The sequence below is a fragment of the Paramormyrops kingsleyae genome, chromosome 19 (genome assembly GCF_048594095.1).
Source record: "Paramormyrops kingsleyae isolate MSU_618 chromosome 19, PKINGS_0.4, whole genome shotgun sequence".
Classification (NCBI taxonomy): Eukaryota; Metazoa; Chordata; class Actinopteri; order Osteoglossiformes; family Mormyridae; genus Paramormyrops; species Paramormyrops kingsleyae.
The window spans coordinates 18,735,002-18,806,487 of NC_132815.1; the positions used below are offsets into that span (position 1 = coordinate 18,735,002).

General features: G+C 45.2%; 4 protein-coding genes and 1 long non-coding RNA gene across 6 annotated transcripts in view; all 5 read right to left on the minus strand.

Annotated features, from left to right (window-relative positions):
• Positions 1–274: 274 nt before the first annotated feature.
• On the minus strand, positions 275–19,943 carry LOC111850960 (isthmin-2-like). The gene is made up of 6 exons (XM_023825375.2): positions 18,719–19,943; positions 12,684–12,902; positions 10,036–10,318; positions 5,736–5,876; positions 3,621–3,689; positions 275–3,178 (listed from the first exon to the last, which is right to left on the minus strand). Exons 1-6 carry the CDS (start codon positions 18,827–18,829, stop codon positions 2,661–2,663), a joined length of 1,341 nt encoding a protein of 446 aa, XP_023681143.2. The 5' UTR covers positions 18,830–19,943; the 3' UTR covers positions 275–2,660.
• Positions 19,944–20,548: 605 nt separating this feature from the next.
• sptlc2b (serine palmitoyltransferase, long chain base subunit 2b) lies at positions 20,549–38,022 on the minus strand. The gene is made up of 12 exons (XM_072702658.1): positions 37,747–38,022; positions 35,874–36,071; positions 35,005–35,159; positions 34,370–34,518; positions 33,727–33,851; positions 32,408–32,501; positions 31,809–31,914; positions 30,818–31,037; positions 29,400–29,526; positions 24,434–24,569; positions 23,855–23,984; positions 20,549–22,669 (listed from the first exon to the last, which is right to left on the minus strand). Exons 1-12 carry the CDS (start codon positions 37,882–37,884, stop codon positions 22,550–22,552), a joined length of 1,698 nt encoding a protein of 565 aa, XP_072558759.1. The 5' UTR covers positions 37,885–38,022; the 3' UTR covers positions 20,549–22,549.
• A 4,724-nt stretch (positions 38,023–42,746) lies between these two features.
• On the minus strand, positions 42,747–46,671 carry LOC111850946 (uncharacterized). Of its 2 annotated transcripts, XR_002839907.2 has the most exons (4): positions 46,488–46,671; positions 44,524–44,659; positions 43,696–43,765; positions 42,747–43,246 (listed from the first exon to the last, which is right to left on the minus strand). It is a non-coding gene; the product is annotated as an uncharacterized lncRNA (long non-coding RNA). The 2 variants fall into 2 exon arrangements; XR_002839908.2 differs by lacking the exon at positions 43,696–43,765.
• A 9,283-nt stretch (positions 46,672–55,954) lies between these two features.
• On the minus strand, positions 55,955–63,051 carry alkbh1 (alkB homolog 1, histone H2A dioxygenase). Its single transcript, XM_023825360.2, has 6 exons — positions 62,836–63,051; positions 60,926–61,034; positions 60,087–60,249; positions 59,315–59,405; positions 57,134–57,327; positions 55,955–56,659 (listed from the first exon to the last, which is right to left on the minus strand). The coding sequence occupies exons 1-6, from the start codon at positions 62,977–62,979 to the stop codon at positions 56,227–56,229; spliced, it is 1,134 nt and encodes a 377-aa protein (XP_023681128.2). The 5' UTR covers positions 62,980–63,051; the 3' UTR covers positions 55,955–56,226.
• A 7,361-nt stretch (positions 63,052–70,412) lies between these two features.
• snw1 (SNW domain containing 1) overlaps positions 70,413–71,486 on the minus strand; it is a 6,231-nt gene continuing 5,157 nt past the window's right edge. The window contains exons 13-14 of the mRNA XM_023825374.2: positions 71,481–71,486; positions 70,413–71,010 (exon numbers count right to left, since the gene is read on the minus strand). The exon at positions 71,481–71,486 is cut by the window's right edge and continues 158 nt beyond it. Coding sequence (XP_023681142.1) covers positions 70,818–71,010; positions 71,481–71,486 — 199 coding nt within the window. The 3' untranslated portion in view covers positions 70,413–70,817. The remainder of the gene's footprint in view (positions 71,011–71,480) is intronic.

Here is a 71,486-nt window from a genome sequence, read left to right on the forward strand (position 1 = left end):
TTTGAAATCCTAAATCAATTTCTTATTAGCTTCTATCCTGTTTTACTGAAAGTTATTACACCTGTGGCAGTTGTGTAAAATACATTTTGTGAATAAATATTTTGTTATGATGCATACTTCAGATCATTGTGTTATAAAGAAAATGGCTTTAGTACAGAAAGAAGCACATGAACATCATGTCCCAAAATGTGATTATTATAGAACAGTGAAAATAATCAAACTTCACTTCTAGGGAAAGGAGACTCAAATTCAGCTGAATAACAACAAGAGACAATTATGGCAAAAGCCTTATATTCATTCCAAAACATAACATTTTACCTGGCAGGCTGGCAGAAAAAAAAGAAGCAGAATCAAAAGGGAATACAGGTTTTTTTTTCATGGAAGTGATGTAGTCTAATGAAAATCAATTTCCTTGATGCAGCTGAAATCCCTTTTGAAACGTGATATTCACTTTTAATAGTGCACATTCAGTATCATAGAATAATTTCAATATTTCAAAGCTTCAGAAATCAAACAGAACAATAAATACTGTACAAGATAATATCTAATATACGTTTTAAAAAAGCACAATATGATCATGCGGAGCAATACTGACACACATAACACCAGGAAAACATAGCATATCTTTACAACACATTACAATATGATGGTAGTTTATATTTACATATATCTTTATGTGTTAAAGTGCCTTTCTTAGAAAAAAAAATAAAAAGTGATTTTAAAATGTGATACGTTATCACATACATTTCAAATGTTATTCCTGATGAGAGCTCTGTGGCATGATCTTTCGGTTCATAATAATCCAAACTAAATGCACCGTTTAGACACAGCTCTGCCCGGACAGGAGAGCGACAGAACATCCCCGTAAAGATGAAAAAGCCTGCAAATTGCATTTACAGACGGTTAAGAAGTGTTTGCCAAAACAGCACCAGGAATGTTTAAACACCAGCCGTCTCGGATTCCCACTGATCCCCAACACCTTCCTAACCAAGAAACCTCAGAATACTTCTCCCGTTTCTTAGGAAGTGTTTTCCTCCAATAATGTTCCCAAATGAGTATAAAAAAATGTTTGAATCGGACTTCTGGGCTCCACTAAACATGGTGCTTTCACTGGTCCATGTGAGCTCTGGACACATCAATGAAACACTCAAGGATACAATTCAGCAAAGAAAAAGTGTTTGGCGAGGACTCTGCTGTCAAGCAGGTACATATATCAGTATTTTTTCTGTAATAAAAACTGGGCCTAAGGCGGCTCACAAGGGCAGAGACGCTGGTGGCTCTTGAGTGAGGTATCAAGGGGGGGGGGGGCTCCAGAGCTGGGGGGGGACAACTGCTTTTCAAGACTGGCCAAAGAAAACAGAAGTGGGGAAAAGACATGTCCTCTCTCCCGGGGACGGGCGGTCTGCACCTCTCCTGCTCGCATTTGGATCCCATCCCAGGGCTGTTCTGGGGCCTCGGCCGGGCCCCTGGATAAAGACCGCACGCTCCCATGCTCTGGCCAGAACTCGTGCCGGTCTGCGTACATGTGGAAATTCGTACCATATTTTGGCTGCAGCAGCCTCTTTTTCATTCGCCGACCATTGACAGCCACACAGTGCATTTCACAGACACACAACGTGGGCACGCACCAGATAATCAGTTCTGCTGACTTAGGACTTCCTTAAGAAAGTCATTTTCCACGTTATTAAATCGAATGGAAAGTTAAACTGTTTAAATGGGTAGTCCTCTTCAGATGAAGCTGCGAGGCTGTTTAAAAATACAGAAGGGAGAACATTCCACATAAACGCTGGCTAAGATAGCCACTATCTGCAAGGGAGCGCATTTCCATCTTAAAATAACAACCTGCAAAAACGTGTCTCTTCACCCAGCACCGGGACTGAAGCAGATGTGGTTTCTGCAGAGCAATTTCTGCTGTGTCTCCTCATTCATGAATGAATAAAACCTAAATCTACATAAATACGGCTCTGGTTTAGTATTGGCACACAAAAGAAAAAAGAATTTTACACACTAAAATTGAGAAAAACCGTGTAACCACCACACATTTCCTAAGAGTGTATTGATATTTAAACCCACCTGACCTAATTGCGTTAATCACTTTTCGCTTGGCATGCGAGCATAAATGCAGATGTAACTGCATTTCTTTCGGCGTTTGTTCTGAGGGGTAAAAACTGAGGTGAGGGACGGGAGCACATTCTGTACCAAAAAAAAAAGGTCCTTAGCAGCTTAATCCCATTTAAAATGCAGGCAAGTTCAGAACCAAATAAACATTTTAAAGGCCCTGAAAAGCAGTAACGCTCTATGCCTTCCGGAAAGCGTGCCCGTGATGGGGACACTGCGCAGCAGGGGCGGAGCCACCCACGGCATCATCCATCCTCATATCGTCGGTCCTGAAATAGCGTTTAATTCACCGCAAACTCTCCAAATAAATGAGTCATGGTGAAACTTTAAACGAAATAACAGGCTCTTCTCTCGTACTGTCAATGGGCCTCGGGGGGGGGGGGGGCAGCATTAAGGGAGGGTCACTATGGGGCATCAAACACAGCAGCAGCACTTTGAACACCTACACCGGGCCGTTAATGAGTAACACAGAGCATTCCTCAGCAAAATGGGCGGCACCACGCCAAGGCTCATGGGAACTCAGGGCGGCACTTGTGCGTTTCTCAGTACTCGCGCGCCTCCTCCAGCTCGTTAGCGAAGACGTCCTCGCGTGGGTTCTCCGTACAGCCCAGTCCGTTGTTGGGTGGCCGGGCGGCGTGGAAACGGCTCCAGTCGCCTTTGCACAGCACCCAGGGCAGCACGTCCACCTTGAAGTGCAGCTCGGGAGAGAAGTCGGAGCTCACCAGGTCGGGCGCCCCCGCACCCTTGCCCCGCGTCAGCAGCCGCATGTGTGCATCATAGCAACAGAGCTGTGCGGCCAGCGTGCCACTGTCGGCAGACAGCATGGAGCGCAGGCAGGCGTGCGCCGTGGGCCTGTACACCTCCAGGCGCTCCCGGGGTCCGCTGGCATCACGCCAGCGGTGTGCCCGCCGCAGCCGCTCGTCGAAGATGCTGACGGCGCTGTAGAGCGCCTCAGAGGGGTAGGAGCAGGGACAGCTGGGCAGCTCCGTCAGCACCTGCTGCAGGTACTTCTGCAGGAAGTCGCTCTTGCAGTTCAGCCATTTCTCGCAGCTGTCCACCTCTGCAGCAGATGCATTCCCACACAGAAATCCATTACCACCATCATTTGATTACAATTCGCTATGTCTAACTAACCGTGCAGCCTGCATTTTCACTTAAAGAGAAAATATGGGCCTTTAATACACAGCTGGTGATCCAAGTCAAACATTCATAAATAACAATATTGCTTTCATGATGAAGCAGTCAATCCCCTACTGATCCATACTGCCATATTTAAAAAATTCAGGAATCCACCGTAATTGTAAACTATCCCGCAGCAGAGAGCAGCTTGAGTGTGCCTCCCATTGCTCTGCCGGACGAATTACAGGGCCATAAGTACTGACTGGAGGAGCACGGCGTCCCTCGCAGCTGGGAGCCAGCGAGCGATCTGGCCAGTGAGGCAGCTGAGATGGCCTGGCTGATTGATCCCTCTGCCCCAGCATTACGTTAACAAACATACTGACCTGCGCTGACAAAGTCAGTGCTATTCTCAGTCTCATAGGGGATGAGCTCCGTCACAGCGTTCACATCGCCTGCAATGCAGATTACAGCAGAACATGCGGTCAGAGCATATCGGGATTCCCACTACAGGTAAGAGGAGACCACGTAAGGAGAAGATTATGCACTAATGAATGAATTGACCATAAATCTGTCGATTGAACCAGCCGAAGTCTCCTGGGAGGCCAATACGGTACCATGTGGCCATGGATGACACAAGAATGGACAGATCACAGACAAATTATGTTTTATCTTATAGCTGAGGGTTATATATTTGCCTTATACCTCCAGGCCATAGTGTCCTGTGATAGATGGCATCCTGCCCCTTGCACTATTGCTTCGGGGAGAGGATGCTGACACATTGTCACCATGGACAAATAGATGGAAAGATCACCGTCATTTCATTTTTCATATCAATGCTGTATTCTTAACAAAAGAATCCAGTTTAACAGTACAAATAATCCAACCTCCCTCCTATCTTGCCTGGTGGCCATCCCAGGTAGCCCAGGGTGAGAGGCTGTGGCACTACCCACTTACCCACTATGAGACCCTAAGACAAATAAAGCACTGTTTATTAACAACGACATCAACCTAACCAGCTGGAGGGGTCCGAAAAAAACCTCACAAACATGCGTTCCAGTGGGAAATGAGCTAAACACACGGTAATCCCCAAATTATGCCTGCATTTCCTTAAGAATATCTCATACGGGTTTAGCATTACAAGCATGGATCAGCGAACGGCAAATTACGTCAGGATGGAGAAGAAAAAACCAGGGAAGATGTGAGACATGAGGTGGAGAATAGTGATAGACAGTAAATGTGAGAGGGAGCCAATTAAGCCACATACACACAGCCAGACAGACCGAGAGACAGACAGGCAGAAAGACAGACCGAGAGACAGGCAGGCAGACAGACAGACAGACAGACCGAGAGACAGGCAGGCAGACAGACAGACCGAGAGACAGGCAGGCAGACAGACAGACCGAGAGACAGGCAGGCAGGCAGGCAGACAGACCGAGAGACAGACAGGCAGGCAGACAGACAGACAGTGACAGACAGACCGAGAGACAGGCAGGCAGACAGACAGACAGACCGAGAGACAGGCAGGCAGACAGACAGACCGAGAGACAGGCAGGCAGACAGACAGACAGAACGAGAGACAGGCAGGCAGGCAGACAGACAGACCGAGAGACAGGCAGGCAGACAGACAGACAGAACGAGAGACAGGCAGGCAGGCAGGCAGACAGACAGACAGACAGAACGAGAGACAGGCAGGCAGGCAGACAGACAGACAGACAGAACGAGAGACAGGCAGGCAGACAGACAGACAGAACGAGAGACAGGCAGGCAGACAATGAGAGACAGACCGAGAGACAGACAGGCAGACAGACAGACTGAGAGACAGACAGGCAGTGATAGACAGACCAAGAGACAGACAGGCAGACAGACAGTGACAGGCAGGCAGGCAAACTCAGGTTTGTATTCGTATCTTTGTGGGACTGGCCATTCATTTGCATGGACACAACAATGACAACCCCTACCCAGCCCTAACCTTAACCACAAGCAACCAAACAAACTTGGTATTTTTAGTTTTTTTTTACTGCATTCACTGATTTTTATAAGTTTCCCCTTGTGGGACCTGAAAAAATGTTAGAGGTCAAAGCAAACGGTTTTTATCACATTGTGCGGGACATTTGGTCCCCATAATGTAATAAATACATAACCTACACACACACACACACACACACACACACACACACACACAGGTATTCCTATACTTGTGTGGACCATCCCATTGTGTCTATGGGCAAAACCTTAATATCAATCACGACACCCTTTACCCTACCCAACCCTAACCTTAACCATAAGTAACCAAACAAAATACAAGACACTTGGCATAATTTTAGTTTTTTGATTGCATTCACTGATTTTTTATAGAAATAAGTTTTGTCTTGTGAGGACCAGCCTCCAGTCCTCACAAGGTGTGTTATGTCAGGGTTTGCCGCCTTGTGAAGTCCTTTGGTCCTCACAAGTATAGTAAAGCTGAGACACACACACACACACACACACACACACAGCACCTGGGCAGCGCTCGAGGTCACATGTCCTGGATTCCGTTGCCATGCAGGCGTAACCGCATGCGCGGGTGCGCTTCTGGTTGCCTTGGCCACAGCTGACACTGCATGGCGACCAAGCGGTCCACTCATCCTCTTCCTCGTCTTCTGTGGGGGAGGAATGCAAGCACAGAGTATTGTGGGGGTGAGGAGGGGGGCACTCCACCCTTTCGCCATAGAACAATGTACTACCCTAATGTTATTTATTACGGATGTGCATCACCATCACTGAGGTGATGTGATACACATCTCGATGCACTGCCAATGATCAGATACATCAAAGTTACTACTGTCATACAATAAGTTTCACCCCTATTGCGGGGATGTGATTCGACACAGTGAGATTAAACTGAATGCGATGTAATGTAAAAGAATATGATGCTATGCAATTCAATGGAAAGATGTTAGAAATGCATCCTGAGTTCATCCCAAATTGTACCTGGTGCAACCGCATCATGAACTTGTGTCAGTGCAGCGATGCAAATCTGTCAGTCTTACCGTTACTATCATTTACCACAGACTCCTGCTCACATGCTACAAAAAATGAGCCTGAATGCTCTCAGCACCTTTAATTGCGAAACGTAGCTGTAAGAATAGCAAGAGAACATCGGAAAAAAAAAAGAGGCGAGATCAAACGGACGGAGCTATGCAGCACGGTGCCAGCTAATGTTTAAAAGCATCGGCGCATCGAGCAAAGGAGCCGTAAGAATAGAGAGGCGGACGATCAGGGCCTCGTCTCGACTTTATTTTCACAGCAGACTTAATGAGGCGTGACTGAAGTCACATATTTCCCAGTAAAACAGAGTCTCGCTAATGAAGGGAATCTCTCAGGCTCCACTCGGCTCGTAATAAATGCGCCGATGGTGAACTCTCAGCTGCAGGCCGACGCTGCCAACACAAACACGTCAGTCCAGCGCTTCTCTCCTCCACAGGAAAGCGAGCTGCGGTCCCTCACCTTCGCGCCCAAGCATGCTATCTCACACTGGGATGTTTCAGGGAGGTTGATGGCAAAAACACGGCCGCAGGGTCACGCGGGCATTTCTGTGTGGTCATCATCAGTCACCGGTTATGGCTATTAGTTTCCAGAGGGAGCGCTCCTGGAATATTTCATGTTTTGCCCATTCTAGAATATCGGGTTTATTCTTTTTTCGCCTTTGGAACATGGTTGCAAAAACTGTGCCTTATTAAATGAAATTTGATTACCTGACTGATTTAGTTGCCAAAGTTACCTTCACTCTCTGGATAAGTACACATATCATAGACAGCTGATGAAAAAGCCTTGATGGATTTTTCAGAATAGCGCCCCCTAGATGCCCAGTTCATGCATGCATGTAGGTGGCAGTGGAACCCAGTGAACACACAGCCAAGTGACTCTGCTGTGCAAATAACCTGCAGTGGCATCGTGTCTTCCAGCAATACCATTAGCTCAACAATAGTACCATCAGGTAATCAGGTAATGGTCTGAGATGTAACAGGGTCAAAATGAAGATGACTACAAATGTAAAGCCGGGAAGATTCCTTACTGTGAAGTTCATGACACGGTCAAAATGTTATTTCAGTTTTCATTGTTTTGTTTTCCTTTACAAACTGACATAAAGTACCTTATCCAATTCTGAATCTGGCTGAAAAAAATGTGGCCTCTGTGTTGAAAAACTGTCAACGATGTCAAGATACACCCAGAGAATGAGGAAGCCTGAGGAATAAGCGCCAGATCAAGAGAAGCTGCAGACTAATGATACCAAGAGGAGGAACGACCTGGAAGTTTCTGGCTTAAAAGAAAAGAACCTTGACAGCAAAAGTTGTCACAAAATATGGTGCCTTTAACATAATGTCATTAATATTCTTGTTAGTGAAAACTTTGTTAACACTGTTATGCTGATTCTTTAACCCTTTTCTGTTATTGTGTAAAATAATCATCTAAATCCCGGAGTACTGTTTGATTTAAAATGCCCATCGATGCTTAACATATATGGCATCCAGATAACATTGGATAGAGGTGGAAAGTTCAGGTCCAGAAAGTACAAATCCAGACCAAGATTCTGTTTCAACCAACCAGTTGAGTATAAAGAGTCACATTCACAGAGAACTCAACTGCTTATTTCAAATAAAACCTTGGTCTGGTTTAGTACTTCCTGGACCTAAACTTTCCACCTCTGACACAGGATCATAAAGTCAAGCTCCTTGAAGACATGCATTAATGGTGCAGGACTACAGACCGCTCCGGTGTTGCACAGAGAGGGTGCCTGCGTCTCGACAGCAAAGCGTTTCAACTGCAGCAGGCTGAGCTCCCCGCATCCTGTGATCGCACTGCCTGCTCACGTTCTCACGCCGCCATCTGCGCATGCCGTAGGTTCATGTGTAAACACACGCGTGCCGGTTTATGTCTGCGTCATGCCGCTGTGTACACACCACGCACGCGAACGTGCTGCCTGGGAGGTCTGCTTACGGCCCGGTGGTGCTGACACGTATCGGCCCATTACAGACGGTCCGCGACTTAACGACTGGGCTCCGCTCTGACAGACAGGTTGTATGTTGAAATGGATGAATGTCGGAATAGGATAATCACACTGACTTTTAGGTGTGAGAATGAGACTGGGAGATGTGTGTGAGACTGGAATGGTCACGTTGCCATACAGTGCAGGACTTTTCTGTGGCAACTATTATACAGTGTACAGGACGTTAGGTAGCATAGCAGTACCTAGCATATGTGCGAGTCGTTGTAAGTCACATAGGTTGTAACACAGGGGCAGTCAGTATTCCAGTGTGAATTTCTCAATCAGGAGCAAGGAGCTGGTCTATAGTCATCCATGTTAGGTCTGTCTTAGTGTGTCTGTTAGATAGACATACAAGAGACCAGTAATTTTTCCACAGAGGGCTTCTGCTTAGCTAGTTTTATTTAGCGGCAGCAAAAAATTTGCTCAGGAAGTGTAAAATACCTAGACATGGCCGATTAATATGTAAATATGTGGAATGTGGGGCCAATTGAGGACCTCGAGCCTCCTCATTAAGCCAAAGCGAAAGTGAGCGCGGACAAAAATAGCAGCTCCGAGCCGCGTGCTGCCCATGGCCAATTCCTGCAGCGCTGAAGAGCATTTTCCAGTTTGGTGACCCCTTTTAATTTTTACTCGCCGCTCTCACAGGCCTGGACCGGAATTCAGGATGCTCTTTTTCCCCACCCGTCAAGGGAGGACAGCGAGGGAGCAAGAGAGGGAGCGAATGAGAGGAGGACAGAGCGAGGGAGGGAGCAGGAGGGCGAAAAAAACATTGTGGTTATAAACACGGCCCCGAAAGCCCCGGGATTCCTGAACAGGGTCGAACGGCCCCGTGGCGGAGTACGCGGAGCGACCAGGCGTCCTAAGGAGCCCCGGAATGAAAAGCACAACCGAGCCTCCGGCTGTCAATCCCAGTGAGCCGGGGCTCCTAATCTTGCCTCTAATCGAGGGCAAATATGGGCTGTTTGTCCAGCTCCGGGGTCTCCGAAAGTGAGGGATCTGTGGGGGGCTGCACAATGGGCTGATGATGGAGTGTCCTCTCTCTCCATCACTAACGCGGGGGCCGTCCGGACCCCCAACCCTTCGCTCCCGTCCCATCCCGCCCTTCACTCTTTTCCTGATGGAGCATTTTTAAAAAAATTCCCAGCCGCTCTGAAAAGCCCTGGCTCCAAAGAGCCGACTTGAACCGGCTTTATGGAATTAAATTAATATCCAGCTTTTTTTAAAAAAAAAAAAAAAAAAGCAGAGAGTCTTGTTTGGACGTGAAGCTCTCTGTAACACTCCAGCTTCCCAGACTCTCTCCTTTTAACCATTTTAACCATCTGTGCTAAAAACAGCTCAATGAGAAGCGTGACAGATGCTGAATTCTTCAGGAAAAAAAAAATGCAGGCAGTTGATAGAAATCAGAAGCAGCCATGGGGGCGGACTGAGGAACGGCGCGTTCCCCTGCCGGCCTCCCGCCTCAGGTTCGTGAGACACCCTCCTGAGCCCTGCGCCTCCATCCTGGGGCCTCCGTGCCGATCAGACGGCCCTCAAAGCCACCCTCTGTTTCAGCCCCGGATCCAGCATCTCTGCCGTGTTGCTGATACCTCAGGCCAGATGTAACCATCTACAGAGGCAGTCGGATCTACAAAGGGGCCTCCTACACAAATAAACAGTCGCGTCCTCGGTGCCAGGAGGGCCCCGAGCGTCTGACCCCGACATGCCGAGCTCCCTGCTGACGTCGGCGTACGGCAGGCCTGACCGTGCATTTCAGTGAAGGGCGGCAGCCTCACCGTAGGTCTCCTTGGTGTCCCATCCCTTCCTCCAGCGGCCATCCCAGTCATCCCCGACGCCGCTCAGCACCAGCTCCTCGCTGCTGTCCTCCTCTGCGGTCTCCCCCAGGCTCGGCCGGCTCGAGTCCTCCTCCTCCGAGTCGGGGTAGCCCCAGAATAGGGGCCAGAAGAGTTTCTTGTTCCCGGGCAGGTCCACGGAGGAGGCGCCCCAGTCTCTGTGACTCTCCTCGTCGAGATCCATCTCCATGTCCGCCTGGGGGTTGTCGATGACCTCGATGGTGACCTGAAAGACCAGGAATGCCACTATTTGCACATCACAGTGTGAGTTGCACATCTTACTTTGTTCATCCTGCACCTTCCAATCTTGTGCTCTAGGACGTTTCTTAAATGCTCAGATATTTTGTAATTCATTAACAGAGCAGTGAAGTACAGCCCCTGATAAAAGTTTTTTCTGAATAAATGACAATGGGTAACATCCCCATTGCACCATTACACTGGATAATCATTATTCTGCTACATGTCTATATAAATGAACTGCGCAAGATCCCTAATGATCAGTCTAACAGATGGAACCAAGAGAATGTCATTGGCTCTTATTATTACATGCCACTGCTGTAATCAAACTAATTTCTGTAAAACCAGAGAATACTGAAGTGATCTTACTAAGTGTTTATCTGACTCTTCCAGAACTCATGCCTGCAGGGAGTACTTTTAGTGATCACTAGCCCAACGTTTGATCGCCTTAGGGAACAGGATTAATAACAAAAAGCGAGAGCAGTGAGTTAGCAGCCAGGGAAAGACATTTCTCACCATATTTGATGCATGAAAGCAGAAAAACAGCACGGCATGCTGGGTATTGGGAAACCCTACTGGATCTTCCCACACGAGACAGAAAACTTCTACTTCCCTGCTGTATCTGAGTCTGGAGCCTACAAGATGGCCTATCTGAGTCTGCGAACAGTGAAGATGTTGGGGCCAGATCCTCTGCAGGTCTGCTCTGTAAACTAATTTCTCTGGCAACTCACGACCGGCACGACTCAACACGCCTTGCAGACCCGCAGATAACAGGCAGCAGAGATGCCATCGGGACGCGCAGAAAGGTGCCTCTTTATTTTCCCCCACGGTATGGAAATCTGATGGCAGCTACAACTGTTTACAAAGTCAAGGGAAGCAAACAAAAGTCTCTGGCTTCTCCCACTCGCCGCGGGAGCGTGTGGGGCAAGAGCCGCCTGCCATCTTCGGTGAGCGGCATCCCGACGCTGGATGTTCACCACATAAAAACAAAGGTACGGTCTGCAGGATTCTCGCTGACGGTCAACAGCTGGACGCCTATCAGCACAGAGGGAATGCAGCTGCACAAACAACAAGCCATTAGTGGGGGGAGAGCATGGTGTATACAGACTTGAAGTGTGTGTGTGCGCGTGTGCGTGTGTGCGCGTGTGTGCGTGTGTGCGTGCGTGTGTGCATGTTTGTGCGTGTGTGTGTGCGTGTTTGTGCGTGTGTGTGTGCGTGCGTGTGCGCGTGTGCGTGCGTGTGTGCGTGCGCGTGTGCGTGCATGTGCGTGTGTGTGCGTGTGTGCGTGTGTGCGCGCGCGCGTGTGTGCGCGTGCGTGTGTGTGTGTGCGTGTGCGTGCGTGTGTGCGTGTTTGTGTGTGTGTGTGCGTGCGTGTGTGCGCGTGTGTGCGTGTGTGCGTGTGTGTGTGTGTGCGTGTTTGTGTGTGTGTGTATGCCTGATATCAGCTGATTCTCAGGAGCAATCCTTGGAAAGCAGAGTCATGTGGGAAGCAGGAGAGTCGAAAACAATCAGAAATGTGCTTTGCTGGCTGAAGGAAAGTTCTGGACTCGTCCCTCTTTGTGAAATTACCCCTGGCCGATGCAGGTTCCACAGACCATTTTAATAATCCATAACTTGCATGGCCGTGGTGGAAAACGCCAGGAGTTACACTAAAACATGCCCCGTTACACTCTGATGACTCATCCAGGGTACGAGCTGGAGAGATCTGCTCCCACAAATAGCATGCAGACGCTCTGTTTATTTCCTATGCTATTCTGAGGCTTCCTTTGGCTCCACCTTACAATGATAACAACAATTTTATAATTTTATCATCCATTTGTTTAACTCCGGATACAGGTTCAGAGAAATTCTGAGGTTTTCGTGTATCTCTTTGTGACTCCATGACTCACATAAACGAACACACACACACACACACACACACACACACACACACACACACACACACACAAGCGAGAGCAGATAGAAATATCAGTGATCCAGGTCACCATATTCTTGGTACTATGTAAAGCGGTTTTTAACAAGTGGGCAGGTCTCATTGAAAAGTCAATGTTTGGATTGCATTAAAATCAACGTAATGAATTAAAGGAATGCAGAATATTAAATTTTTAGAAACCCAGCAGGACAGTAAAACATTACTCGGAAACTCTATGCCAGAAAACATCAACACAGCAATATGGAGAATACAAGGTGTAAAGGTTCCTGTAAGATTTATAATAAAGTAATGATGACGATATTGAGCAATCATCTCACGGAGTTGGTTGCAGGTGCTCCAGGAAATGAAAAAAATGTGTGCCAGGTAGCACCTGTTTAGATAAAAAAAAATCCATACCTCAGCTATCCATTTCAATTCCTACCTGAATGTTGGGATTCTGGGAACTGAGGTCCACATTCGCGAGATCTGGAAAATTCTTCAGATCCAGGATGAAGGGCTCCGACTCTTCTTCGGGTTCAGGCTTGGGCAGGTGCGGAGACCACCTCTTCTTGTGGTTGAACGGGATGGTCCTTACCTGGTTGTGCTCTTGCATGGCCTCCAGGTCCTGGAGGATGTCGATGGAGGGTGTCTGGGCTTGTGCCTGATGAGAATAATGACAAACAAACAGACAAGTATAACAGAAGATAAATTAATCCAGGCCAATCTGCAAGGACACTACTGGAAGAAAGGGTGTATTTGGTTATTAGGCATCAGTAACTGAAGGTCTTATTTGCCCCGCTGACAGTAATCGCTTGGCTCTGCTGGAAAAGCACTCTGCTGGATTTGCAGTACACAAGCTGTCAGAGCTTCCATGTAAACCCGCACATAGTGAATAGTTGAGAATTTCCATAAATTCTCTTGTGGGAGTGGTTTGTGGCTCAGTGGGTTAGGACTGTACACTCACTGGAAGGCGAATCAGTTCAAATCCTATGGTCAGCAAAGTGACTTCACCACTGGGGCCTTAAGAATGGCCCTTAATGCCCTATTGCTCCACGCACTGACTGACACTGCACTCTCAACTGTACAATCACTTTGAATAAAAGCTTCTGGTAAATAAACAAAGAAATAAAATGTGAGGAAAATACTGCATGCACCTGGAGTAAAACATAAGACAGAACACGTGGTTAGAGTTGTGTGCAGTACTCTACAAAGAACCTGGAGACAGAGCTTTGTGACGCTTCACCACGAAATGATTAAACCCAACAGTATGTGGTCCTGGATTCTTTAGGCCTACCTCCTCCATCTACAGAGATATCTGCTTGGATAAACTGGTCATCATCATAACTGGATCATCAGTTTATTGTTGTTATGGTGGTAGAACTTTCTGGAACAGGAATTCAAATTTTGCTCTATGAATGAACTGCCTGGTGGTTTACTTCAAACTTCACACTGGTTTGCTCCAGTCGAGACAGCCCTGAACCGCGCTTGCGCTCTCTCTCTCTCTCTCTCTCTCTCTGCCCTTTTACACCTCTGTCACACAGCTAACAGTCAGTTCCTACACAGAATATAAGTAGTATTACTGAGGCATTGGAAAACTTAGGGCCACAGAGAATATGTAACTGCCACTGAATTCAGATGGATTGGGGGCGGGGCGGGGGGGGGGGGGGGGGCACCTTTGTGGGAGCACCTTTTATTTTAATTGATATTTTTGACTGTTTATTGTTACTTCAATTACAATTATTTTCTTCAAAATAAAGACCAGATCTGAACTCGCATTCGTTTTATTTAATTATAGCTCATCCATGGGTTATGTTACGGTTTGGACCTGATCTTTGTTCTTTCGATTACTGCGTCGCTGACGAACTCCTGTCATTAATCATCTGAGTGAGGCGTTTTAATTTTTTTAAAATTATCTTTTTATTACTTGTGGTCGGCAGCCTTAATATATTTATTACTTTATGTGAAGTTTAAGTACGAAACATTATTTATGATTATTATATTAGGCTGGAAACGCCAAGCTCACCGCGACGCTGCTTTGGATAAAGATCTGGAAAAAGCAGATGGAAGGATGTCAAGGCTGTGCTGGGGTAGGTAGCCCCTCCACCCCCCCCACTCTAAAATCAAACCAGTTCCCCAGGGGGTGTTTACCATGTCATCCCGTGCCCCTTCCCTATACGTTTCTGGATCGGGATTTGAACACCACCCCCTTTCTCTGTCTACCAAGCCCGGATATTGAACATTGAATGTTATTGAAGCATGTAATTTGAATCTGTCTCTATCCCCTGCTCTCACTCTCCCTCACAGCAGAGGCTCCAATCAAAGGCGCCCATGTGGATCCAGCCTGTATCTCTTACGTCGGCCGCTCCTATGACGCCTCACCCCCGAGAAGCGAGGCCTTCAACCCGGCTCTGATTTCCTTTGTTTCATGGACGCATCACGGCGATGGGAACAGGGCATCAGAGACAACAAACCATACTGCTTGAGTCTTATGTTAGAGAAACGGTCTTACAACAATAATTGCAAGGCTTCACATCATAAGAGGGTCTTTTTCACAGGAACACCGCTGACTGCAAGATCCTGCAATGTCTGAGGCTGAACCACCTTTGTACAAAGGTGGACACCTTATCCCCGATGCGATATTTACAAACAGAAAACAAAGGACAACAGCAAACAGTAAGGCTTCAGGCACCACCACAACCCTGACAAGGATAAACAGTTGGAAGATAGATGGATGGACTGATGGATGGATGGATGGATGGATGGACACTAGCAAATACAGGGGACGTAGCACATGAGGCCTGACTTGCATAGCACACATTCAGCCCTGACAAACAGAATACAATGGAAACACCCTACCCATAATCCCCCTGAAAATGATTCCATGCTATTCAACTGGCTTCAGTATTGCATACAGTAAATGTTTTATTGGCAGTGTTTAGGGTTGCACAACAGTAGAGGCTAGATCTTCCAGTCAGAGCAATGCATTTCCTTTTCCATCATCTAAGCTCTTGTTAGTGTACTATGCTGCCACCAGCTCAAAAAAATGAATCTGGTACATCACCAGTGAAGGAGTGCGGAGAGTCATCGATGAAGGTGGCACAGGAGGCTAATGCCAAACAGACTGCTGCAGATCATGGGTCGTGTGCATATTTTTGTACTAGATCACTGATTAATTGCAACATTTCTTAGCACATATTTAATCTGAAAATCGATATTGCTCCACAGTTTAAACTCTGAATAACAACTTTGATGTCTTGGGACTAAAATAGTTTAGTTAAGCATCTGCAGTCCACATTGCAGAATCATATTTACGCATTTAAACTAGATGTGAATGTCAGGTGAATATGCATTTCTCAATTACCAGGCAGGGTCCCTCTGCCTTCGCTTAAACTGAGTACAGGATCAGAGGACTGAGCTGAGCTGCCTAACACGTCGAGACATCAGGCTACTATGCCTGCACGATATCTCAAACCGTATGTGAAGCTTGTGTCACGAAGCATTACATTACAGAGGCTAAATATCGACACGGGCAGCAGCACACTGAAAACTCATTCATATGTAACACGCACAGGTCAACATTTCTTAGCGTGAAAAGAAACATACGTCTTCCCGTCTGGCAGAATATTCATTAGGATTTCTCGGAGGCACGACAGCTGGGTTCGCAGCATGTGAGATCTTAGATACCATCATTTATATGGTCCTTCAATATGCATGTGGTTCCTCTTGTTTGGATGGTGCATTTTATTTACTTGTTTATCTATCAGAGTACTTTCTGCGGTGTTTGGTAATTTAATTTTACCGGATTCGAGATGAATTGCGACAGCCTGCGGTCAGCTTGTGGCTCTGGGCGGATACAGATTAAAACTATCATATTGCAAGCAGTTTAGGAGAGATAAAATCTAGAATAAAAACTCTAACCACTAATAACACCCTCCTTCTGCATTTGGGGGAAAAAGAAAAACTTTAAGGCAAAGGTTTTTGGATGCAAGGTCAGGCTGACCCTCAGGGCGTTACAGACTAGCAATAAAAAACAGACAACAGAACATGATGAAGGGAAATTAACACCTTCACTAATAAAGCTCCAACACCTTCATACCACTAGAAAGGCCATAAATATGGAGGGGGGGGGGGGGGGGGGGATTTAGAACAGTCCAGGTTATATATGTGTTTGTCTGCCCCTCCAGTGCCCCCTACAGACCGGCAGGTAAGACATTCGTCTGCTCACTCAGCGGGTTGCTTGTGTGGTGCACTATGAGTGCAGCACAAGAAGAACGAGGCAAGTTTTGAGCTTTTCAGTCTAAAGAGATAGATGCATTAATGGGAGTCAATGTTCTATCAAGAATTGCCATATATTTATCTGTCACCAAAGTGCCTGTAGGGGGCGCTCATACAGCATGCCATCCAGGTAAATAATGTACCATTAGAAATTAGGAATAATGAGCACTGCCAGGTAAAATTTATTATTGAAAGATATAAGGTAGCATCCTGCTTTAACAATGTTAGCAAGATGCATGTTTATATAATTAAAAATGTTATCAGCAGAAAATTAGAGTATACCCAAGCTATATGAGGAAACTTCTGACAACTTAATGCACTGTTGCTGTTTTCCATTTAAGGTCACCCAGAGAAACATAAATGCATACGAATTCTTCTGATCACACTGATCATAACTGGCAAGTTTTTATACACATCGTTGCAAGCCTTTCTTGACAAAGCATTTGACATACCTTACAAACCACAGACACACATACTTCTTTACACTGATGGGGCCCGTGAAAGAAGATCTAGTACACTCGGCCCAAATCCCTTCCCCGTCCTTAATTTACTGATGGATGGTACCCCGGCTACTTCAAACAGGTCTGGGTCCCGTCTGTTTCTCCGGCTCTGCACGCTGCCGCGCAGTTTAAATTTATTGCAAGATCAAAGCCGTTCGGCCTTGATACAAAAATGTAGGGCATTAAAATGAGCTCTTTAGCAGAGCAAAGAGACATCAACAAGCTAGCGGTGGGAGAGCCTTCTCCATCGCATTCCATCTTGTAATCCTCATCTCGCAGCAGCTTATGGAACAGAGAAAGTCCTGACACAGCCTCGTCCTTGCAGAGATCGATCATCGTCAAGATACTTTTGCAAAGAATAAAAGATCAAATAAGCCTGTTGGAAGATGTGTAAGACCCTTCCATGTTCTGGACAGCTCCTCTTCTGAGAAGACAAGCCAGTCTGGTTCCACCATGAAGAAGAAGGATGTGATGGCACTGACCAAAAGGTGCTCAGACTGGTCTGGGGGTTTCCATCTGGGAAACTGAATCATTTTATTGGATTTAGTAATCCCTGTTATATCAGATGATTGTAAAGATTTTTTTTTTTTTCCAAAATATTATCCATAATTGGATTTATGATGAAGAAATTGAGGTTCAGTAACTTTTGCAACATTTACATTGATAGACAGTCAGGCAGACCGACAGCAGACAGGCAGATAGACAATATTCCTTCTTGAAATTTTATCTTTCATTCATTGTTTTCATATAGGTTCATTCTCCTTCAGAAAATATCTACAACCTCCGTCTACACAATCAGCACCACTGCTCAACTGAGTAGACACTATTCAGTAATTTCGTAAATTTACACACTTTCCTATCTATTCACAGCAGGCACTATGACTAATTTTCCTGGAAAACTTCTGCTTTAAACTACCCTGAGCAGTTTCTAACCCTTGAGCGGTATCCCAACTTCTACAAAGCTGCAAAACCAGATTAATATGAGCAAAATGTGAAAGTTTACTCCTACGTCGCAATACCTTTATTCGGTATGAAAAATTACGGCTAGTTTGGGCTGTACGTCCCCACTGCTGGGTGGATCTTGAGCTCCCATGTTTAACCATGAACCTCCAGATACACACAGAAAAGGCAGCGCTAATCCTGTCACAGTCCACAGTATCTCCGTCTCCGGGGAAAATCTATTTCGTGTTCAGCAGTTTGGAGGAATGCTACACGGCAAATTAATAGTTTCTATTCATTTAAGCACAGAGCATTTCAGTGACTAATCATCACTGTGTCATTAGTGACTGTCCCAGTCCGCTTAATGAATGGTGAATCCAGCCCTTGGCCATGACATTACACACACTTGGCTGAACAGCCGGAATGGTACAGCATGGACAGGGTACAGCACCGACATAAGTCAGTAAGAAAGCCGTAAAATCACCTTCTGGGACACCTCTGGGAAGGGGGTAACCAAACAAAGCATTACAGCTACAAAAACATATCCTTTCTTTATCAAAAATGCAAAAAAAAAAGAGAAAGAAAAACTAATGCAACCTTATTCTTTAACCGCAAAGGCGGCGTGAGTTGATCCGTTACTTTGAACCCATTCCATTTAACTTACATCCTGCTACAAAATTCACGATCAGATCTACATAGAAAGTAGGTCCAGGTGTCACAGGCATCAAAAAGCTCCGCGCACTTCAACAAAAGTAAGACTTACCTCCATGATGGCAGCGGCTCTGAGCACCGGGGTCTTCTGTGCTTTCTTGGTGGGAAAGCCTTCGACTAAGCCGAAGAAAATTGCCACTGACACCGCCAATCGGACCAACATCTTTCCTCTCACTTAGCGTATTTCTCTTGGGGGGGGGAAAGTAAATGACAAGAGATTTGGATTGTGTTTTAAATCGTGCAAAGCCGTTTGATACAAGTCCACAGCCAGCGATTTTGGCCCCGGAAATCTTTACTTTATTGATACGAATTTTCTGAGCACGTTTGCAGAATCTCCCCGTGTTTCGTGATGCGCCAAAGGGGGATGTTTAGTTTCTTGTTCTTAGAGGAGATTATGAAACACTAAAACGCCACAGGTCCTTCAGTAAGTCTTTTAAAAGTCGTACAAACTTGTTTTGTTAGGTGTTAGCGATCAAAGGGAGCGTCTTAACTCTCTCATCATGTCCCTTTACTTCTGCACGCCCAGAGTATGCTTCTCTCCCATCACTCCCCCATGAGCCCGACACTGAAGCCCCAGAAAAGTTTGCCCCCACAGGCAACGTGCTTCCTTTCAAACCAGCTCCTCTCTGTGGCACCGGTACAGCAGGGAGGTACGCGCGTGTCCGCCGGAGATGCAGTGGCTCCTCGCGGATCTGCCTCTAAGCGCGTTGCACACGCAGACTTCAATGTCCGCGCCAATACAAGTTCACTGCAAGTACCTCGCGGACTGGCTCCAGCTCCGCGTGAGACATTTTAAGTCCGCATGCTCCAGATCTCGTATTTCATTACGCGTGCTGTATCCAACTTGAATCCAGTTCTCCAGGCTGGTTCCGGATAGCGTCCTGCTGCAGTACGAGCGGTCTGTCCCGCACCGGGCTCCCCGCCACTGTTTGCAGTTTGACCCGGCAGCGCAGAACCTCATCGGCCCGTATGCCAGTGACGTTAGGAAGGAGGGGACCTGGAGATCGTGTTGCGGCTCAATTTAGGGATGAATGAAAAACCCATGCTGATCAAGGGCTGTGGAGGGAAGAGTGGAAATGATGACAATTAAAGTGCAATAAACATAAGGGCGATAGAGGGGCAGTGAGATGAGTGCGAGCTGAAGGTTTGCTGACAATCCTTCAGACAACGTGCCAAAGGCTCCCGAAAGTACCCGGTGAATGAATTTCTGCTGATGTACGTTTGGCCTTAACACGGAAAATTCGCGTCAAGGAATTTCGCTTAACTTACGCTTTAAAAACAACATTTTACTTTTAATGTCGTTAAAATGACTTCCCGTTAATACTTAATGACGAATGATTGCAAAAGCCTGCAGCGAAATAGGTAAACGCGTTTTAGTGGTTCTGCTTAATTGTAACCACAACGTGCTACACATTTGTACTAACGTATAAATAAAACTCGAGAAGAAAAATACATTTCATAAGTTTATAGTAAGCAAAAAAGTTTTTCGACAAATAGCCTCCCATAAGATTGCTAATGTAATTACATCTAATCTTGCTGGTGAACAACTACAATACATCTGTTTGAGGAAGAGATAAAAAATTAAGTATGTCAAAGTAATACATAAAGAAATAACCTGAACTCGCTAAAAACTTATTTCATAACCCCCGTCCCTTTTTTAAACATGAGGCCCCTGATTGCTACACAGACCTTGACAAGTTGCAGATAACCAAACAATTCGTTTTCTTTGTGTGATTTATTTACCTAATCATTCAGTATAAAGTAAACAAATAAATAAACTATTCACGTATGCAATGCTGCCCCCCTACTTGCTTCTAAGTGAATATACTGGTTCAGAGCTGGATATGGCTGCAAAATTTTAAATGAAAGACGTACTCGCGCGTAGAGTTTGGTCATTATTATTTATTTTCTTGGAATTGAAACATTACAAACAGTGGATTAACCAGTGCATACTTTTTCCTCACAAAAAGTACGTCCTTCGTTTGCATTACTGGTAGCAATTCCAATGCAATATTAGAAGAAATACAGGTATATTTCAGTCCAATAACCACACCTCGAGTCACACTGCAGGGCTTCGCCTGTATTCACTCTGTTTGAACATGGTCGTGTTGAATGTGTCATCAGCGTGGTATTTGTCTGAGCGTAAATATATGTAAAAACGAAATAATAATAATTAAAAATCATTTACACAAAACCCAGAACAGCCATTTGATATAAAAAAAAACACAGAGCACGTGAAGAGGGGAGAATGGAATGACTAGTATCATTCATACGTGATATATCTTAATGTTCAGATATAACTTTTTCAGTTTATTTTAGATTCTCTGCGAGGTTTGAATTTAAAACTGCAGCATATTATATACGTATATATCCCATATATTATATGATATACAGATTTATAAACTTTTTGATGGCTTCTCTTGTAACTACCGAGACACAATTTACAATAAGATGCGATGGACGCTTCGATAGGTCCGCTTTACAAAAACCAGAAAATCAGACACCTGTATTTCGAAAGTGGCGATTAAGAAGCTAATCACGGAATGCATTCAGGTGTCAGCTATTAAGACGGATTGCGGAAAGGGCGATGTGCGGGACTCGGTATTTCAGCACCGTGTTACCGTGACTCAGCGGCGTCAGTAACTACATCATACATGCATTTTATTCTTAAGCGCCAACGCTGAAATGACACTTGTCAGTAGTACTTGCACTGTCCACTGAGGTCATGCACTGCCTGGACATGCAGCCGGTTTTAAAAAGGAATCAGGAGCTGCCTCTTTGAGACGTTTCTCATCCGAAGGATAAAAAAAGAAAATAGAAGAACGAATAAAAGAATAATAAATAATTATGTACACAAGTATTATCTGTGGGTAAAATACAATCACAAAAAGGCAGATGGAATATCAATGCTAATTGATATACATTCCTTCAGTTATTGAGGCAGACAGTACTACTACTAATAATAATAATAATAAAAAAAAAAATGTACGGCCTTTTGGTAAGGGCAAAGGTGCAGATATGCATCTGACGTTCTGAGTGCAAGTGAAAAGGGAAAAAAGCAAAAAAAAAAAAAAACAAACAAACAATCTAGAACATTAAGACAAAGAAAGCACTGTGTGACCAAAGAGAAAACTCTTGTGTTGATCGTAGAGATTGCACTTAGCCCTTACTAGGGCCAGAAAAGTCATCTAATTACACTGACCATAGTTTTAGAACATACTGAAGGCCTCTCTGATAGTCATGCATGGTTATGCACAAATCTCGGTCAGGAATGGCCCTTGTAAGCCCATCTTGGAGTCACGCTCTGTTTGATATCCCCTAACATCAGAAAATAGTTTTACTAGACCAACATTTTGACTGGCAAGTTAAGATGCAGATCATGACTAAAACAAAGATTTTAAAAGTTTGAATGGAAAAACCCAAAATAAAACATGGAAAAAGGGTTTTCCGGGAAACATTCCTTCAAATATTATAACGGGTTGTTTTGTCTGTGTACTGATGCTGTGTATTTGCAAAAATGGTTATATTCAACTGGATGTCATTATTTTAGTTTTTGTATATTTAAGCCAAAGAGGTTTCAAGATATTACATTTGCACAAAATACAGCGAAAGTGATAAACAGGTGAATTTTAACTTCTAGTCATTAACAGGGTCCTTCAAGTGCTTTCCAAAGGACACAATGAGTTAAGGAAATGGATCCGCGTGATTATAAAATGAGAAGGATAAAACAGACTTCTGTTGTCCCTGCCTCGTCTTTACAAGTCGTGTGTGTGTATGTGTGTGTTAGGGGTGGGTATAAAACAGTGAGTGGTTCTACATCGTTCCCATTCGTCCAGGGCACTGCAGGAAAACGCCCCGTGCCCACTTTGCAAGGGGGAGGAGCTCAGTTTTCAATCCCATCGTATGAGGTGTCGTCTGAGGACCAGTCTGCCGTCAGCAGGGCCCTGTGCCTGGAGTACTTCAGCTGCAGAAGGTCCCCGACTTCGCTGATTGCGCTCAGTGCCTGGGAGGGCAGAATCCCAGGGTTAAGCACAGATCAAACCAGCATGGAGCAAAATATATATATATGCACATCCTCAAAATATCTTAGAGGAGCTATAGTTGGTGCTCTGACTTTGGGAGATGATACAGATAACTGCTAAATGTTTGGCTAAAGTGCAGGTCTAAGAACGAATCATTGATGTACAACAAGCATCATTTACAGTCTATGGTTTGATGACATCAAAAGAGGCCGGACCCATTTGGCCCCAGGCATACAGAGAGGGGGATGAGGTGAAGGTCCTCATGCAGCAGGAGGGAGGCAGACCACGCGGGACGGCAGCAGAGGACACCTACGCGCTCAGCGAGGCCGCAAGCCATGTGCGAGCAATTGGCCTTTTGTTCTGATCCGGTTCCACGAAGCATAAACCGTTTCATGAAATGATGTGTGGAAGAGAGGTCATGGAGGGAGCCATATGTATGGGACCTCCCAGGTACAACAAAGACAACCGCGTTCCAACGGTGACCCTCTGGAGGAACGGAGCGTGGCTGGAGGGCAGTGTGGCACCGTAGGAACGAACATCCTTGGAGGAGCCTGATTAGAGCCCCTTTGATCTCCTGCCAAAATGGCAGAAGCCTGAAGCCTTCCCTACGTAAACTCGGGTGGAACACTGTAAATATATTAAGGCCGTACACGGCCCGCCCGGTCCCCATGTCGCAGATGTAGATCTCTGATATTCTCAGAGCTCTTTCGGAACAGACCCTATGGTTATAAACACACATGGACGCGAGTCACCGTGAAAGACCTTATACAACTTCAACATAAAGCACTTGTTTATCAAATAATGATAAAAAAAGCTACATTTGCCTTAAGTTCACTTTATCAATGGAAAATACATTTCCATGATTTGTACAATTAAAAGGTCAAAACTAACTTGGTGGACAGGGTCTACCTAGACAAGCAATGCTGTTGAAATAAAACACCATGCTTTAAGTAAAAATGTTGTGAAGGAAATTCTTCAGAAATGTCAGTAAACCACAGAGAAAGCAGCTGTCATAGCTTGACCTGATAAGGTCCTAAATTAGGGCAAAGTAACAGCATCTGATCAAAGCTCAGAGCCTGGGCTTCATCAACACTGAGCGAGAAGCAAAGTGGTACAGAGGAGGGAACGCTGCGGCGGAATAAGCAAGCCGAAACCAGCCAACTCACCACGTCCAGCATGTCGCGCGTGTGGGCGGCGGACACGCAGAAGCGAGCCCGCGATTCGATTATGGGCGTGGCCGGGAAGCCCACCACGACCACGCCGATGTTCCTCTTCAGCATCTCGCGGCTGAAGGCCCTGCAGGGAGAGACGGAGCGATCAGCGATGGAGAGGGCTGTGAGCTCCCTCAGAGGGGGGGGGGTAGTAAATAAGCATCCTATTACTGGATTGGGCTTAGGGGACATCAGTTGGTGGGGGGGTAGTCAGAGCTCTGCTTTTGTACAGTCTGACACAGTTACATCCAACATTCACATTTCACTCCCACTGCTCTCGTGTCTGTCTCTACTTCATTTTCCCTCCAATAACCATCAAAAATCAATCCATCCATCCCTCCATCCATTCCAGTCCAGGACCCTTCTGCTGCTAGGTGATCCCCAGTTTCCCAGAACCCACCTGGGAGACACAAACCCTTTAGCATTCCCAGATCAGTACTCTTCCAATAGGGTGTCCAGACGAACCTGTATGGGGGTTGTGGATTAAACGCAGCATAAGCCCGAGCGGGGGGGCACCCCCAGGTCTGCACCTACCCGATCTTGGCCGGCATGTAGAGCATAACGGGGACGACGGGCGAGTCGTTATTCCCGTAGATGATGAAACCCATTTCCCGGAGCTTCCTGCGGAAGTACGTTGTGTTGTCGGCGAGCCGCTGGATGCGCTCCTGGCCTGCCGGAAGAAGCAGGGAACGTCAGTATCCACGCGGCATTTACACTCTACCCCGGGGCACCGCGGAAAGAGGCATGGGGGTGGGGGCACAGATCATGGCCGCTGGCTGCCGGGATGGGCTTCATTTACACTCTACCCCGGGGCACCGCGGAAAGAGGCATGGGGGTGGGGGCACAGATCATTGCCGCTGGCACTCAGTCATACACATTATGGTTTGGCGCGAGTAGGTTGAAAATCAAATTTTAGCCATCCACAGGTAACATTAGCATGAACAAATAAAAAGGAAACGGCTCAACTTCAGCGCGGGAAGCGTCATCAAAACCGTCCATAAACATTTGTGCACCTATTTTCAACGGGACGTTTGCACATTTGGAATTCATTCCAAAGCCGCCTTCTCTCCCGATTACCCTCTGTTTTTCATTATAACATCCCAACAGGCTGTGCCAGGCTCCACAGCTTTCCCACAATGCCCCTCTTCGCACATTCGAGCTATATATTAGCTGCTATATGTAAGCCATCCTTTTACATTCCACACTCAAGACGGAGCTGGATGCCAAATAAATAAATAAATAAATAAATAAATAAGCAAATAGACAGAAATATTACTAAGACAACCCAAAGCCAAGAAACACAAAACACTAACGACATGTGCTGTCAAAGGGTGTATGACAACACGTCTGGAATAATATTCACGTAGCCTTCGTGTGGATGAAGGAATTCAGCCGGCTGCAGAGTGATCCGCTCACGGAGCTTTTCCAAGGGCCCGTTTTCACTTGTTTAACATTCCCTGCGCTCCGGAGAGTCGGATCAAAGGGGCCTCCAGTCCCTTGCTGCCCGAGCGCTTCCACGTCGGCCTGGTTACCGGGCATTGACATCCGGATGACGGGGCATCTACGTGTCACAGCACAGATGCGGGCGCAGCAAGGTCACGGAGGCACAGGCCTCGAGTGAGAGGGCGCGAATACCTCGCCGTCGCGTGCACGCACGCACGCATGCGTCCTGCCCTGGCGTGTTCCAGTGAGGACGCCACGCAGGTCAGAATGGAAGCGAAAACAAAACGGTCTGAGATATAAAATGACCTCAGAATGAGGCCTATTGAGGCTCAGGGCAGATTTTAGAACCAAGCGAATACATCAGTCAGTAAGAACCACAACTTTAATCACTCACAATATAACTGTGCATTAACCACACTGTGGGAAAATAATCTACTCAAAGAATTTCAAAAATAGCACTTTTAGAACATCTGCAACTGTAAAAAAAAAATACATTTTATATAAATTATATTTTATAAAATTGTATAATAAGATACTTTAACTCGTGTAAATTGTTCAGGGCACTGAAACCTGGCTGTGTAACAAATAGCCCTACCCACGTGCACCATCAGGTCACAATCAGGGACGACGGCCTTGTCAGGCGGCATTCAGCACAGGAGATAACAACTAGACGATCGTGCCAGAATGGCTACCGGGGGAAAAAAAGACTCCAAGACATATTTGAAAGGACAGTCACCGGAAGATGACTCCAGATGTGAGCTAGGGCCGGCAACGCAACTTCCTGTTCGGTTCTCCAGTGGGCTAGGCCCCGCAACATCACTTCCTGTCTGGTTCTGCAGCAGGCCAGGCCCAGCGACGTCACTTCCTGCCCACTTCTCCAGCATTGAGCCAAAACATCAAAACACTAAAACACTTTTCCCTTTGAGGGGTGCATCTGAAAGTAATAAAAATCTTTGGTGGGGTGAGGAGGGGCTTAAGGGTTTGTTCAAATTCTGATGGGTCCCGAAAGGGTACCCTCCAAAGTAAATCTCTACTGAGGGGGTGAGGGGTGGGGGCTGGGGTACAGGGTCACGCCCTCAGCAGTCAGTTTCACAATACACACTCTTAACGCCTTCCAGACACCGGCACTGGGTGAAGATTGAGAAAGAGAGACAAGGAAAGAGCTTCCAGATGTGGGGGCCGGCGTATCCCTTTCAAGCGGACGGCTCTCCCCACTTCCTTCTAATCTAGCAGGAGATGATTACAAAGGGCCGCGTTCTGGGGTCCCGAGCAAGGTAAATACGGGGTGAGAGCCCGAGGGTGGGGGCCGCGTACGAGTGAACTCGTGCAGAAGGACAGGAAGTGAGACTGGCAGTCACACAGCTGAGGCCACAATTCATCTTCTGGGCTCCTGAGCGTCCCCGCCCCCCCCCCCACCTTTCTGACGCACGTTCAAAGCAGCCGTAAAGAATCTCGGCGGGCGGCCCGCGCCAGAGCGGCCGCATGTGACCCGTGTCGACACGCACGCCCGGCCCTGCTTCCCGCCAGCCTCCAGCTTCCCTCTCACCGACTATTTCTTCTGCTTCACTCGCAGCCACAGCCCTGAGGTGCATTTAGGGAGCGTGGGAAAACAACACGCTCCGAGACGCAGCGCTGTGCGTTTGTGCGTACCTCTCAGAACAAACGATTGCACTAAATTAGAACTGACAGCACAGTACTCTATTTAAACATAAGGAGGGGGGGCATGGACGGCGCCACAGGGGAAACGCGGTGTCGCTGGCGGTCGCCGTGGCGAGCATTGAGCTCGCCTCATGTGAACCTCAGTGGCTCTATCACACCTGTAATCTGCTTAACAGCAATCAGATCCAGAACCAGAGTTAATGGCTGCTAAAATCTGGTTGCTAAATCTAATGTTGCTAAAACCACCCAGGCCAGGGGGTGCGGGGGGGGGGGGGGGGCTACCAGCTACTCAAACCTCTAAAATGATGAATTATTTAATAACCAGAAGTAGTTACTGACATATTTTTATATACAAATACAGCTCCCCTAATTTCTCCCGAAACAATGCAAGCTTACTTTTTGGAATCGCAATGGCTAACACCACCCCCTAACCCCTCCCCCCTCGCTTGCTTAGAGCACGGTGACACTGCTGGTGCTGCAGACACCTCTGACAGCTGGGGGGGCAGATCAGCCTCTCGGAAGGGGCTCCCTTGAGACTTCAGGCCCCAAAGTGGGTCAGGGAAGGTGTCGGGCCCCTGGGGGAGATAAACAGGAAATCACTCTCCCCCGTGACCCCCACGTCGCACTCCGGGGGCCCCTCCCCCCAAAGCTTCTTTTTAACAAGGTGACCCCTGACGACCCCACTCTGCAGCGCCTGTCCCAGTTCTCACTGCAGACCCACAATACACTTCCTAGGCAATTAGCACCGCATTTGCTAAACAAGATGCGGTTTGCTTGCAAACCGTTAGACACGGGAGTGGGGGGCTTTGTCCATGTCTCGTCCCCCACATGCTAAAAGCCTTCCCTGTTACATGAGGAAGACCTAAGTCAAAGATGGCCACTCACCCTAGGCCCCACAGGTCAACATGGCCGCCACTCAGGGCCTCTGGTTGTGCCCCTCCCTTGCAGAGGGCTGCAACTGCCCACACTGGCCCAGTCAGTTTGTGTCTGCAATGTGAATGTATGTGGCACGGGGAAATACCCCAGCTCACGGTGCAAAAACACTCTTTCGCCACACAGCATCCTTTCGTCTTACCGACATACCCCACCCGTGGGGCAGGCTGCGCTGAAACTGGATATCACAAAGGCAAAAATCGGAGAGTGCATTCCCCCGTAGAGACTGAGGCTGCAGAGGGGGGGCATGGTGGTTAAGGAACTGGCAAGCAGGCTGTGGTTTTAAATCCCCACGGAGCCTGTAATTCCACCCTTGTAAAACGCACTTCGCTTACAGCAGAACTGAAAGCTGCGCAGCTGGAGACGAGGACGAGGACACAGCGGGGACAGAGCTGCCCGCAGCCGTCACTAACCCCGGCAGAGCGGCTCTGATTTAATCCCCTTAGGACGAGGACACAGCAGGGACAGAGCTGCCCGCGGCCGTCACTAACCCCAGCAGAGCGGCTCTGATTTAATTCCCTTTCCCGGCGTCTCCTTAGACGTCGCTTAACTGTGCACGGCCCGCGGAGCCTTCGCACGGTTTAACGGCCATCCACCTCACACTGCCCCCGCTGCGCTGGATTCCAGCCAGGCTACAGCAGTGACACCCCTCAGCACCAGCATCCACAGAGCCGTCTCCACCCCCCGCTTCAGGCTCATGGGGACATTATCAGATAAGCAGGGCCATCTATTGAAATCTGAGACCAGGAGTGTTTTTTTTTTGGGGCGGGGGGTCTTTATGGATCCTCAGCTGAAGGCCAAGGCATTGTGGGTATTTAACATACTTTCAGGCATGTTTACACAGCCCTCACTAATCCGAAACCCTGGAAGTAACGGCTGCTGACAGCAATCGTGACGCTTATTTGCTTAGCATATGTTTGTTAGCAGTTCATATCTAATACCATATATTTAATAAATGCCACAGGAACTTCCTGTGGATTATACAGATTTGATTACACTGACTGGTGTCAGACAGAGACTGGAAATATTATACGTATCATATTACGAGTAACTACATGAAGGTATTATGGGTACAACAAAGATAACAGAGGTTTCATGGGTAACAAAGTCTGATATCAACACTTCTGCAAGGAGGAACCCTTTGCAGAATGAGTGACGTTAAGCGAAACAAACTGATGTTTAAGGGGTCACCTGGGTAATTTCTTCAACAACCGATGGATAACACACTCGGCGAACTCATTAGTCATATTTATGAAACGCAAAATGCCAACATACAACAGATTGTAGCCAGAGTGTATCAGATATGAGGTCTTTGCGATCCAAATAGCATGAAAGATCTGTACTGCCATCTAGTGGGTGCAGAATTACTGGCACGGTACACAACACCCCACATTTGCCCCCACCACGGACACCCACAGTAATAAAGTCACAATAACAAGCTCCCCTGCCTTTATTTCAGACTCACCCACTGTGGTCCCATCTTCTCCCATGATGCACTTCATAGAAGTGATGATCTGTTCCACCACTGGGGGCGACATTGAGGTGGCGTAGACAGCACTGTGAGAGTGTGTGCGGAGGTAATCTATCAGCTCCTGGAGACACAGGGCAGGAGTGGATGTCACACAGCCGGGACCGTGACTTTATTACAGACCATGCACAGCGTGAGTCATGCTAATTCATCATCAGGGATGTCCACCCACATACAGCCCAGATTTTCGTTCTAGTGGACTTTTTGTACGTCGACTACTCGCATGGAATCGATACTCGGCTGATCTAGAGGAATATCACCGTTATACACATAAACCGAGTACGGCAGTCAACAAACATGGACAAAAATACTACGCATGCAGAAGTCAGTAGCAGGAATGTGAAATGGCATTTGAGTTTTTATAATATATTAGTCATTATTTGAAGAAATTTAAATTTCAATTGTACAATTTTATCACATGCTAGTCTTGGTCAGTATTAAGAGAATGAGGTATAACAAGATATTTTGAAATCTTGTGCGAAATCTTGTCGCCAAGATTCCAAAATACCAGAAGAGAGTTGTTTTGGAAAATGTCTGGGCGGTACGACGGTATGAAATATTAGATACCGCCCAAGCTTACTACGGGCTGGGCCCTTCACTGTGCAACAGCCGAAGCCTGCTATGTGCAACAGACTGTGAAAGGTGAAACCTGTAACTTTGTGTCCTACTCTCTTAAGTGAGAAATGATGATGAGAAAACAATATATAACAACACATTTTATTTATTTAGCTACTCACAGGATAGAAATGGCAGCCAACAGGTGGGAGCCCATTCTCAGTTTATCACTTATGATCCCATCGTCACATTCGTCTAGTGACATCATTTCACTAGTTTGCTGCTGATTTCCTTTTATCATTCTGGCTGGCTGGATAAATTCATGGAATCCTGCCCCTAGTGGCAGATCCTTTATTCTATGTTAAATAAGGGCCATTAGGCAAAACAGAAACATGCTTGCTGGATAACTAATACTAGTCTATAGACATTTTTTTAAGATTGAGAGTTAGCTGAAAAGCAGCCCAGTTCCTGCCTCTAGGAGATCATGCATCTTTTCAAACATGGACCCAAAACTTCTCCCGTCACTTGGCTAACTATGTAATGACAGCGCTGTCCTATGTGATGGCTCTGAGGCTAGAGACAGGACTGGAACCAGCTACGGGCGATGGCATCCACTTAACGCCAAAGTTGGCTATGGCTGTTATGTACCCAAGCCAAAGCGAACAGCACATTTGGGCTGTATGACTAACAAGTCTGTACTGAAGTGTCAGACAAAAGTTTTAGTGACCCTCCACCTAGCCTTTGACCTTTTGGGTATAGCTCATCTTCCCAGCCAAACCTCACCATTCCCTGCCCCTTACCTTCTTCCCGCCGATGTAGCCCCCGGCGGCTCCGAAGCTCTTGGTGAATGTTCCCATCAAGATGTCGACATCACGGGGATCCAGACCGAAGTAGTCGATCACACCTCTCCCGTGGGGGCCGAGGGCCCCGATGCTGTGGGCCTCATCCAGATATAGGTAGGCCTTGTACTTCTTCTTCAAGGCGATGACTTCTGGTAGACGCACGATGGAGCCCTCCATGCTGGTGGTGACAAGGGGGTGGGGGTTACATGTGATGGCCAGGCAGCCTGGATGGTACATTACAAAAACGTCACAGACTGGACCCACAGAAGCTGCAGGACATTCAGCTGACATGGGCTAATCAATGCGGTCCAGAGAGTGCTAGAAAACCACATCCACTGCAGCCTCTATAGACATCACCCCCATTCCCATGACACCAGAGAAATAAGCTTCCAGATCCAAAGGCTCCACGTAAGCGTGAAATGAAGAGCATCGGAGCATCATACCAGGAATCATATGTCTACCAGAATAGTCAGTCATAGCAGTAAAGCATGTACCAGCGCAAAAGGAACATTCATTGTGGAGTGAAACTGCAGTGACGAAAAGACACATATCATTCCCAACTAACTTAAAGGAGACAGTGTCCCTGGTTCCAGATTTACATTTACTGCATTTGGCAGATGCCCTTAGCCAGAGTGTCTTACATACGTGCTTAGAAGGTTCATCAGTGAATACTGATACTGGTTCAACAGAACCTGGCTAAGAATACTTTCACCCTAAAAACTCTGTTTGCAAGTAATATGTTTTTTTAATAATGATGAGTATAACCCAGGAAGTGCTAATCCAAGAGGTAGGTTTTCAGTCATCGATTGAAGGCACCCAATGACTCAGCCCTTTGGACATCTAGTAGAAGTTCACTCCACCACAGATTTAACACCATGTGCAGTATGGAGACCTGGGGTGTTTCCTGGTTCCCCCATGGCCCAGCCCCAGCTGCCCTATTCCACAGTACCTGTAGATGCCCTCCACCACGATGAGGATCTTCTTCCATGGCCGGTGGGTTCTCGGCTGGCCGTGAACGATAGCGTCCCGCAGCAGCTTCTCCAGGCTCTGCATGTCTGAGATGTGGCTTTCAGTCCTCAGACCCCCAGCACCATCCCAGCCCCGGAGCCTGAGTCGGCATTGCTGTTACAGCAATGTCCCATGTGTCCACTTGACCCATGACCCTGATCTTGTACCAGCTGTCAGTCAAAGTGATCACTGGCGAGCAGTGTGATGGCATATAGAAAATCCGTCCATCAAATCAGGGATACAACCCACATTATATTTAGCTGTTAACACCACTGTATGGAATCCAACCAAACCACTCATGGAGAAGACAGGCAGGGAATACAGGGAGCTTCCCCTCCATTTACTTGTCTTCACGTGACCTTTGATGACAGCTGGCACGTAAAACATGTCTGTAGTGTGCAATATAAACCCAACTCTGGTTTACATAAGGGGACTCGGGAGTCGACGGGGGGCGCCTGTATGACCGCAGGCAGCGGGAGACCAGGGGGGGGGGTGTATGCGGATGTTGGGGTTATGTGACGGGGGAGGAGGGGGGCTCACTGTTGTGCTTGAAGACACGAATGGTGGAGCCCGACAGCCTGGCCCCCAGGACCAGGGAAGCGTGGTTCAGCTCATCACTCAGGATCAGACAGCCCTGGGTGGGGGGGGGGGGGAGACAGAGGTCACGTTACCATCCAGCGAAAGAACCAAAATCCTGCCTTTAACCAAGCACTGAGAACCACCCAAAACAGCATCCCCCCTAGACCAACACCACCGCATGAAATCTCACTACATCCTGAAAGCTGCACAGAAGCCGTCACCACGATCTGACATGATGTTTACAGGAACTGGGAGCCATCCCCGGGAAAGTCCTCCCTTCCGTCAATTCAGCACCGAAACGGGAAGCTGAAGTTGTGAAACCGTGGGACTCAATGACACGTTTCCTGCTGAGATTTTGGCCTTCGTCCCCCAACCTGCCCCCACAGGGTCGAGGTCGGCTAGATGAGTCAAGGTGACCTGCCGAGTCAGAAGCTTGTGGAACAGCCTGATCTCTGAGGGCCATAAGAGGAACTGCTTAAAGACCTCCGAGGTTTCCGTGAGGATACAGCTGATTAACGTCAAACCCCAAAGTCTAACGCACCTATTAACAGCCATGCTGAAACTTTGGAGGAGGACAAATAAAGGCAATAATGGAGGGAAAGTTAAGAAGAAATTAGAGCTGTAACATATTGGTCAGGTACCATTCAGTATATCATTTTTGGTTCAGCACATACAACGAACCAAATAAATAAATTTACCGACATGGACAGAACCAAAATTCACAAGTGGGTGTTAAACATGGAAAAAATTATAATAATTGTGGCTGTGAGTTGGTCACGGTTAATGCTGGTTAGTCTCAGTTATAATCGGTGGTTTGGGAACATTTTGGCTTCCCAGTGAATTACAGCAGCACTGGAGAGAGAGCAGTTGATGGAGACCAAGACTGTCTGTAACTTCTGTTATAATGACCTCGTATTGAAGACGACATCATCCATGCGTGGCAGAAACAGCCTCTACAACAGTCTCCCTGAGCCATGTAAGGCCACATGAACAGGCACATTGCCTTTGTTTTTAAATTGCTCCTAATCATGTTCCTGTTTGCAGTCTTATTAAAAATTTATTTCGAAACAGATTCTACTCTTCCTGCTGTACCGAAATCGCACTGAACCGTGACCCCAAAGCCAAGGTTTGTACCGAACCATGAATTTTGTGTACTGGTGCACTCCTAGGAGAGATGAAAGTACAAAGGAAGTATGGAGGAAAAGCAGGCAGACTTAAATAAACATAACAGGGGACAGAGCACATGAGAGTCAGAGATAGGCCAAGAGAGGAGTGTCTACCTTGCCGGCGAGAGCCGGAATGTTCATGGAGTTGGTCGCAAAGCCCATTCCAAAGGCCATGGTGGCCTCCACTCCCAGGAACCTGGCCACCAGCTTCTCCAGCTCTTCGTGTTTGTCCAAGTTTCCTGAGGAAACCCACACATTTAAGGAAAGCCGGAGCAACTCTGCAATTTTTGTGATTAATAAATAACAAATAATAACAACAACAATACAAATAAAATTCCAATCTGCTTCTGCCATGCATGTGTGAGCTTTGGGGCTGCTCTACATATGGGAAGCCTGGTCTGATGCGTGGGGTGCAGATGGAAATCACTAAACCACAGCTCGCATGTTTTGTCACACTGATTTGCACTCAGGATGGGCCTGGACTCAGAAACCGGCAAAACCTGTCATATTCCGTTCTCGACATGCAGCCCGCATTGCTCTGAAAAACAACACGCATTCCACTCAGGGAAATTCTTCGCACTCACATCTGCAAAGCCATCGGCCTGAGATTTGCTCTAATGCTCTGAAAACAGTCCCCGAACACTTGTTCATAAATGGACAGAAAACCGGCACGCCTTGACGACGGCTAAAGTTAGGCAAAAGCGCGGGCCAGCGCCTCGTGAAAGGCCCAGCGACATGGGGGCGTTAATCGACGTACCCAACTCTTGCCGGGTGCTGCTGACGCCAACACCGTATTCCGCAGTGGCCTCGGCAGCGGCCTCGAGACACGCCCCCGAGTTCTCAGCAAATCCCAGGTAGTTGTACGAGCCCATGTTGATGACGTCTTTAATCACTTTGCCCATGTGCCTGGATACCAGGAAAAGGGAAATATCAATCATGCTGAAATAGCTTCTAACTCACATTCCTGGCATTCTCAAGGTGCAGCGCTGGTAAATAATTATTATTACTACACCTAAATTAGGATAAAATTATTCTTGGCATAGTGTGGGAACGCCTGCTTTGAAAACCGACACCACTAGTCAGCTGGCCAGCTGACATGGAATCTTTTGGGTTACTGTTTTTAACATGTATGAGCCGTATCATAACTCAGTCTGAATTTCCCTCCATGATTCTCCATTGAAAAGAAAGTCAGCTCATTAGGACCGACTGAAAGAAGAATTTTAGCAGCAGAAAAAAGACCCAAAATATGTCTAACAGTGCCTTAAATTCACTTTTTTACTGTTGAAAAATATAGAAAAATCCCCAACACCACGAAGAGGTACAGTATCTGTTACCATTAATACTGGTAACTGCTGAGGAGCCCCACCAGCTGGCTTACAGCTAGACACTCACTGAAAGGTCCAGTTGTAGTCATGAGAGAGCCGCTCTACCAGGTCCATCCTGGCCCCTGGAACACTGCAAATAGGTCTGTTCCAGCTGTCCCTGATTCGCATGTACAGGTTCCTGGTGTAGAAGTTCTCAAAGTCCTGATAGAGCGGGACAAAATCCTGGAGAAGAGGACATTATTACTCTAAGGTGAGATATGCCAGACCCATTCGAACTGATCTCTGGGGTGCAGCAAAACACCAGATAGCTTCAATTTTAAGTCTCAACACTACAAAAAAAAGTCATGGCTTCTTCACAGTTAAGTGTCAGCAAAAAGAAAAGTGGAATGAGAGATAGGACGGAGAATGCCTCATCAACTTTTTGAGGAATGCAGAAACAGATGGCGAGGATAATTAAACACACATCTGTCACTAGAACTTCAGCTATTCAGACCTCTATGTTATATCAGAGAAACCACACTACGAACAGCATGTATCCAACAAGCAGCCTATTTAACTGGTGTGGGAGCAACACAGAAGAGAGGGCCAACTGCAAGCAAACAAGGCGAAAGATGCAGAATGGAAGAATAAACTTGGGCACGCCCCTGAAGCCGTATGGGTTGGGTGCTGGATCGGTGCCAGCCCTTCAAAGCTGTTACTATGTGCATTACAGCCACCCAGGCAGTACCACAACTCTGGGTTCACAGTTATTAACAACTGCACTCTCTCAATAAACCAAGTCACCGGCCTGTCAACATTCCTTCCATTGTACGTTTCCTTACGTGACGCATCTGACGGAAAGAGCTGCGTCTCCCTACATGCGCACCACTGAAGACCGAGTGTAGGACAAAGTCAAACAAAGCGAGCTGACACAGGACAACACCATCCAGCCCCTACCCTCTGCTCCTCCCTTTCTCGGGCGATGTGGCACTTCTCAATCTTCCACTCCCTCAGAAAGTCCCTCAGGTACCCGAAGAGGGTAAGGATGCCGTAGCCCATGTAGGTGAGGACGGCCACCAGCATGGGTGTCTCCTCGAAGGACTCATCGAACGGCCTGCTGTACAGACCTCCGTTGCAGGTGATGACATGGTGGCTCTGGAAAGACGAGAAAAACCATGATCATGTAATGTGATCTGCCGGGCCTTACGGAGCAAACAGAATAAAACAGGGCAGCCACAGGCTGCAGTGCATTAAAACACTCTGTGTGGTCTGGCTAAATAAGAAACACACACCGTACAACTTAGAGAGGAGTGTAAGGTGCAGGAATTTAGTATCAGTTAAGGTGGAACTGGACATCTGTACTTAGGATAGGTCACCTTAAAGCCAAAATGGATTTTAAAATTGTAAAATCATAACAACTCCCAAAAACCCTAAGTTATTTCTAAAATATAACACACAATCCCAATAAAAGACGTGGAATTAATTTGCTTGAGAACAAAACATATCCATTTTAAAACGAAAACACTGTGTTTAAGCGAAAACTGGTCAATTTACAGATGCAAAAAAGGGTTCCGAAATGCTAATATTGTTACCAAACAAGGAAGAACACAAGGGAAATTCTTTTTCGAAGATAGTAATTGCAAAGCTCTGGCTTAGCGACTTCATGTGACCAGTCATGCCTAGTGCTGAAATGCCTCTGTGAGTAATCAATGGCATTCGTATCAACACAATCAAATTACAGCGTATTTACTGGAAACAGACTTCCTCAACAGCCTGGACGCCCTCATCACAGAACCAAAATATCTAAACTGAAGTGTCTTAAGTTACAGAAAATCGTATTCGATGCCTCCGCGTTGACGGACCAACAAGAAAAGCTTGGTGGGTCAGTGCTAAAATTTGTTTAAAAGAAACAAAAAATATATATCTGCTGGCGGAGAACTAGAGGTCTCTTAACGACCACCCTCATATGCCATTCCTAGTCATACTTTTCATTCGTGGGGCCTCCCTGTTTATCGGAGGGGTGTGTCCGTGATTAGTCTGAACCCAACTGCTGATCCTCAGCAGATCGTGAGGAATGTGCGGCCGCGGTTGCATTGCTGGAGTCCTACCCAGCGGGGCTCACAGCCACTCCTAAGTGTTCCACCCCACAAATTCCTCACTGGCAGCACTGGATGGCCGAGGGATATCCCCACCTAAAGGATTCCAGGAGTCTCTCCACCCTCCCCCAGCACGCCCGCCCGCGTCTGACTCGAAAAGTGGTCTAAATGTAAACAATCCCAGATCGGGTCCCAAACGCACACAAACACACACCACCGCGGTGTGAAACCACAGGATCGCAGCTTCCAATCGAAGCTAACGCCGCCACGGGTGATCGTGCGGTCAAATACAAATGTACACCGCAGTTTCACCTTTGTATAAGCGTTAAAGATCACCCGAAGTGTGTCACAGGGCTGTGTTATTCCGAGGGATCCGTGGTCACAGAGTTAAGAGCAACTCGAGCTGCCAAGTACCAGGTACACCTCGGTCACCGACCCATCCCATGTTTGTACTAGCGCTAGTTAGTCGGCTGTAAGGATGTAGAACGCGCCTCAATCACGCTGGCTAGGCTAGGCTAGGCTAAGCTAGCCTAGCTGCGGCAGCACCGGTATATCGCCGAGACGCGTGTGTGTGGGGGGAGTCTGAAGTGCTGCCATTTTCCCCCCATCCTACCCAGGAAGCAGGGCGGGCGGCGGTGACCGAGGCGAGCCGTCGTGAACGCCGCCCGAATGGCCCCGGCTGGCCTCACACGCTCTCGGCCAAAGTATCTCCGAAAGTGACAGGCCCTCCTCACCCTCTCCTTGGCGTGGCAGTGCTTCTGCTGGATGAGGTGCGGGCTCTTCACGTAGCCGTTCCTCCCCGGTTTCTTAGCGCCCGAAGCCCTGTGACAAGCGTCCCCGTTTGCCGGCTTGTTCGCTGAGCTTTCGGTCATACTTAAAAATGTAGAAAAACCGCACACATACGCTCACCAAGTGAACTATTCCAGCAGAACACAACAACTCCCGCTACCGAAGGAGACGCACCGAAGTCTCCGCCTTCTCTCGCTCGGCGTTGGGAAACCCGCTACGGCGAGCAACCTGAGAACACCGGAAGTCAACGCCCTTGGCAACCTGTGGCAGCCAATCAGCCTCCGAGTAGCGGACAATAGGGCGGGGATAAAAGATCCGATGTAATATTCAGCAAGGGAGTGGCTCATACAGAATGTGACGGGACTTTTTCTTAACCTGCAGTAACCTTCCTGTAGGTGAAGACCTTGCAGACCTTCCGAGAAGGTCACGTCCCGTTACCTGTGTCCCGCAAATGGCGCTGCAAATGCGATTTGAAAGACAAATTTACGTGAATTTGGCGAATATGGAAATTACACAATACACTTAACGATGCCCACTGTTTATTTCTATCAGGTATGCATAAATAATATGAAAGCTCGTTTAAGTAAAAAAAGAAACTATATGGAACAATTGTAAAATAGTAAGATTTTGACCTACCCCCCCCCCCCAAAAAAAAAAGGAAGTGGTATATTTCTTTAAATTATTAGTACGCTAGTACTAAATGTCATCCCACCCACCCACCCACCCCCAAAAATGAATTATTTAAATTCAGCAAAATTCAGTCGATCAGATGTCGAGCATTTAGCAGGAAAGCTCTCATAAATATTCAAGCCATGGCCATGTATTTAAAGTATGGTGCGAGTAGGATTTGCATAAGTATTTTTAGACGGCCCAGGAACATTAAATATTTGTTCCCAGGATCTGATGACAATTTTGTGCATTTAACATGCAGAAAAGGATTGCAAAATGTGCACAGATAATATAGAATAGATTCTTAATTTCATCATTAACCATGGGAATTGATTAGGGTAGTTATCTAGTGCAAGCCAGAGGAGGGCATATTGCGGAGACAGACAGACCCAGACATCACCGGTGGCTTTTGCGGGGAAAAGCAGCTCTTTTTATTTTAGCCCTGAAAAGGACTGTTTTCAGCCCACAGTTAGGCAAGAGCAAATCTCACAATGCAGGAACTAGTGTTTCTACACGACGAACATGAGGTGGCATACAGGCTAAGTATTTACAAAACCAACAGAGTTACATGCAAGCAACAGACAGGAATCAAACATAACACAGGTAAGTACACTGCGACAATCAGGAACACACCACAAGTATTTACAAGCTGGGGACTGCGTGTCTTTTGGGGCGATACAATCTCAATGCACAATGTCTCAATGAACAATGACAAACTGGGCCCCAGGACAAGTCTACTGTATACCTGGTACACAACATCCGACAACCATCCCAACACCAGACACGAACTGCTCCTGGAACCTGTCCTGTGTCTTGGAGATCACAAATTACCCTACCACTTCTGGAGGCCCATGCACGGACCACACCTAAGCCTCTTTGAGCAACTCTGGAAGCAGCAGCTGCTACACAGTCTACCCCGGAATGGGGCAGTGCTACGCTGATACAGCAGCCCATCGCAGTGGGCCAAATTGTCCTACTGGGAGCAGTATGCCTTTGTAGCCAGGAAGAGGTGTCTCAGCTCCAACCACTCCAGCTTCTTGACCCTGTGGAACCAGCCTAGCTGATGAGCCATCTTCAGTCGGCGCTCCTGCCAAGGTCCCCCAGGAAGCTTAAGCTTGAATCTCACGATTTCTTCCTCCAGTGGCCTGTTCTACGAAGAGGGGTTACTGACTTATCGGGGTAACTTGTCAGATTTAAGGTACCACAGTTTAAATGGACTTCATATTCGTTCACTTACATTTTGCCCAGACTACCTTAAATCCGACAAGTTACCCCGATAAGCCAGTAACCCCAGCAGCGCCAGTGGGGACGGTTGTAGCAGGGAAACCCCGGCATCATGGTAACAGAGCAGGCAAAAGAAGCTCTTTTTGTTTTAGCTCCCAAGAGAGGAGCTCTGCTTGTTTGCTGCTTGTTAATGTTAATTCCTGGACCAAAAAAATTTGACTTGTATTAACTGGAGAAACTAAAATTAAAGAAGTAAAATCTAAAATTTAAAAAAGCTAAGCAGTCAAACTAAGAATTATTCGCATTCATTAAATGTAATTACACCATATTATGGTGAAATTGCGATGTGTAATTTCTTTTGAAGGTGACTCGTGCTGTTAACAACCAGGAAGGAATGCTATTAGTTTCTATTAAAAATCTTTACTAAAGTCCTAATTTTTATGCACAATAAAAGTACATCTGTCAGAAAAGACACTCAAAGACCCAAATGTGCTTATCAGGGGTTTATTGAACGGAACCAGCAATCGGAGTGTGAAACGGCACACAGTGCTCTTGATCAGGGTCACAGAAGTGGAGCGTAACACTTAGCAATACCTCGCAATGGGCTGCGGTCCCCTGGTCGCCATTGGCATACTACAACAATTTGGTTTTCTTCCAGTCATGTATCTTAGCCGCTCTGATGCATAGTCACACAGTAACCGAACTGTAGTGATGTCACCTGACAGAGTCATCTGACAAGTTTGACGTCATCCCTTAGCTGGGGACTTGAATCATTAACCTAACAAACTGATCATCTTGCCTGGAGAGTTGTGTTGACTATGCAAGCTCCTGTCCCCCTCTGTGCCACACCTGTTATGGTTTACTGTAATCTCTGTTCTGCATCACAGTAATGGGGTTGGTCACTGTGAATGAGAGTAAATGGATTTTATTGAATCTGGATCATACTTTGTGAGCCTGCATGTTTTTAATTGTGGGAGGGGGCAGTAAGGTAAGCAGGATTCAGGTTTTGAAAGACCTTGTTGATTTTTTTCTTTTCCCCCTCTGTCCCTCGAGGCAGTTTCATGCACATCTTGTTTTGTTAATCCTTTTCCCCTCCAACATTCATGCCAGAGTGTTTGGTAACACAGCTCCCCTTACATAATCCGTATGCACTCACACGCAGAGCCGTTTGCTGTCCTTTTGTGCTAAGGTGTCTCCATGGAAAATGGCTTGATGGCTTCTTCATCTGCAACAAGAGCTGCAAACCGGAAGGTTCTGTCGGCTCAGGTCCCAGGAGGAGCCTTGCGGTTATATCCTGGAGCGAAGCTCTTAACCCGAACGGCCTCTGGATAAAATCCAGCTGTACAAACTAGCAAAAGTGTATGATATAAGCTACACAAGCCACCTCAAATAAAAAGCACCTACGAAGTTGCTGGGTTATGAAGTTCCCCTGGCCGGGGGGGGGGGGGGGGGGGGGTCAGCCAGAAGCCGCACGCTCAGAAGCAGCCAAACGGAAAAATGTGGGGACAATCTGGCTCTGCTAGAGAAGTGGATGCCTTTTGGATATCGCTTTCCAACACTGGGAATCTCGGCACAGAAACTCGTTGATAGTTTTATTTTGAAGGGAGGGAGGAGGGTAGGGGTTTGGATTAAAAAAGTAAGGAAGGGCAACCTTGGTGGTGTTAATAGTCTGATCAACACATGCACTCACATAGTACATCTACATAAGACACAGACTTGGTGGTGTTAACAGTCTGATCAGCACATGCACTCACATAGTACATCTACATAAGACACTTGGTAATTTCCCGATTTCACCATATAATAGTCATGGTCAATGAAATATGGTGGAAGAACAGCTTTAAGGCGATTTATCTTTCCTGGCAAATGAGCGCCAGATCATGCTGCCCCCATACTGTCCTGTATTAGTCATCTTTGAGCTGAAATAGCCTTGGAGGATCAGATCTCAAATTAATTACGATAAACCCACAGCCGCATTTGCTGTGAAGAAAAATGAGGCTATATCCTGTCGAACGCTGAGGACAATCCGTGATATATATATATGGGCACAACATGTACTGTACGGTGTTGATAGGAATGACTGATTCACTGATCGGTGCATTTTGCCATTTGCTACCGTTCCAAACCGCACACGTTGCACTATTTAAGTACGCATCTGCATCTAATTGAACAAGTCGAGACTGATTAAGCAACTATAATGAATTTCAAGCCATTAATCCAGGCCAAGAATTCACCGCACAGCTGAGGCCAAACAGACAATAAATAATTCGATCGGATCAGAGTGTTTTGCCACAGCAGAGCTGCGGGCCAGTCTAGTCAAAGCTCTTCCTTCTTACACCATTAGAAATTTTCTCCACATAATTTACGCCACTGTATAAGAAAGTGTTCCAATAGCTATCACACTTATCTTATCCTTAGACAAAGAAAAATCCTATTACAGCCTCAAGGGGAATTATGTTGCTAGATATTAAAAAAGTTTTGGTTTTGTTTGTGGATTTGTTGAACTATTCTAAACACTTTATCATCCACACCCAGAGAGTGGTCACACTACTACCCCTGTGGCTTCTCACACTGGGCAAATAAAAATGTCCGCTCAGGGACAGTGTTTGTCATGCAGCATCGCTCAGAGAGCTGAGCGCACACACAATAGTCCTGTAGATAACCTGTGTTTATGGTGCTCAGATGGCCTAGGGCTGATTTACTTGAGTCCGCTCTTTGGTCACTACATATCTGGCGGGACTGTTAGAGGCTTTATAGGGGTGAAGTAGACAGAGATGCTGGGTTGATTGGCGCATTGTGGCACCAGGCACGCTGTGTAACTGCATAATCCTACAGACGCTTATTTCCTAATGGAATGAGCTACATAACATTCCAGCAGAAAGCTTTCTGAACCAAATCCGCATTTGGACCGCTGTGTAGCACATCTTGTTTTTCAATTTTAACATTATCGCAATCATTTTCTGTAATTATACAGTCACTCGGATGTGTGCGAAAATAAATTCCTGAAAGATTGTGGTGCTCTGCTCTGCATTCAGGTCACACGCATCCTGCATCCAAAGTGTCCCACGGCATACTTTCTCATGAAGAACATCCTGAGCAATAAGCATCTCCTTCATCTGACAAACAAGGTTGTCTCCTCACCGTCTGATAAGGATCACAAAAACAAGCTTCTACTCAGTGATTTAGGCGACTTTTTTTAATTCTATAAACAAAGCGGAAAAAAAAGAATCATTCTTGCCATGAAGTGACTCTTAAATCTTCCTCTCATCTGCCGCACCGTGGTTTAAATAATCATTTGGGGTGAGTGTCACTACGCGCAATCGGTGCCGGAGCTGATAAGACAACAAAGGGAATCGAGTCCGATACAGCCACCTAATTACTGCAGTCCCCTCTCGGTATGCCTGGCGCTGAAAGATAAGAGGCAGGGGACCCTGTGTTGTATATTTAGCAGACAAACCAAGAGGGAGAAAAGGTGCTTTGTCTTCCCATAGCTGAACCTGGTTTGCAAGTGCTGCTGGGTGTGGGGACCGACCTCAGGGAGCGCCGTGGTACCTGAGAAGGAGACAGAGTATGGGGACAGCCATCAAATTATTGAGGCAACTGGGTTCCAGACTACTAGGCTATTTGACCTCTCTTTCCCTTTACTCATAGTATTTTTGCTATCAGCTATTATACTGATAACATGCTATTAGAAAACATTTTCAGTTCATCAATACATCACCAGAGTGACAGCAATAATAGTCATCATGATCGTTTGTAGTTCTTACGATGCACCTGTGCCGATCTACAAATCTATGGTACGATATAACAATGTTACCAAGGTAACCTAGTGTGAGTCTCCCACCGTAGGCACATACATCAAAGGCATTAAATAATCCAACGTGCCCCCCCCCAATCACACACACCTGAAGCCTCCATTCTAAATGACATCGGTCAATGGATCATTCCAACAAATGCTGTGATGGCTCTTACAGGGAACTTACACTGGACCCAATTCCCACCTGTAGGAATGCTGCATGAAGGTACTCATCCCGTTCCTAACGGTATTGCAGTGATTCCACCAGGGCTGGCCTGTGATGAGACTCAGGTGTCAGTGTCTCTCGCCAAAAGCAGTGACCTCAACTGCACTTCCAGGAAGCCAAGAACTTCTGAGGAGGCTGCTTGGCCAGCTACCGCATAAGTATCTGTCACGCCTCAAGAATCGTAACTTAATTATGCTCTTCCGCCTTCTGTCGCTCAGGGAAGCAGATTCTTCCTTGCTAAAAACACACACACACACAATGTCCTCACATTTGTCCCAGCAGTATTCTGTTTGGAACTATCTTGCGAGATATTGAAACTGCTGGACTGGACCCGAAATCAATAGCTGTGGAGTCTATAGTCATCAGAGTATCGGAGAGCATTGTCTTATATTCATGAGACACAATCTCACACTTAAAATGAAAAGACAACTGAGCTTACGCCCTTTGAAAACATTGTCCCAGGCAGGACTAGGCAATATGTAAAAGATAAATGAATAGAACAGATAGTTATAGTAGAGTGTGAAACAATGACAAAAAAACTACAACTGTGTCATCTAAAAGTGATGTGTTCATCGCTTTTGCAAAACAATGAAAAGTTATTTGAAATATCAACCACTGTCTTCTCAACTTTGATGGCACTTTTTAAAAGTCTAGTTTAAAAAAATTGAATCTGAATCTTGAATAGCTAACCTGAACATTACCATGGTGTTTCAGAACATACCAGTGCACCCTGACACAATGTTACCATCAAGCCTGGCACTTTTCACAGTGAAAACACAGCCTTTACATAACAGGAGAGGAACTTACCAGCAAAGCAAACAATGGCCTTTCCTGGCATTCCCACGAGGGGCTGCAGCATGTTCCATTCAGGTTGGAATTCCTCTCCACTTCCTGTTTGTCTGCCATGCATTGGAATGTGCCTGAAACGTCACCATGAAGTGACCTGGATGTGACATCAAAGATAAAAAGAAAATGGTGAGGCATCAATGTCATTCAGCTGATTCAACTGTTTTGACTGGTAGGTCTGCATATTTTCTTTTTATTGTCATAATTTTTTGACTGACTCATTCAGTTCTGTTCTTGTCATTTTGCTATTGATTGCAATTGTAGTCAATGATTCCTAAAGGTATGCTGGACATAAATGTTTCCTGTTTTATGTTATTGCAAAGGTGTTACTAATTAAAAAGACTTCAGTTTTTAACACAGAACAGCACTTTCAGAACTATAATTTGGGCTTCAGTTTATTACTACTTGGAATGAATGTTTTTCTTAAAACCACTCGTTGTTTATAATGTGATATATACATATATATATGTATATGTCACATATATAGCACAGACACAGGTCTGACGGCACTGGCTGTAAATGAGGGACCACGCAGTGGCAGCTGAGCCACTGGAAACCCCAGGAAAGGGGGTCCCATGTGGAAGAGAGGAGGGATTGCTTTGGCTGTTAGGACGCATCCCCACTGGGTCCTGTCCAGCACTTTCAGCGGCTCGCAAATAAGTTCATAACAAAATACAGTTTTGCTAGGACATTAATAATGGACACAGACCTGGCAGTTCAATGGCAAAGAAACAAAAACAAATTTAAAAATACTTAAGGATGACAGGAAATGTCCATCTTAACCTAGCTAAATAATAATTGGGAAAGATTTAAAATCTGATTTCTTCATAGGTTGTAATATTCAGTACAAATCCACATCTACTGTATCAGAAAATATATTTAAACGCTTATATTAATTTCATAGACGGAGAACAAATACGACTCTAGTTACTTATTTGCACTCACTGAATGATACTTTACGGAGTGTGAGCTGCACTTGAAAAGGGAAATATTGTACTCAGATATTTGTTTGAAGATCGTCCATCTGGAAGCTAAGCAAATATCAAGCAAATGTCAAGGTCGTATTTGCTCATATACATACCATGATACCACACAAAAACGAATTGCAAGATATCTTTACTACCTGAAGAATGTTGGATAACCGATACTTAAACAGTTTATATGCACTACTACTATCAAGGCAAGGGGTCAGAAGTGAGTATTCATAATGAAAATATTTTACCCAATGGAAATAGACAAAGTGAGCATAAAGTTAAGGGCGCTACACTGAATTCCGCTACACTGAATTTAGGCTGTTCACTCAGTACCCGCCTAAAGATGTATACGTCTGTAACTACATTGATTGCAGTTCCACAAGATTATGAGGCCAAGGTACATTTTACGAGAAAACGTTCCCAACATGCGGGTGATCTGTCAAGTACAAGACTCATAAACATAAAAATCTAACCGCTTAACCGGAAGATATGTGAACCATATCACGAAGGACGCTACTCATAACTGTTTTTTTCACCCTGGCCACCAGATGGCGGTAATAGACTAATTGCAAAAAACAACCAAACACTGAAAAAACGGTAAATACCAGCTTTTTAAGGATAGATAGGGAATTAACTTGCGATAGGCTGCCTGAGGCTTTATAAAAAGATAAGGGATGCTTCATGTTTTACTCCAAAATAAAATGCATAAAAATTACTTAAGAAGATACAAACAATGTTAAAGGTATATACTTTTTGCTAATTTTCAGCCCTGATTCTTGCTCCTTAATAGATGCACCACCTACTGGTGGTTCTGATAGTTACGCTGCTCAAGGTAATCTTCAGTTTTCAATTTTTGTATTAAAAAGGAACAAAAAACAGCAGCACGTGGAGGCTTTCTGTCTACCCAACAACCTTATGCAGTTGACTGAACAGATGATTAAGCTTACTGACCTAATTCATTCATCACACTCAGTGGTGAGGTTGGTCCTGGTCTGAGGTGGCTGGAGAAATGGCCCACAGCTTAGTTCCGAAGGGCCATGTCGTTTCTTCCAATGAAACCAGAAGCCAAAGAATATCAAACATGTTCTCCCTTCAACATCTCTCCAAGTTTAAAAAGAATTTATAGGCACATTCATTCTCATGACTTATACTCCAGAGTAGAAAAAAAAACTCATTAAAGGAAGTGCTATGCAAAGATGTGGCCATACAATTTCCATATTTTGTAATCTAGGTCACATCTTTTTTAAGGTCTAGAAATCAGGAAGAACGTGGCCTTGCTGAAACTGCAAAAAGGCTACAATATAGTGGCATGGAAATCATGGCTTCTGCTGTGAGCAATTTTAACAACAAGGCTGACCTTTTGATCGGATCTGGCCAGGACAGAGCTACTATTTTGCCACACACAGTGGGAACACAAGTGAGTTTTCATGTTCTCCTCATGTTCACAGGTTTCTTTCAGGCACAGCGGTTTCATCCCACAGCTCAAAGATTAGCATTTAGGTCAACCGGTATCTCTGAATTGTCCACACTGTGTGTGCACTGCGATGGACTGACATCCTATCCAATATTTCCCCACATCCCGTGTTTGCTGGAATAGGCTCCCAGCTCATAGTGATTCTGTACTAACTAGACAATTATGGGAGGTGGACGGATGGATTCATATTAAAAGCATTACAGTAACAACAACCTAATGAGGATTTCTCAAAAACTCAAATGGGGCATTGTTCTATAATTAAAAACTGATTGCATTTCCCCCCATCAACCAGTGTTCAGCCCACAGTCCAAAGACACATGGCGTGTGTGAATTGAGGTGTGTTAATTGTCCATAGTATGCAATTGTGTGCATGTGCCTGTCCTTTGATAGACTGGCATCCCAACAGTGCATCCCCCTGCTTTTCTAGGATGGGCTCCAGACTCATGTGGATAAGCAATTATGGGAAACCAGATGGATGATTTAAATGTTAAGCATGCTGGAATTCGCCGCATATTATCACATAATGGAGAAGAAAGGAAGCCTCAAGCAAGATATGTTCAATACTCCTCTGAGGTCAATGCTGAACAGGCTAATTGCCTGAATTGTTAACCGACTTGGACCTAGATTTAGAGTTAACTTGACTACTGCTACGGGCTGCACAATAAGACAGTAGTTAACACTAGTGATGACCAAATGAAGCTTCATGAACTAATTGCTGTATTTTCTGACCCCACTAGCACCATCTAGTGGGGTCAAAAAATACATCAAATGGTTCATGAAGCTCCATTTGGCCATCACTAGCTAACACTGTTGCCTCACACCTCCAGCACTGGATTGTCACGATAAAGTCAATAAAAAAGAAAGTCAAAACTGTAACTGATAGAACACTGATAAGACACAAAACACTGATAAGACATAAAAGCTGTTATTACCTGATTATGTCTAGAAATATTGTTTTTCCCACAAAGTTTAGTTTTATATGTTCCTGGGTTTTAAACATGTTAAACGATTGTTAATAGCATGGGTGGTGTTTGGGGGGGGGGGGGGGAGCAGTGCCCCCCAGTTGCATGAAATGAAATGTTCTATGCTAGCACTTTGCATCTTAGTGGTTTGTTGGCCCCCTATAAGTAGACAAAATAATATGTTTTATGTGCATCGGATACATGTGTTAACGCATAAGGCAAACAGGATATAGTTGTGCTAACATCAATCCCTGACTATGGTTAAAAATTAAGAGTGGTTCAACAATATAATGACAAACAAGAATAAATACAACAAAAATATGAAAGATCTCCGACATACCAAAAGGATGGGAGAGGCAGTGAGAAACATCCTGGGAGGCTGGTGATCTGCTTGCAAAGTGTCAGCAGGTCTTTGAGGCAAGTCACGTGTGTCGTTTGCTCAAAGGCAGTGAAAGGAAGCCACTTCTTAACACCTCACGTTTGCTGTAATGCGAGATATTGATTTAAAAAAATATATGTTGATTGGAGAGTCACAGAGTTGCTAAGTGCTGCATTATGGCTTCTGTTGCGTTAGCTTGTGCGGCAGAGGTGGATGATGGTTAAACAAAATTGAGGAGGCAAGAAGATAATACATTTTACAATATTGCAATAGTACATTTTGTAACACTACTTAAAGCAGTCATGTATAAGGCATTATAGATACCTTCATAATACTTTAGATTACAATAGATTATAATAGATTAATAATGCATTATAAACATGGGTATAACTTAAAAAAAAATCATAACACATTACAACCATGTTTATTATGCATTATGAATACTCTATGAAGCTCTCATCTGTATTGCACTATAAATACCTTTATAATACAGTAGAAAGCATCCTTAATGCTTATGCCGACCATTATAATGCATTATGAAGTTATCTGTAGAGCATTATAACTGAAAGCTTCATAGAACATTCATAATACATAGTAAACATGGCTATAAGGTCTTATGTCTTTTTATAGTTGTAGCTGTGTTGATAGTACTTCATGAATGCATTATAATGCATTATAATAACTGCTTTAAGTAAAGCTTTGCAAAAAAAATTTCTCACAAATAGTGGAGGTACTACCTCCTGTACCTCTATGGACCATCTTATGTGTGATGAGACATTCATATTGTGGCTGCATGTGACTCCTCCCTGAGTGTAGATGCACCCCTAACCCTATACAGCTAACAGCACTCAAGCTCCCCATTTTGTTGCTGTTTCAGGTCAGCCTTAATTCTAAATCCCCCAGCCAACACCAGGGCCAGCTTTGACATATGAGTCCATTAAAGATTTTACACACGTCTAACCCTTAAGCCCAAAAGCTAATTCATCAATAGAGCAGATATTCAAAAGGCCGCACTCTCGAGTTGGGGACGGCCGTTTGCAAGCCCCACGGTCATGTGACTCGCCTCCGGAATGCCACATCTGTATTTGCTCAGTCCTGCTCGAGCAAACATGGCTGGTTGTTAAGGTGCATTATCATGATGGGAAAGTTAAGTGGCACTATCTCGGCGGAGGACCTACAGGATGGATTTAGCTGTTCCTGCGCTGGAAGATTAAAAGCGAAAATATCTGCCTGGCAGAACAAATCAATCCAGGGGGAAGACACTGGGCAAACTGACTCGAAGCAAGTGAGCAATTTCAGTGTTATTTTTGGTAGTGCCTCAACAAGAAGAAATTAAATAAATTGGATTTTTTTTAAAAAAAAGCTGAATTATGGTTTAAAATTCAATGAGATTTACACAGACGCACAAAAAAATCTGTAAATAACGCATATATCGAGGATAGAGTGTTGCTGTAAGGGAAAGCAATCATGTATAACATTCAGGAATGCAGCCGGTGATGCAGGGGTTATGCCTATAGACATGCCCGATTCTCAGGAGAGTCTCTTTGAACATTTAGTCAAAGAGCGTAACGTGGACTGCTAGAATCCATAGCAGTTTATTTATAAATCCATATGTATCACCAGGCTTTGTGATCTGCAAGCACATTAGGAAAAACAGGCCTAGTTATTTTTTATAGCTACAAAAAAACATAGGCTTAGGCCTTCGGGTCAATATATCCAAGGCTTTAGGGCCAGATTGGTCTTATAAATGACTAACGATCAGCACAGCAGGACATCTGCACAATGGAAGCATGAGAGGCAGAAAGTGACGGACCGGCGCATGGAGAACGGTAGGCCGAGTCTCTTATGTGCAGCATGACAGACACCTTGAGAATGGGACAGAGAGGGCAGTTTGCTCAAAGATCAATCCCGCTCCTCACGTTTGCATTCCTGCCTAGCGAAGGAGGAGGAGTATGACCTAGCTTTGACTTGCGAAATATTTTAAGACACATAATTTTGGTCATATTATACAAATGAGGTTATTAACATTCACTAAGTATACAAATATATACTATACACACATAAAACAGGTAGTAAGGATCTGTGTGTTCCTTGTGTAGGTAAGATTATTCCTTAGTTTTACTGGTTACAAATATCATAAAATGAGCACAAAATTCTCACCTGCGTTTATTTTTCTCAGAGATATGGAACTAGGCGTTTTCATATTCTGGACCAATTCTGCACTGTCTGGTTTCACACTTTGCATTTCAAAGCTGTTCACTCGCTCACACAAAGCAAGATTCAGGCATTACATATATGTTTATAAGTAATGATATACATCAAAACAACATCACTATACAGCAAGCTACTCCTCCTGTGTGCTTACTGAAAACTGTTGCTCTGGGATGTCAGTGTTATCAAAAAAACAACAATCACAACAATTATGAAGCAACAAAAATTTTACTTATCAAAAATCATCCATAAGGTCAATTTGCAACCCACCTTGTATAGTTTTCTTTGGCTGCTATAAAGGCCAGCATGCATGTAGGGCTTCACCTTCCACAACGTTCATTTTCATCTGCTATACATTTATTTTCCCAGTTTTACTTTCCTCACCTACATCTTCTGGCTCACTCCCCAGCCACTCTGAGTTTTTAAATTAAAACTGTATCGGTTTTTTGTTGGCTTGACTTGTCAATTTACCTTGTAACGCTGTTGTGAAATCTTTAGATGCTTCGGGGCAGCCAAACTGGGAAAGGTGTTATATATAAAAAGAAATTGAATTGAACGGAATTGAATTCATCATGCCTCTGACAGGCTGGGCAGTTTGGGGGGGGGGGGGGTGGGGGGACACCCCCATCCTGGGAAGGGTGTTCGAAGGAACACGGCAAGCCCTCCATGCAAATATGTTTATTGCGGCCAATCAGATGGTGACGTGGGACTGGGTTGACGCCAGCCTGGACTGGGAAATGAAAAAGCGATGGGAGTAGGTTGCAGCGTGCCTGGGGGCCTGTACTGGAGCGATATCGTCCCACGAGAGGTGCAGGGCCTTGGCTGCTCCAAAAATTGGAGGGAGAAGTGGCACATTATGTGGACACTGTAATGGAGGTACAGGTAGAGCATTATGGGACAGCAAGGGCGCTCCTGTCAAGGCATAAAGGGACAAGTACTGAGTGACTCGATGTACGACTGAGTCCGGCCATCGGATGAACGATCTGCATCCAGATATGTGAAAACGACAGCAAGGATGCTGGCAAGAAGGAAGACCCGGAAAGCAGGGATGGGCCAACAACCAACAAATAAGAGTGCTTTTTATAACAGAGAACGTCACTATTTTGTTACTCATATGTCACCCATAACAACAGTCTGAATGGCTCCTTTTATTTTTGCACTTGGAGCTAAGTGCAAAATTTGGCCCAGTGTAGCTAACCAGCATCTGCAGCTGCTTCTGTAACGTTCAATAGCTTGTAATTTCATACATTTATATCTCACCTTTCATCAGAACAGCATCACAGGGATGCTTATAATGATATAATGTTCCATATAACCACATGCACACAGCTTCAGAAATCAGCAGAATTTTTCCACAGTGAGATAAGAAAACTGTAGGTATCAGGATTTGCGTTTCATGTATTCGCGGTGGGTCATAATAGGCGGATCAGGGCTGGTCAAACTACCATCGATTTCCCAACCTCACCTCTGATACTGCAGCTCAATGCTGGAGGGAAGCAACTGCTTTTAGTGTTTATGCGTTTAATACCTGGTAGTCAGACAAGCAAAGCCATTACCATTATCGATTGCGTGATGGCAACAGACAAGTGGCAGCTTCTGATTTTCCCCGAAATCATTGCACATACAAACGTGCACATACACACACAAACAGTCCCTTGTAGGCCGGTGCAGAATCATCCACTTCTAAAATGGAAGACCTGCTTTTATGCGGCAGGTGAACAGAAGGAGCGTCAACAGCCCTGAGGTCCTCATGTGGAAATCTAGTATTGTCCCAAATGCAATTATGGCAGCACATTTTACAGAGCCGCCTCAGCTGTCTGCAAGAGGAGTCTCTGGCAGTGGTGCCACCCGACAATTCAGCAAATTAAAAGCGGAGCCTCAGTGAGAACAACAGCCGCATGCAGACTAATGAAGAGATCTGCAGGGATACCAGCAGGCAGAGGTGGGGATGATGGCAGCCCTGCCTGGACCCCAATCAATCTGACTTCTTTTATAAGGGGACTTGAGCACCTGTCTATGTTTGAGTGTTTAGCTCTGGAGTCTGGAAATGATGCATGTTTGAGGCCCAAAATTTGGGGGGGAAATAAGATAAAGTTTTACGAACCAGTGTGGACTCTCTCCATGACACCGCCCTCAAGCGACAGTGCAGAAAAATCTCTCCTTTGTGAGAGAGAAGCAGGGTAGAAGCAGGAAACATCAGGATTTAAAACTTTGAGGTGACACCACGGCACAGCAGCTCGCAAAGCTGCCTCACACCTCAGGGTCCAGGGTTTGAGTCTCTGCCCACAGATGCAGGTGGATACAGTTTGCATGTCCTCCCCATGTCGTTGTGGGGTTGATTCTCCCACAGTGCAAAAACACGCCAAGCTGATTTTGAGTTGTGAAATTTTCAAAGGTGTGTGAGTGTGCCCTGTGATGGGTTGGCGCCCCATCCTAGGTAAATCCCTGACTTGTGCCCATAACCTCTGGGAAAGGGTCTGGACCACTGCGACCCAGCATAAGACAAGCGAGTGTCGAAAATGGAGGAAGACCGCTGCCGCTGTCACAGAGGCTTCCATTAGGATCCTGCTCTTAAGCCAAACATATGATTTGAATTGTTATAAAAACAATGTATAAAAATCAATGAAAACCAGAAAGGCTTTGGGGAAATGCCTTTGCAAACAACCAATCAAGCAACTTTAAAAAGGGGGGAGGAGGACACAGAAACAACAGTCATAACGATAACAGACATTAATCGCCAAGGAGGAAAAAAAAGAATGGAGAAAAAAAAGGTAAATAGAAATAATAATAATAATAATAATAATAATAATAATAATAATAAAGGTGGGATGGAGAAAACAAAGTATAGGGGAATGAAGAATACAAAATAACCATAAAACACATCATACAACAAAATAGTAATAGCAGGCTAATGATGACAACAATAAAAAAATTATAACAGTAATATCAACAATAATAAATAATAATAATAATAATAATGTTGCAAATAGGTATTATTACACACGCCGGAGGGACCCCTGCCCCCCAAGCCTGCCCCCCAAGCCTGCCCCCCGGCAGGACGTATCGCTGCCCACCGCAACGACCCGGCACGCTCCCCCCCCCGACATTGCAGGACGACCGAGGGAAGTGCCATACAAAGTGCGCCCCCCCACCCCCCACCTGGGAGCGGACCCCTGGTGACCGGAGAGCGGCAGACCCCCCGCCCGGCCCAAACCCAACCCCCCAATTCGCCTAGAAGGGCCCAGAGCTAATCAATCAAGCAACTTAAACTGGAGGTTGCTGGTTCTAGTCCCATAGTGCCATCAAATCGACTTACGGTAGCATTTGTAAAGCAAAAACTCAAAGATTAAATTTTTTGGGTTCCTTCTCACTGCACTCAAAGCTGCAAACATATTTTTCTGAGAGTTGATGCTCTATGTATTTGTATAATGTAAGCTTCTATATCCTCCAAACTGATTTCCAAGCGACCCGAGGAAAGTGTTCCAATCAGGAAAGGTGCAAACCCCCAAAAAAAGAACCATTTAGTACAGCCCGCTTTAGAGGAGAGCTTGTGACAGCAGAAAACCCCACTAAAGCGAGAAGGAAAGATGTTTTTTCAGCTCCTCTGCCCATCTGGCCGTGTCACCTCCACTCACTTGGGCTGATTATTTCAAAGGGGTACAATCTGTGAATTAAAAGGTCTTGTCTTGGATGTTTGCCAACCTCTGGAGCGGTTTAATACAGCCAGCAGGAAAATACCTCTTCAATTTTAAGTGGCAAAGGTGTGCCCCACCCAACTGTCCGATATTTGATTACCAATAACCAGAGGCGAAGACCTCATACTTTCAACGATCAATTAGAGATTCTGCTGCAAGCAGACACTTTACAAACTGCTTGCCTTCCAGATCCATGAAGACAGACTATTTTCAGAGCGAAGGCGTTAGAAAGGCTGTAATACAAAACGTCCATATTAATATTATATATTGGATATATTTCTGCAATTCTATCGTCGGTAATCCCCAGGGGTAAAAGCGAACAGCTCAGCGTGACTATTTATGACGCACCTTGTGGCAGCAGATTTCTCCCCAAACACATGTTGCATCCAGTGTGCCGAACGCTGCTGTTCCATCACCACGGTAACGAAACCCGGCACGTGCTCCGTCCTGACTACTCTGTCAACGTTGCGTCTCCCGCCTCCCCCGGGGGCCCGTCAGAGGTGATATCGCCTTGGCTTTGACAGCTCTGACACAGACTTTGCAGATTAAACAGCTTATAAACAGTCTGTTCAGGTCACTGGTGCAGGGGTGGGACCGGATGACCCCAATTGGCATGGCTGTTAGATTTTTCACTATGCATCCAAAAACCTGCTTCCAAAACAGCTGGATGATGGCCTCTGTTTAGCTATGAAAACAGATTAAGTTAAGATTAAATTGAACACGCTGCCAGTCAGCTGAATGTTGGTGAGTTTAAGAACGTGTTTAAATCCATCCATTCATCCATGCATCCATCCATCCATCCGATTATCTAGTACAAGGTCTCCCTGGCAACCTGGAGCCTATAGCAGGAGTATATGGCAAAAGGCAGCAGGTACAGTCTGGACCAGATTACAGTCCATCATGGGCCCCATCCACACCCACAAAAATAACACACGATAGACATTTCATACCAATGCTTCTTCCCAACGAGCCCAAACTCATTACGCTCAACAATAACTGGACACTGTTCCTAGAGTTGGTGCCTAACCAATAAATGGGCAAGCTCGTTCCAAAACAGTAAATATATAAACGCATGACACCACATCGAGCTACTGATTAGCGCTGACAAACAGCTTCAGAGGAGCAGGCGATTTCCAGCGTCATTCAGGAGAAGAGAACAAGGGCCGCTTACCCAGAACTCAACACATGTACGTTAAAAGCTCTATAAACTGCCACTTCACCAGCTAGCAAATTATTCTGAGAAAAGCAGCATTCTTGTGTGTAATTTGCCACATAAGTAACCAGAGCCCTTAAATAACCACTGGGTGGCCGCGTTAATGAGCACACCAGAGATGAACGCTCTGCCTCTGGTCACTTCTAAGTCGTATGTTACATTGTCATGTTATCACACACGTCACGTAATATCAGGAAACAATGCAGTCCCATCTCCAGGGAGTATGTGTGCCTCAGGTGGAGGGACAGACGCTAAGAACTCACAGGTGTGACCCACAGAACGATGTCCAGTTGGATGTCAGCTCGTATACAATCAACATCAGGAACCCACCAAGACAATTTGCTGGAAACTACGCGCAGACATTATATGACCCAAGTCATTGTGTATAACATGAAACAACAGCCCATTGCTCATATTAAACAGATTATACTATGCACCAGAAATAGTTTATAGCTTAATAAAGTGGAATATGAAGTTATCCAGGTCTCGTTAAACCTCAAAGAAACCTTTATTGTGGTGGGATTTTGATTAACATTATATTAACATAATGCAATCTTTGCCGGTAAAATGGACTGAACCAATGAGTCATGCTTGCATTTCGTTAAAAACAGAACCACAATAGAGCAAAATAGTTGTTTTTAAATATTGTTTCTGAAAATAAATTACGTCAAGGGCGCCACGGTGACCATGCTGACTGGCTGTGACTCCTGTCATTACGAGGTTCTGGGTAAAAAAGGTCCAAAGCGTCGCCTTCCGTCACGAGTCAGCCGAGCTGCTCCGCCTCCTTTTGGGCTTTGGGTTCTCATCCCCGGTCGTCTCCTCTTGGTGGTACGATTCTCCAGACAGGGCCACCGCAGGCCGTGAATTGGCTGCGGCTGAGAAGAGCTGCCCTGGAGCCAGGACCTGCCTGACAGTCGCGTTGACGCGAGAGGCCTCTATGTAGCGTGTGCACACCTCCCAGTCCTCCTCCGGCACCTTGCTAACCAGCGAGTCCTCCGGAGTGTCCTCCTCAGGCGGGCCGAGGGGAGCGGGGAATCCAGCAGGCGGGGAAACGATACGGGGTACAGCGTGGTAAAGCAGCCGGCTGGCGCCGGACATCACCATGACATCGCCGCTATGCATGAACATGGCTGTGGGGGCGTCCTCCCTCTTAGCTCCGCCCAGCAGGAACACGGCGGACTGTCCAAAGCTGCCAAAGCAAGCAAACAGAGGGTCACGCCAGGATCACACGTTAGCGAAGGCGGTCACCCGAAGACTGCATGTCAGTAAAGGCAATCACCTGAGGAAGATACGTGAGCAGGAAGGAAGCCTGTTTGACACTTAACTTAATCACAAGCAGAAATTCTCTGACATAGCATTGTCATTGCAGGAGGATTTAATTATTTGCATACATCAAGAAAAATAAACTATATACTTTATCAGGAAAAGGTGAGTCTGCCAATATTAGGGGGGGGCGCATTCCCTATAATTCGGACTCCCCAGCCAAAGAGTTAGCAAAGGCATTCAAATCGTTAAACAAGCAGCCATATTATCATGAAAACATGCCTGCCTAAATCACTTTGTGTCCCCTAAATGGCTTTACCACAAGGTCAAAGGTCAAAGCACACCTGTATTGGTCTTATACCTCCTTGCAGGTGTCCCGGAGCGGCCGGCCCCAGCTCACCTGAACGACAGCAGGGGCCAGCTGTGGTCCAGCTCTGACTCATCCACGTGGATGCCAAGCGACGAGTCTGTGTGGTAGTAGTTCAGAATCCCCGCCTCGGCCCGGAAGCCTGGGAAGCCGCAGGCCGCGGCTACGTGCCCGGACAGCCGAGCGAGGTCTGCCGGGAAGGCGGTGTGGCGATCGGCGGAGTAGGTCTGAAGGACAGGGGGAGGAGGTTAAGAACCAGCATGCTGACAGCCCTAGGTACTGCAGCACCTTGTGTATCCAGAACGGTGTAAGGAAACTGACGGGCAAGGTTTAGAAAAACACAAGTAATATATACAAAAAGGTGATCATTTACATGGATACATTACTGGGAGTTCACTTACAGGGGTGTGTATAGGGGTGGGCCCACAGGGACACTGGCCCCAGCAGAAAGCTAATTGGTCCCTGGAGCGCTCCCTCCCCTGTCACTCATAAATTCCAAATAAATCATTGGCTAAAGGTTGGCCCCTCTGCTTGAATTATGGCCGCCCACCTGAAGTTCATTTACCCTTATTTTTATATTGCCAAAACCATTCATCATGTGATAAAGTCTGTATTGGCTGCAGACGATACCTGCCAGACCTGAAAGGGAATACAATGAGGCTCATATACCAGCAATTTGGCCTGGTAACGTTAGATCAACATTTAGAGAACATTATGCATGCTACCACATGGGTGCATCAGTGGGCCCTGGAAGTCGAGAGCTTAGCAGGTACGGATCCAGCTGGGGACCCGAGATGAAGCCTCATAAAGAGCCGTCAGAGGTGCGAGGATCCACAGCGAAGCGCTTTTACAGACGTCGCCATAAACGTAAACAACCGTAAGCTGCGCTAAAAGCACCTGCTGGCGTGATGGAGCCGTGCATCAGAGCCGTACACGCCATCTGCTTAGCAGCTAATTACGTAATAGCAGGCTGGGGGCGACTTGGGAAATACATCATCTGACCGGCAACGTCACCGGGACTTCAGGGCCACAGATTAACACAGAGAACCCCCCCGCATCCCCTCTCCATCACCCCCCCGGCTAATGGGGCCCCGCCATCCGCCCTCTGCCAAACGCCCGCCCCCCCCCACCCCCCGGCCGCTGTCAGCCGCCAGGAAATGTCAGCCGGGGACCAGATCCTAATGAATCCGGCGTGGAGCTCCGGGCCGATTTAATGCGGCAGGAGACTAAACACTTTGATGCAATTAGCATATGAAAGAGACAGGTGTCATTGCCTGAGCAATTAAAGAGGAGCTGCCCAGAGAGAGGCTGCGAGCTCAAAGCGCCCCAAACACACAGAGCTGCTCACATGCTCTGCACGTCACGTATAAAACATACCGACATGAATCTGGAAGTCATATGATGATCCTAATGCTCCTACAAATATGTTCTGCCACCTCAGAACTATGGATTTTAACTTTAAGTTTAATATTCATATCAAGTTTCCTATGTCTGATTAGAAGCCCACTAGAGATGGAACGGTAGGAAAATTTTTATCATGAGTGACCGTGAAATTATCATGGTTATCAGTATTATCATTGTGTTGTTAAAATGTATGAAGATATTTCATCACGTTTTATATTGAAAACACAAATAAAATTAGTAGCACTACGTACGTTTTGTTTGCATGAACATTAAATTAATAACACAGCCAACACGTTATGTAAATATATGAAAACCATATCAAATGCACATTAACGTTAAAAAATACCGGCACTGCCTTCCCGCCCGTGTCTGACACCAAACAAACCCAAGTTCCGCGCTGCCCTGGCGCCTAGGAGACCGTTGCTAACTTTGGTCGATGCTGGACAGTATTTAACGCCAGTGTGGTAATCAACCACAATTTTAATGATAAATAAAACATGAAACGGCAATAATAACCTTCGGGAATTTTTCTGTGGTTTACTGTGAAACTGGCAACCATTTCATCCCTAATGTCTATAGAACCTAGCAGGGTGACTCACTGTAAGTGGTCTAAACTATGAAACAAATAAGTGCGAGTGTGATAATTATCGTAAATGACGCCCCCCCCCCCCCCCCCGCTCAGACTGATTTCCTGATAGATACTACATGTGTGGGCAAGTCTAGTGAGACAGGTGAAGGCAAACCCCCCCCCGTCCAAAGCCCATTATACATTCTACGACCTGCTGAAATGATCGGAGTAGGACGGTCTACCTTCGTGTCCCAGTTGTAGTGGTATCCCAGAGTCACCCATCTCAGCTTCTCCAGTAGCGTCTTGGCCTCCGATTTGCTGCCACTCTTATTCCTGGGGGGCGTTAAAAGGTAAAGTTGAGGACACAAGAGAAACCTTGTCCTCCTAAGCGCTCGGTATAAGACAGGGCAGTCAGGGAACCTTACATATGTGGTCACATAGCCGATAGGTGTGGCACACTGGGGACCCAGGCTGTTAACCTAATAAACTTGCTAACCTCGGCACTCAACAAATAACGTGTAGTAAACGCAGACTGATTCCTTTCAGGATGCAGGAGTTACCCGCTCGCCTGCAGAAATTTTTAATGTTTCCTGACATCGTCTATTGCCTTCTGACCTCATTGTGCCAGCTCATTATGTCTCTCTGCAGATGGAAGCCAATCCACAGCTTAATTTCTCTAGCACCGCCTGTTTAAAGTGTCAGCACTGATCGAGGACAGCTCTGCATCACAAGTCAACCCTGAAATTCACACCCAATCATCTCAGGTACCACTACGGCACCCGTGCATTCCAGACAAGCGGCGGACTGTTACACATAGTTGCGTTACCAAGGTGCCATCCTGGGGTGGGCCTTTGGGGAACATGGCCACACCCCTGCCTACAGATAGCCACACCCCATTCACCAATAGTCACACCCATGCCCATGTTGACCTATAGCCACACCCCTGTCAAACCATGGCCACACCCCTGGATACCCAATTGCGAGGTGTGTGGGGGCAGGAAGGAGGCGGCCCACCGGATGCGCTCAGCACTCCTCTCCCAGATGTTCTCGGTCTCCGCCGGGGCCATGTGTATATCCAGATTGCAGACGTTGGGCTTCTGCGGGTACACCTTGAGACTCTGTGTCACCCAGTGCTGCTGCGAGCCAAGAAGGAATGGGTTTGAGATGAAGATGAAACCTGTACGAGGAAGGATAGTGTCAGGGAGGCTGCAGGTGCGCAGCACGCCGGCAGGGCAAGACCGTCATCTAAGACTGGTCTTGGACACTAGTCTCGGAAGGTTCCAGTCCAATTAGCTGTATGGGGGTCATTTAAAAGAAAGGACAGAGAAAACATTGATGCACAACCCAGAGCACAACACCCTGGTCACATGGTTCTTCTCACTGTCCCACCCTCAGTAAGTCTTACAAATCAGAAATTATTTGTTTAGCCAACCCTTTATGCAAAGTATTTTTGAGAAAAAAAGCCGGGTCAGACAATCCCCAGAGCAATTGGTGAGTAGGGACTTTGCTCAGGGTCCCAATGATGGAATCACTCTGCCCACCCTGGGATTTGAAAACATTGAACTTTCAATCACCGACACGCCATTCTAATCTGATAACTTGCACACCATTCACCCCTTGACCACCTCTTGTACTACCTGTTGCTCTGTAGACCAGTGTTTGGTCCTCGGGGACCCACAGTCGGTCCACGTTTTTGCTCCCTCCGAGCTCCCTGCCAGACAGTGCACATTTAAAAACATGGACTGTCTGTGGGCCCCCAAGGACCGGATTGGGGAACGCTGCTGTAGATCATTCCTTTTGGTTGGGGACGTAAAGAAAAAAACAAGGCAGCTCCATTTCATTGCATGACCTACCTGGATATCCCTCAAGACCATAGGCTTTCCAGTCTTTGATGGGGTGAAGTCCCGCCCCCCGAGCATCCCTCTCACTGATGGCTGCCAAGTTCAGTTTAGCAGCAAATACCTGAAGTATGCAAACAGGCTGTCAATCATCCCTGAGTGAACCAATCACAGCAGCCTTTGTCCAGTTCCTGCTCACACATTACGAAACATACGACAGTGTGAAACACCGTAATGATCTGATTGCTATCCATGCATGTGGCCTCTGATAAAACTGTCAGCTTACCTAATAAATCACTGATAACAATGATTAATGGAACAACATCTACTTTCATCAACACATAAATCTTGAAACCTTTTCGCTCATAAAAACGACACAGATAATGATTCATAATTGATGATGCCACTTAATACCTGTAAAATGCATTATCATATGCAAATTGGACACATGGCCCAAAGTTTCATTAAAACTGGATGCGGCGTGCACAACACCATGTGACAGCATCGACAAATTAGACAAGCTGGGATTTTATGCTTCCATGTCACTGATGTTCTACAGAATTACAGATGAATTACAATAAACTAATTTTACTAAATTACAAGTCCCATAGTACAAAATGTAATCATGCTAATTAACAGAAAAGATAAACACAGCAAAACCTTTTCACCTCAGTTAATCCATAATTGCTGGAAATGGTTATCATGGTAAAAAGCTTAGGGTTCTTGGGAAAGGCATAACATTTTAAAAACAATTAGTATAATTCAAAAACCTTTAATTAGAACCTAATTTACATTTACAAAACAGCTAAAGTAACTATGTATCCAAATAATTATGTAATTAAAAAATGAAACACTAAAGCTGGAAAAAAAATAACTCTGAAGCACTATGTCTTAGTATTTTTCTGGAAAAATAACCTTAAATGCATAATGTGTATATTTAAATGTATCAAAGTGGATGAGATGCAATGATGAATTCGGCTTTTAAGAAAATCTTTCCAAAAATACAAAGAGGACCTAATTGTAGATATGCCCATCGCTGCAGAGCTGCACTGTATTTCCAATTTGGTCTAAATTTTATCTTATCTAAATGGTGAATATGGCCAAAAATGCAAATAGAAACTATACAAATATTGGCTTCTCTAGACATACAATTCCAACTCTGCACTGCACTGTGTAGGCTGACACCTCTATTTTAAATGGGCAACCAAAGATATCTGAAACATTGCACCCAGTACATCTACAGCCAGGCAGTTTTTCTTCAGGAATTCCAAGCATTGTAAGAAGAAAGAAATATCTGCATGCTAGCCTGGAGGCTATAAGCATAGGGCACAAGGCAGGAGACACAAAAGTCCAGCTTCTCACAGTATGCATGCTCACACACCATAAACAAGGTAGACACACACTTTAATGCTTTCTCAACAATTTGCAGATTTGCTCCCATGATTTTAATATACAGATTTTTTTTACTCATCTCATGTTTAATAAATGCCAGTCTCACGTCACATGCGTCCTGGCTGTCAATGGTCTGTACTGTATAAGAGGTTGGGATATATTGATGGATGGATAAATGCCAGTCGAGACATATTTACTAATGGTATGCTTCACATGAATTTACTAAGGTTATTTGTTTCGGTTTTAATGATTTCCAAGAACAAATTTGAATTTTATATAGAAATTTGAATTATTTTAGAGCGGGACACGTAAATAACATGTACTTAAATTCCCTGTCTGAACAGAGCAATCTCATATTCTATGGTTACATGTTTCTCTTAAACACTACAGCCACTGCTGCAATTATCAGAAGTAACAAATGCAATACGCTCGTGTGTCACTACGGTACGTGCCATTACTTATAAAATTATGTGGTGTGAAATTAATGTAGCCTGACGAAGAGCCGAATCTCATGTTATATAAAACGCAATTACCTTTTCATTTCTCAGACCTTTTGCGAAGTCTATCACGTCGCTGAAATCAGGAGGCGGCACTCGGCGTTTGTAAAACTTAAATAACTTCCTAAAGGCGTCCTGGCCATGCTCCGCCACGGCCGCCGCCATCTTCGCCATCCTCATCTGAACTATGAACTCGCGGCTGGTAACATTATTTCTTAAAACAAACAAATAAAACGGCCTGTTTTATTATTAAAGTAATCCATTATAATAAAAATGCAGTGCTATCTGTTAAATGACACAAGTAGTTATATTTTCAGTTTCACAATAAAATACATAATGTGCATCACGTGGTATCAGGTTAAAGGTAAACAGGGATGAGAGGTTTATCCACCGTTTTAGGTGGTAAATATGTTTAGGCGATGCGAAGTCGTGGACGAGCTGATTTTCACGTTGTGTAAAAAATATTTTGGATTAGAATGTTTGGCTGGAAATACTGTTTTAATACGATCACTCCTTCTGTAGGAAACTAATAGTATATCGGTTTAGTTTCACTGTGGCCGCATATACATTATGAGCGATTAATCCTTGCTTAGTTTCTTCTTGTGGTCAGGAGTAGGTGTTGGTCTTACCTTCCGCTTTTGCGCGACCTTAATTTGTTTTGGAAATGAACGATCTCAAACAGTGGCATATATGCGCTTTTGATGTAGCTAATTTTAGGTTTATAATGAAATAATATGTGTAATAACGACAGTGTAAATCTTGATCATTTCCCAGATCAGTCTTCACAACCCTTGTACTCACAGTACGAGACGATGTGTGCCAGCTTATTTGGATTAATTGTTCCTTTATTTATATAATTTACTAATGCAGGGGTTTTTACTGAAATTTAAATCTTAAGATTCAATCCGCATCTCCATCATTAGTAATGGATCTTAGTGTTCAGCCAGATGAAAAAACAATGTACTGGTTTCTGAAATGATCAGGTAACCCTGGGGCAGAGGTGAATAGTTCAGGTCCAGAATGTAAAAATCCAGACCAAGGTTTTGTTTCATACAACCAATGTCTCGACTGTGACATTTATACCCAACTGGTTGGTTGAAACAAAATCTTTTTATATTTTTATTTTCTGGACCTGGGGAAAATCTGCCCTGGAGAAAATGCATTGAAGATAACCTTAAAAAAATCCTTCACTGTGCAGCAATGGGGTCTAGGGCTAGGCAATATGATGGTATTATGGGTAATTGACAATATTATGGAGCTTAGTTACGCTGTTTGGTAGACGTAGAATTGGTAGAGGCTGCTGGGATTGCTGTAGAGGCTGCTGGGATTGCTGTACTGATCGGAAGTGGTGTAGTCGCTGTGTGCACTTGTGTTGTGTTGTGTGCCTGTTGAAGCGGTTGATTTGATTTGAATTATCTGTAAAGGTATATTTGAGCGTTTGTGTGCCAGCACGGTTACGTGGGTGGTTGTTGTTGTTTTCATTTTTTACTCTTATTTTTACGTGTGTACTTGTCTGTCCTTGTGAGTGTTACCGACAGCTGCGGGCGCGAGCGGCGTTTCTGTTTGCGTCCTTCGCATCAAACACCCGCGGGTAATATTATCGAACATCGGTAACATTAACTGTAAAAGGTCAGTTGCTCCGGAGCTTTGCTCGGTCGCCGGTCGGGGCCGGGAGGACATTTTCCACTTTTTTTCCCGCTCCGGCAGTAGCCTGCTTTGAGAGGGTTTTTGTGGTTTTTTGGCCTCCCTAGAGCAACTTCGCTTTAGTTTAAGCTAAACGTGGTTCAGCAGGAAGTTAATCTCGGGTAAGTAATTGTAAATTTGGTTATTTTAAAAGTAAAATTTAAAGGTTGTTATCGCTGACGCTGCCGGATAATTTATAATAAAGTACCGATTTAACGCAAGTGTTAATTCAGTGCTTTAGTGTACTCGGCACTTTGTTTTAACTATACGTTAATTAGATCAACTAAAAGTTTAAATAATCTCTATTAATATACTGGGCTGGGAGTAAAGGACGGGGACATAGTGAGTTAGGTAATTATGGGGCCAACTCAGTGTTGTGTTTGCAAGATGTTTGCCCTTCTGGATGCTTGCGTCCAGTCGGACTTCGTCTGCGAGCGATGTGGGTTAGTTGACTCACTCATGGTCCAGGTTCGTGACCTAGAGGAGCGACTGGCTCTCATCCAGCATAGCAATGAGTTAAAGGAGAGAGTTAATACGCCTTCTAGGGAGACTATGTGTACGTCACAAGCGGGGAGGGGGGAGAATGATGAACAGGTAGGTCGAGAGAGCTGGGTGAACGTAGGTCGTAGACGTAGAAAAGGGCGTACACAGTTCACAGAGGCGGCATCACCTGAAGTAACGGTTTCTAACCGCTTTCAGGTGCTTCCAGCTTTAGAGCCGGAAGAGACTGGGGAGGCAGGTGGGCCCTTGGGCACCAAGGAGCCACCTAACCCCAGTAGGAGGGAGGTTGTGGTAGTAGGGGATTCAATTATAAGAGGTGTAGATAGTTATGTGTGCACCCGTGATAGAGGGTCCCGTACGGTGTCTTGCCTGCCTGGTGCCCAGGTAGGGGACCTTCCAGATCGAGTGGACAGGCTTTTGGCCCCAGCCGGGGTGGATCCAGTGGTCGTGGTGCATGTTGGCACCAATGACATAGGAAAGGGCAGAAGGGCTGTTCTGCAAGATAAATTTATAGAAGTCGCGGATAAGCTTAGAAGCAGAACATCCACGGTGGTATTCTCTGGAATACTTCCCGTGCCACGTGCAAGTCAGGCAAAATTAGCTGAGATAAGGGGATTAAATGCGTGGCTAAAATGGTGGTGTAGGAAAGAGGGGTTCAGGTTTATGGGGCACTGGAAGACCTTCTGGAACAGGTGGGACCTGTTCAAGCCGGACGGGTTGCATCTGAACCATAGGGGAACCAGTGTATTGGGGAGGCGTATGTGCAGAATAGTTGAGGAATGTTTAAACTAGGGACTGGGGGGGCAGGGAGGTCAGTTATGAATTTATGTGGGGAGAGACGGAAAGCCCAAATAAATATTAAAAGTAGACACTGTAAAAGGCCTACCATTAGTGGTCTGTATTTGAATGCTAGGAGTATTAGAAACAAAATTAATGACTTAGAGGCTTTAATTTCTTCAGACAATTACGACATTATAGGAATAACTGAAACATGGATGAGTGACAATGATGGTGATGAATATAATATGGATGGTTATACGTTGTTCCGTAGAGACCGGATAGGCAAGAAGGGAGGTGGTGTTGCAGTATACGTAAAAGAAAACTTGCAGGCAAGGGATCTCACTGATATAAATAAAAATTCAGAAGCTGTATGGATCAAACTTGATGCTAAAGATTCAAATGGCCTAATTGTCGGGGTTTGTTATAGGGCACCTAATGTAGCTGTAGAGGAAAGCAGAATATTATATGATGATATCAGGATTATGAGTAATAAAAATGATGTGGTGGTTATGGGTGATTTTAATTTACCTGGGATACAGTGGGACACAGTCTCTGGCTCTTCTGTAAATGAACTTGAGATGGTGGAATTAGTACAGGATTGTTTTTTTACTCAGTTTGTTAATACTCCTACCAGGGGAGAAGCCCTTCTTGATCTCGTTTTTTGTAATAACCAGGATAGGATTGGAAAATTAGAGGTTTTAGACCCATTGTACGGTAGTGATCATAACATGGTTAAATTCGAGGTTAATTTTAGTGTCCGAAGAGCAAAGTCTAAATTAAAAGTATACAATGTTAGGAAGGCTAACTTTAATGGTATGAGACGGAAATTAGAAACTGTAAACTGGACAGAGTTAAATAGCAAAACAGTTGAAGAGGCATGGGAATTTTTCAAAAGCACATTGTTGCAAGTGCAAGAGGACTTCATACCTGTTTCCAGCAAAACTAAATCTAGGAAACGACAACCAAGGTGGTTTACTAAGGAAATTAAGAGTAAAGTCAGGAGGAAAAGGGCTCTGTTCCACAACTGGAAAATAACTAATGATTTCAAAATCAAGCAGGAGTATCTAAGTCTACAGGCAGAGTTAAAAAATGACATTAGGCTATCAAAGAGGGATGTAGAAAGAAAAATTGCATTGGAGGCTAAGCATGACAGTAAAGGTTTCTTCCAATATTTTAACTCCAAGAGAGCACTAAAAGCTGAAATCACTAATTTGCAGGATAGTAAGGGCCTTATAATTGATAACGAAATTGATATGGTAAACGAGTTTAATGATTATTTTTCAAGGGTGTTCACAATAGAGAACACAAGTAATTTACCACCAATTAATACGAATACAGCATCGTCTATGACCAATATATGTATAACTGAGGTTGATGTGATACTAAGCCTAGCTAAACTCAAAATAAATAAATCGCAGGGGCCTGATGGCATCTTACCTTTAGTCTTGAAAGAGATGAGGGATATTATTAGCCAACCTTTGACTTTAATATTCCAGAAATCGTTATCTGCGGGTGTGGTACCATCAGATTGGAAGCATGCTAATATAACACCCATATTCAAAAAAGGGGATAGAAGTAATCCAGCAAACTATAGGCCAATCAGTTTAACTAGCATTACTGGAAAAATAATGGAAGCTATAATTCAAGTGAAAATGGTAGATTACCTAGATGCAAATAACATTATAAAGGATAGCCAACATGGATTTAGGAGAGGTAGATCCTGCCTAACGAATCTGCTTGAGTTCTTTGAGGAAGCTACAAGTGAAATTGATCACAAAAAGGCCTATGATGTGATTTACTTAGATTTCCAGAAAGCCTTTGATGTTGTCCCCCACAAACGGCTCTTGTTAAAGCTTAAAGCTGCAGGAATTTTAGGAACTGTGGCAGCTTGGATCAAAAACTGGCTAACTGATAGGAAGCAGCGAGTAGTTATTAGAGGCACTATGTCACAGTGGGCCTCCGTTTATAGTGGGGTACCGCAGGGTTCAATTTTAGGACCACTATTGTTCCTAATTTACATTAATGATATTGACACGAATACATACAGTAAACTGGTTAAATTTGCAGACGACACTAAGGTGGGCGGGGTAGCAGATACTAATCTAGCAGCAGAGAGGCTTCAACGGGATCTGGATTTAATTAGCGAATGGGCTGATACTTGGCAGATGAAATTTAACACAGATAAATGTAAGGTAATCCATGCAGGGAGCAGAAATATACAGTACAGATATTTTATGGGTTCCACTGAAATAAAGGTAGCTGATTACGAGAAAGATCTCGGTATGTATGTTGATGCTTCCATGTCCCACTCTCGCCAATGTGGGGAAGCAATAAAAAAGGCGAACAGAATGTTGGGTTATATCTCTAGATGTGTGGAGTTTAAGTCAAGGGAGGTGATGTTACACTTATATAATTCCTTGGTAAGACCCCACCTAGAATACTGTGTGCAGGTTTGGTCACCATACCTCAAGAAGGACATTGCTGCCTTAGAAAAGGTGCAACGAAGAGCTACGAGAATGATTCCTGGTCTTAGAGGAATGTCTTACGAGGAGAGGTTAGCGGAACTGAATCTGTTCAGCCTTGAGCAAAGGAGACTAAGGGGGGATATGATTCAGGTCTATAAGATTCTAACGGGTCTGGATGCTGTTCAGCCAAATGACTATTTCAATATTAGTCTAAATACTAGAACTCGTGGCCATAAGTGGAAATTAGCGGGAGAACATTTTAAAACAAATTTGAGGAAGCACTTCTTTACACAGCGTGTAGTCAGAGTATGGAATAGTCTTCCTGCTATTGTAGTGGAAGCTAAAACCATGGGTTCCTTTAAATCAGAGCTAGATAAGATTTTAACAACTCTGAGATATTAGCTAAGTTCTCCCCAAACGAGCTTGATGGGCCGAATGGCCTCCTCTCGTTTGTAAATTTCTTATGTTCTTATATCTGACAATAGCTGTGTCTCAATTCAGGGGCTGCATCCTCTGAAGGACGCAGTCTACGGAGGCGTATCCGATGGCTGTGTCCAAATTCAGGGGCTGCATCCTTCCACGTTCAAAGACCAAATACATCACAGTGACGTGACAAGGCTGTCCCATTTCGAAGGCTCCTTCAAATGCGGCCTAGGAACGTGTCCTTCTTTTACCAAGATGGATGCGTTCCTAAGCCGCTTTTGAAGGAGCCTTCGAAATGGGACAGCCTTGTTGCACCACTGTGATGCATTTAAATGCAGCCTTCAAGGATGCTGCCCCTGAATTGAGAGACAGCCAGTCATCATGTTTCCAACTCAGTTAAAAAAATAATAAAATTTCATAAGAATTACGCATTGCAGTTATAGTGTGTTTGCCATTCTTGTCGCATCACCAACTGTTATCTTCCAGTCAAATTCAGTCATTCAATGCAATTTCTTGGTGGTAATTTTAAGCTTCCTTTAGTTTATGGGATGGCAGCTGTCCAATATGGAGGATGTTTTGTGACAATATTCAATAAATTAATAATTATTTGAATTATAATTTAAATGATACCAGCAACCATTAAAATTATCTGACACCCCTGAAACTCAGTGGGTGGGCTCTAAACAAAACCTACAGCCCCAGAATGGAACAGACAAAACATGGTTATAAATGAGAATTCAATTGACCAGGTGAGGTCCATGTTTGCAATATAACCAATCAGATGTTAGGTTTTGTTTAGAGCCTGCCCACTGAATTTGATGGCTGACAGCATTTTAGTGATTTAACTAGAATTATTTTTACTATTGGTCTAGAATTAAATATGCATTTAAATGTTTATAATTTAAATTACATATTTATAAATAACCATTTAAATGACAATTTATTGAACATTGTCACAAACACCCTCCATAGTCAAAAATTTGCAATAAAACAAAGAATACTGAGTTTTTGGACTAGGCTAGGCTATTAGTTTTAAGAGCATGTCAGTAGTGTGCAGACTGTCCCATACTTAGAAATAAAATGTCCCGTATTGATCTGTGAAAATGTCCCATATTTTTGTACACAATTCCCACCCACCTAGCTCCATAAATTTTATGGTGGGAGCTCGCCCGACGTTACGACCCATCACGTTGGTATTTGGCATATACACAGCTGTCAGCCCACTTATCTCGGAAATGGGCCTTGGGCTTTATGCTAGAGCTGCCTCGGTCCTGTTATCTCCCACAATTTGTTACCTGATGGAAGTTTAGGATGGAAAATGGCAAAGGCATACAGCAGAGGGAATATAAAGAAAGAGTACAGGAAAGACAAATGAAAACCTACTGCAGAGGGAGGGGTACTGAACCCATCCATGGATTCCCATGGAAGTGGTGATGGTCAGTTGAGTTCTCATATTTTGGTATTCTTAGGAACTGTAGACTTGGACGCAGCAGCTGGGCCCCTTTTAGAAGCAGGTCACATACAGCAGCTGCCACTGTGACTGAGAGTGACTCAGACAGGAAGACAAAGTTTCTGCCAAGTGGGGGAGTCTTTAAGACGGTGCAACAAGCACCAAAGTCCTGGAAGAGCTACAACATTTACCATCCAAAATTGCCAACAGAACCAATATTTATACCTGCTTCAGGAACTAATAGAGACAGAAGAAAAGGGCCCACAGCAGTCTTGCCTGAGGTCAGCACAGAGATACACGCTAAATGGTGCTCTTTGTACAATGACAGTCTTCCCAATTCAAGGTTTATTAAAGGGGTTGTACTGTACAAGAGGTTTGGAACAGCCTGACAATTTCCCCTGGTACTACAGGATGATACCCTGAAGTACACGTCTATGAATAAAACGGCTTAAAAAACACAAAATAAACAGTTCTACAAGTCTTAAAAGGGATAATTAATAGGAATGACAAATCTGAAAGTAGACATTTTGCAGTGACTCCTAACCTTACTTTTTAATATAAATTTACAGCCGGAAATGAATGGCATCCAAGTACATTTAAGCTCTTCAGCACAAAGCCCCCAGTATCCACTCATCTGTGTCACTGCTGATGATGGATCAATACACAATGCTGGCCAATCACGACCCCCCCAGAAGGACACAGGTGGGGGGGGGGTCTTATTCCTTCCTCCGCTTCTTGTCATGGTCGTAATCCTTCGAACGGCTGCTGGTGGATGGCCTCTTTGACCCCCCGTGCTGCTTGGCCTCCTCCAAGAACTTGTCCAGACCGAAAGGATCCTCTTCAAATTGGACCGGCCCTTCCCTGCGTGGCCCATGGTCGGCGCCGGAGAATTCACGGTCCGGCACGAACCTGAGGTGGAGAGGATGGGTTGACCGAAACATCAAAACGGGCACTGTCTGCTTCCTGACCTTCATCAAATCCTTTTTCAGTAATGTGCCATGCATTCCAAATAGTATGAGCCACAAACAGGTTTGTGCCAGTTTGGATGCAGTATAATCACTTTACGGTAGTGATGGGCAAATGGGGCTTCATGAACCGTTTGCTGTATTTCTTGACTCCACTAGGTGGTGCTATTTGCTTTGGGGCATGCTTTTATTAACAAAAATCACCATCAAATGAAATCAGAAAATACAGCAAATGGTTCATGAACCTTCATTTGCCCATTACTACTGTATGGTACGTTAGTCCATGGTTGGATGCATGCAGGATCATAAAGGGTGAGAATCCCTGATACACAAACTCTTTTTAGAAACTGGGCAGTGCCACGAGAATTCTGAACATGCACATACACCCTGAGAGTGTAAAAGCGGCACCCCTACCTGTTG

Bases quoted from the DNA above. Each gene is read 5' to 3' on its own strand.
- LOC111850960 (XM_023825375.2), bottom strand. From the start codon at position 18,829: ATGTTGGTCCGATTGGCGGTGTCAGTGGCAATTTTCTTCGGCTTAGTC. The intron at 5,877-10,035 runs GTGAGGCTGCCG...CCTCCCCCACAG, and splicing joins GGACACCAAGGAGACCTACG to AAGACGAGGAAGAGGATGAG. The intron at 3,690-5,735 runs GTGCTGTGTGTG...TCTGCATTGCAG, and splicing joins TGACCTCGAGCGCTGCCCAG to GCGATGTGAACGCTGTGACG.
- sptlc2b (XM_072702658.1), bottom strand. From the start codon at position 37,884: ATGACCGAAAGCTCAGCGAACAAGCCGGCAAACGGGGACGCTTGTCAC. The intron at 34,519-35,004 runs GTGAGTGTCTAG...CCTGGTATCCAG, and splicing joins GACTACAACTGGACCTTTCA to GCACATGGGCAAAGTGATTA. The intron at 24,570-29,399 runs GTGAGTCTGAAA...TTCTTCCGGCAG, and splicing joins AGAAGATGGGACCACAGTGG to GCCAGGAGCGCATCCAGCGG.
- alkbh1 (XM_023825360.2), bottom strand. From the start codon at position 62,979: ATGAGGATGGCGAAGATGGCGGCGGCCGTGGCGGAGCATGGCCAGGAC. The intron at 61,035-62,835 runs GTAATTGCGTTT...TGCATACTTCAG, and splicing joins AAGGTCTGAGAAATGAAAAG to GTATTTGCTGCTAAACTGAA. The intron at 59,406-60,086 runs GTGGGCCGCCTC...AACGCCCCCCAG, and splicing joins AGGAGTGCTGAGCGCATCCG to GAATAAGAGTGGCAGCAAAT.